General features: G+C 42.0%; 1 protein-coding gene across 1 annotated transcript; it reads right to left on the reverse strand.

Annotated features, from left to right (window-relative positions):
• Positions 1-14812: 14812 nt before the first annotated feature.
• Positions 14813-52932, reverse strand: CPZ (carboxypeptidase Z). Its single transcript, XM_074821352.1, has 11 exons — positions 52779-52932; positions 40648-40671; positions 37958-38332; positions 36955-37167; positions 33871-34067; positions 32738-32899; positions 25319-25477; positions 21112-21247; positions 19902-20041; positions 17144-17243; positions 14813-15372 (listed from the first exon to the last, which is right to left on the reverse strand). The coding sequence occupies exons 1-11, from the start codon at positions 52864-52866 to the stop codon at positions 15017-15019; spliced, it is 1950 nt and encodes a 649-aa protein (XP_074677453.1). The 5' UTR covers positions 52867-52932; the 3' UTR covers positions 14813-15016.
• Positions 52933-72089: the final 19157 nt, after the last annotated feature.

Genomic DNA, 72089 nt, shown 5'->3' on the forward strand with positions numbered 1-72089 from the left:
ACTGGGAGGACAAAAGGAACTAAGATAATATTGATTCATTTAACCAGCATAGAATGAAGTAAAGGTCAAATTGGGGCAAAGCTGGTACAAGCAAATACTTCCTAGTTAACTGTTGTGATTCAGCTACCAACAACTGCAGGAAAGGCATGGGAACAGACTCTCCAGTGCTCACTAAAGTGTGCCATTAGTCTGTTCTTTGGAGTCATCAGACTGTCTCGAGTTGGGTTTTGCCCCCTAGGCAATCATCACAATTAATTGGGCATGCAATTTATCATAGACTAATTAAGTGGCTTCTACTGCATTTATCACTGCTTGTGAAGTGAAGGAGCTCATTCTGGCTTTTTATTTGTATCACTGGCAAGGTAGTTTAAAGCACATGGATTCATCACTTCTAGAGGGGTATTAGATTTGCAGCAACTGAACACCCTTGCACCCAGGAGGGAATAGCAGTACACCCTAGTGGTCTAAGGCAGATGTGTTTGCATTTGCAAGAGTATTGGGCTGGTTTCTGTGGGAAAAGACCTTGATACACTTATGGGCGTGGGGGGGGTGTGCATGTGCATGCATACTCATGCAGTTATCTCTAATCTTCACTAACTTTTGGTCAATTGCAAGCAAAATTTGAGAGAGGGAGAAAGGTCTCAAAAGAAAGAAATGCTGTTAAGGCTCCCATTGAGAAGGCGACTTTACAGTGAGCCTAGCCCTGCTTGGACATGGGGAATCTTCTTGGGAACTCTACCTTGAGACACAAATCAATAGGACACCAGACACGCTTGGTTCCTGTGCTCAGAGTTATGAGTACTCACCACTGCTCATCTGCGCTTTTATAACCTTCTGCTTCCACCAGAATATTTGTTTTGCTCATGCTGATCTGGGAATCATTTTGCAGTCATTAAAGAAGGCAATTTCAACGGAAATCTCCTTTGCACCAGACTCCATATTTACGGTTATGTCACTTTTAAAGACAAAGCAGATCAGTGGTACCTGTATAATTACAGTGGGGTACAGTTGCTTCTGAAAGCTGTTTTTTCACCAGAAAGCTTTTGGGCAGAAACTCTGCTGGCGCATTCCTACTGACATTGTTAGTTAAGCCAAGAGCATTCACATTTGGCTGCCTTTGATGGTCCAACGTATCCTACAATGTCGAGCCAGTGTAGACATCCCAATGTCCCCACCATTTTCTAAGGAAATAAGACCTGAGCCAACTCCTTGTCCCACCACTCCAAGCTCAATGTTGATGTACCCAGCCAGACACTTGAAAAACTCCAGGGAAGTGTGTACAATATTTTTTCTTTTTTCAGAGATTAGCTGTATGGAATGAATTACATAAGGTGATGAAGGATGGAAGAGTTTGAATCTAAATGATAAGAGGGAAAAAAAATGTTCAGCGTTGTTGCTGTAATTGGCATAAGAAAGTAATCTATTCTTCAGCAAGATAAGGCAGCTTAGTTATTTTATTCAATTATTAAGGCATCTTAGCAAACGCTTCTGAGTCCTCATAATGACTACTCCCATATGCCCCAAAGGGTTGTGTGGTCTCTTCTCTTAGTCTGCGCACTGCAGGGTTGACTTTACACACAGAAAATCAAGATTGCAAAAGCATTCCTCAACAAGGAAACATTTCCCATTTGGTTCTCAGCTCTTCATTGTATTTCCCACCCACTTAACCACAACATTTATTTTTATAAACCAAACTGCCAGGAGCATGCCTGCACCACCCTTTTGCATTTTTAACATGGACTAAATAGAAGGAAACTGTCTTGTGTTATGCCAGCTTCAAATCTCTGCATTTACCCCCCAATTCAAATAGATTTTCAATCATCATTAAGGGTGGAGGATGTATTTAATGGTATAGCTATACTGCACACTACTATGTCGAATGGTGATAAGTTACCAAGTCGGGTACATGTGGGCACTGGTAATTGTCTCACCATAGCCTCAGTGAGCTCTTCGAAGCCTTTTTTTCCTCTCACTTTTTGACACGCCACAAGTTTCTCCTTTTTGTAGCAGAACAGGAACTGAATAGATACTAGCAGCAGCAGGAGGAAAACAGAAGAGTCCTTGACCTTTACTCCACCCCAGGATATGTCCCTAAAGAAATATAAGACTTAAAGTTATCACACAGGCTATTGTAGCCTGAAAAACCTTCTCACAGCCTAGGGGCCAATATGCAGTATCTGCTCCATGTCCACTCTTTGCCAAAATCAAATAGCCCATTCCTATTCAAGAAAGCATTCAAACTTACATTCAATGAGAGGCAAGTGGCCAGTTTCCACCAGAGGGATTTCTGCATCACAGTTTCCAAAAGTAGTTCCTAGTCTCAGCAGTGGGGCTTAGCTTTATTTAGGTAGTAAACTACAAGATCATCTTAATAAAGCTAAGAGCATTAAAGTGTCTGCAAACTGTGGAAGTCAATGCCTCAGAATAATATTGAAGCAAAATACTTGACAAGAGTTTAACATAATGGTTGATATTAAATAGTTCATGAAGACACCCACGACTATATAATATGTTAAGGCATTGTTTAAAGGAGTTACTGGGGTTTATACATCAGATTGTATGCCTTTATATAAGCTCACAAGTTAAGATTTCCACCACTAGCCATTACTGCATTTCTTCCTGTACTGAAGAATTTCTGAGAAATCCCTGAGCAGACAGGTCTTTCAGAGGAATGAATGTAGTGTATCATGTCGCTGTTGTCTCCCATCAGTGACGTAGGCAGAGACTGGATGAAAGGAGGGTGGAGGGAGAAGCAGCAGGAAAAGCACTGCAGAGCAGTGTGGACCTGCTTGGGTGGTGTCACTGGACAGCAACATTTAAGGAAGCTTCCCCTCCTACCTTAAGATATTCAAGCAGTAACAAGATATACTTGAAACTGGAATTATGTAGAAAGTTACATAGGTGTTCGTGATTGTACCCACCAACTTAAAGGCTAAGATCTCCCAAAGAGCAGACATTTTAAGCCAGATGATTGTCCCCAACATATTTATTTATCTATCTGATTTTTCAATCTATTACTTTTGTGTAAAGAAAAGTTAAGCACAAGAGCTGATGCACCTTTAGGGTTCTGTCAAAGGGTATCTGCAAAAAGAGCAACCACTGTACCTCTGCTAAAAGAAAACTTAGTTGTACAGACACTAGTCATGCAATGAAAAGATTGGGTTTTACAGATCTTTCCCTGTGTCTCCTGAATATTTCTACCTGTCAAGTCTTAACCAAAATGCTTTTCCAATCAATCACTTAGGGTCTTCATAAGAAATCTGGAAACACACACCCTGGCTTGGATATATTCTGGACTCAGACAAAGTGCCAGTCAAAAAACATCACAGTAAGCCACAGAGACTGAGGTCCATTCTGTTTCTTCTTTTCTTGATTGAACATAAACCAGATGGAGCTGTGTTCTCTTACCAGTGCATACGTGTTTCATACTGGCAATTGGGTACACATATGTTTCTACATGATAAAGTGACATAAAAAGGTCTTGAAATGGTCCTTGGTAGAATATGCCAGTATCCTTTAAAGGATGAGATTCTCAAACATCACCTAACCCGAGGGTATTCGAAGACTACAGATTTATTAGTTTTGTCAGTAAAGTTCTCCAGTAACCTACACACGTTTCTGTGTGTGCCAGGAATCGGGCCAGAAATTGCCCCTGTGTTGGAAACTTGGGACGCAGCTATAGTCGGTATGAAAATGGCATCTCAGGTAGTCACCTCATAGCCAATGGAGAGAAATACATGCAATTTTGGGACAATCCATCCTATTTCAAAGCAGACATGAAGTAGACCTCTAGGTCAGCTAGATAATGACTTGAAAGTGTGCAATTCCCTCCATTAACTATAAACTAAGCTTAGAGCTGTTATCTTGGTTGCATACATTTACATCAAAATCTAGTGAGATGAAGCCCTCCACAGGTACTCCACCTCTCCATGTGTCCAGTCTGTAAGTGTATTCAACACACTTTAATAAGAGTGAACATTTTCTGAAAACAGGGAGCGTAACCATGAGATAACGTTCTGTATTTTTGCCATTTTTATTGAAAACATATTTATAAAAAAGTGTAAGAAATATCAAGTAGCTTACCCAGAATGTCTTAGTGATCAGAAATTGGTCCAGTTAGAAGAAAAATATGGGACCAAAGCACTTTTTCTAGAGGGAAGAGCTGAAGATGTAGCAGCTATACTGTAAACACGGTGATATTGAACGCTCTGCCTTCTCTAGTTGGGTTTTAAATGCAAGTTGACACAGCCACTGGAGTTTTTCGGATGAGCAACATGAGTGCTGACTGGACCAAGCCTTTCAGGGGAGGTAGTCAGAGAAAAATCCAATTTGTGATTCCAGCAGAGACTGAAATAGGAGCTGTACCCCTGAGCATGTCAAGACTGATGCTTTTGAGAAAGCTGACAAGTAGACATTTAAGTGGGCATTGTTAACATCAGAAGCAAAGTAACCTGCATGCTTTTGGTACACAAATTGGAGTAGCTGAGCAAGCGTTCTGAGATTTTAAAATTTGGACTTGTCCAATTCCTATGCCTAAAATGAAATGGCCTCCTGGTCAGAAATGGGTTTTCACATGTCCTCTACACATATAGGACAAATGTTTTCTTAGTGATTTCAACTGACTGCAGTGATTTATTTGCTAGAGACAGATTGGTCTGCATTCAGTTTTCTCCTTTCTCCATTCCTGTCTTAACACTAGTGAAAAAATAGAAATTTTGTCAAAACAAACTTCTGATTTCCTGGTTACCTACTGGAGAGGAGGAGAATCACCTTGAGCATTGCATTAGCCACAAAACAGCGTCATTTTAGCTGTCATCTCTCTCTGTTTTGTTTGCTTCCTGGTAGCCCTAACCACTAGTCCTACTGCTGCTTTAACCTGCTCAGATCTTACTTTTGATTTCGTTAGTAATTCTTTTACTGAAGGATTGCATCTTGTGAACTGCCTAAGTTTGTTATTATACATTAATAAAAGCAGCAGAATTAACTAAATCACTTGTACAGTGTTAATTTTTGGCAGAAAACTCACATATTCATATTTCGGGCACATCAATGTTTCATTCAATTTAGCTGATAAAAAATTAATGAAGAAAAATACCTTAGGTTTTGTGATCCACCTGTTTTTGAAGCCTTTATTATTCAACTTGAAAGAAGGCATATTATCAAGTCTTCAAAAATCAGAACCAATTTAAATAAAGACAATATTACTTTTTTATTCTTAACGGCTCAAATATCTTTTTGATAGAAATACAAAAGAATACATTATGTAACTTATAAGCCATTATTGTTTATACATGCATTATATAAAAATATATCTCCATGTATGTGTGTGTGCACATGTGTGTGTATAAATTAAGAGATGTTCCAAATGAGCATTCTAAATTTTGGAGTTCTGGTTTGTGACATTTTAAATTTAATAAATATAAAATCCCTTTTCATGTCTAGCTTTTCATTTAGAGGATTGTTCGTGTGGGTGAAAAAAAGAATAAAACCCTGTGGGTTAATAAAGGCTCATGGCATTTCTTAAAGTCTAAGGAGGATTTGCATCATGGGCACAGGGCTGCAGAGATACCTGGGGACCTGCCTCACTGCTGTCCCAGTTCTGGCAGCAGGGCATGATGCCATCCCAGAGCTGAGTCCTGTCAAGAGGCTGTTTTATTTGTTCAGTTGAGCACAGACACAACTATCTTGCTTTACTCTGCTCTCCTTAAAGTGCTGGTAACATACCAGCTCAATTTAAGCATCTATGCTTGGGGAATGTGGCTGAGGTTGCATTCAGAAGCACTTTGCAGCACTAGAATTCTGAACCAAATGCAGCCACATCACACAACCTTTGTCTGCCTAACTCAGGCCCTGCCTAAAGTTGTTAATGTTCAGAAAAAAACTCCTTTAAAGGTGAAGGCTCTCTGGACACGGCTTGTCCCACCTGTCTGAGGAGGGAGCACTGCACGGAGGTGACCACTGTTCTGATCCAGACCAGTGTTTCCTGTGTTTCTCTCTACTGATTTGACTGTCTCAGTGGTGGGTATGACTTCCAGTTAGTCCAGCAAGAGTTCTCCTGTGGATGCAATCATATCATTGCAGAAGTGTATTTTTTCTTCTTCCCCCAGGGGAATAGCTCTGCTAGTCTTTGGGATAGTTCTTCCATTCCCCTTGTGTGGCAGCTGTGCCAGCTGAAGTCCTCAGCACCCTCCTTGCCTGTTCACACCACCCAAAAGGTCACCGTGCCCTTGATCTACTGATCACTTGCCCTGGCTTCTTATGGTCAAAACAAGCCAGCCTGGATAACAAGTCTGTGCCAACTTGGTTCTTGTAAGAAAGGCTGATCAGCAGGTATAATAAAACAAGCCTTATCCATGTCTGATAATCCTTAACATTAGATGGATTTACTTCACACTAACTCCTGTGCAGTCCAGTTTCTTAATTTCTCCTTGACATTTGTAAATATTTATGATTAGACTGGGTATCACTTTCTCTGGACTGCACAGGAGATAAAGTATTCTCCAAGGCTGAGTAACAGTCATACCATCCGGTTCTCCAACACACACAAGCTATTGTTTTTAGAAGTCACCTTCTCCCTGGATTATATTAATGTATAAAAATGTGTTGTCTGTATTCCTTTCTTTGTACATGTATGTGATCTATCTCCCAGATATTTACTCCTTCTATAGGGTGAAGGCAGTTTGATTTTTTAGTAGATGTATGGACTATTTTATAACTACATTTGTGACTGACATTAAGGTCAACTGAGACATCCAAGGTATGACATAATAATGTTAATTTGAATACTGGGTTATGTGTTTCAAAATATATTTAGCTGAAATATTATTACAGACATAAAATGCTACTTAATGTCAGTGTAAGAGCTATGCTGTCTTAATTTTGTTTGTTAGCAGTACATTGCTTTCTACAATATATTGCTGCATACTTGTCTGTGATTTTTATCTATGAAGCTTTATTTTCTGATGACAAATGTTATCTTTATTCCTGTTAAAGATGAATAAAGCAGTGAATTCTGAAGTAATTTTTTATTAATCTAGCTTACATGGGTTTCACCAGTCTAGTCCTTAATCATGTCTTATTGCTGTCATCTGCATTAGCTGTTACATGTGTAGCTTTAATAGAAATTCTCATTTTTATATGGTTCACTGCTATTGCACCTAAACAAGTACCAGTGGGCAGCTAAGAGCAGGCTATAGTAAGCTGTGGATGTCCCTGAATGAAGAATAAGACAGGGCAGTTTCAGCTAACCTACTAGCCACCGATAGCCAAGTAAAAGTTAATGGAAATACATGCTAGAAGAACTGCCATTGGTTTCCATGTGATTGAAGAAACCAAGAAGCCATAAGACCTAATCCTCACTCTATCATCACCTCCACACATAGTCTCAAACAATCCCTTAGTTTTTTCTGCAGCCAGTTTGCTGAAAGGACCGCCAGGAACTCGTTAGGAGACATCTCAGGCCTGCTTATGTAGATTCACAAGCAAACTTTGCCCTCATCATTACAACATCTTTTTATTTAAGGCCCTGATGTTTAGCGGAATTCAAAACCCATGTTAAATACCTGCTCACAATATGTCACTCAGTGCAAAATTCATTGGGACATGCAGACACTATGTGGTGGATTAATGCTGGCTGGCTGCCAAATGCCCACCATGTCGCTCTCTCGCTCCTCCACCTCAGCAAGTCAGGGGAAGAAAAATAAGATTCAAAAGTTTGTGAGTTGAGATAAGGACACCAATTACTGTCATAGGCAAAACAGACTTGACTGGGGGAAGATTAATTTAATTTACTGTCAATTAAAAATAGAGTAGGATAGTGAGAAATAAAAATGAAACTAAAACCACCTTCCCCCCACCTTCCTTCTTCCCAGGTTCAGCTTCACTCCTGACTCTTCTACCTCCTCCTCCCTGAGCAGTTCAGGGGGATGGGGAATGGGGGTGGTGGTCCATCCATAACACTTCATCTCTGGTGCTCCTTCTCCTCACATTGTTCCCTTGCTCCAGTGTGTGGTCTCTCCCACAGGATACAGTCCTTCAGGAACTGCTCCAGCATGGGTCCTTCCCATCATGAGCAGACTGCTCCAGCATGGGTCCCCCATGGGGCCACAGGTCCTGTCAGAAAACCTGATCCTGCGTGGGTTCCTCTCCATGGGGTCACAGATCCTGCCAGGAACTGCTCCTGCTTGGGTTCTCCACGGGATCACAGCTTCCCTCAGGGCATATCCACCTGCTGTGGTGTGGTGTCCTCCCCGGACTGCAGGTGGAGATCTGCTCCACCGTGATCCTCCATGGGTGCAGGGCACAGCTGCCTCACCATGGGCTGCACCACGGGCTGCAGGGGAATCTCTGCTCTGACACCTGGAGCACCTCCTCCCCCCTCCTTCTTCCCTGACCTAGGTGTCTGCAGGGCTGTTTCTCCAACATATTCTCACCCCTCTCTCACAGCTGCTGCACATTTTTTACCTTTTCTTAAATATGTCATCACAGAGGCACCACCAGCATTGTTTTATTGAAAGCAATCAGGAATAACATTAAAATCAAGGAAGAGAGTTGCAGATAAGAATCAGGAGCAGGAGCACTCCTCTGTGGAGCTGAACTACCCGTATTCAAAGTCAGTGACATAAAGGAGGCCCCTGAGTGTGGGGCAGTCACTGCCCGTTATGGGTAATATGATGCAGAGCCTGGCTTATCTGCTTGGGCTCAGCAGCAGAAGGAAGCAACAGGCAAAACTAATTTGAGATGTTCACATGATGTGGTGTGAAAGGGTCGTGAATGGTTGCTCTGCTACAGAGAGGGCAGTGCTGTGCGTGCCAAGCAGCAAAGCTCAAATAGCTACAGCACATCACTGGCTGTAAGCTAGGAAGCACAAAACCTTTAAAGTTAGGCAGAGATTTTGAGCTTTTATTTATTGAACTTCTGGGCCAAAAATTACAATTAGGTTCTTAAAGTTTCTTGTAAATTTACCCCTTAAACTGTCAAGGTTTAATTTCTAATTATTGCAACACTGTTGGTATATTTATAGATGTAGCTGTAGGATGAATGGTGGTACCCAGCATGTATTACATAGCATGTATTACATTGAATAGTCTGAGGCTGCTCAGTGAATTTGTAATGAGAAATTAACAGCTTTTACATTATGGCAGGAAAAAAAACTTTCCCTAAAACAGTAAAACAAATCAAATACTGTAATTTAAGACTTTTATCCAATTATTCAATTGGATAAAATTACTAACAAGGTAGAACAATTACTAACAAGGTAGAAAAGAACAAACCTGTTCTTCACATACTAAATCACAGTTCCTAAAAGGGAAGGAATAGAAATTAGAAAGGTCTCCCTCAAAATGCAAGTGGGTGCAAGCTGTAAAATGAAGTTTTCATCCTGCAGGAAACTGATATTTCAGAACTGTGCTTCAGTGTGAATCATGAAAAGCTAAATATCCTGACTTCATCAGAAAGGAATTTTCCACTGCCTCTTTCTTGTCAGTTTCATTGAATTACTATTTTTTAAACAAAAAAAAATCCTAAAAATGCTTAATCAGATCCAGCATAGAGCAATGCCAGTACTAATTGCATGAAAATAAAGATTGTGTATCTTGTGGCAGAAAGAGAAAGCTGAAAGAGATGCATGTGCATTACATTACTGAGTGCATAAAAATATTTAAATTCCATTTTGAAAGAAGGAAATTAAAACCAATATCAGCATCCACTATCATTATTCTTTTAAGTTTATTGTTAGAAGGTGCTATAAACCCTTAGAGAAATATTTAACTTCTACGTCTCTTCTCCTGTATTTTAAAATAATCCCTGATAACAAAGGTTAGTTACAGATGTATACTGATTGGTTTTTGTTGTTGTTCTTGCCTCCTTTTGAAGTTAGGACCTATATACTGAAATTATAGATGTATTTCAAAGACATATATGTAAATTTATAAAAATATTTATAAAATGCTACATTCCTTTCCATAATCCAGTTCCACACAGACACTGCAGTAGCAAGCACCTGGCAAAAATTCTTACATTTATAAAATTATTTGCCTGTTCAGTGATATGACTACACCTTTCCAGCTGGCCTTATGTGCTATTAACATCTTCGAACGGGATGGGAAAGTGGTGTTATGCTTCCAAGCTCTTCCTATAAAGGCAATCTGGGTCAGTCCTGGTATTACTATGAGATGCTTACTGACAGTGTGCTGCAGAGGTGCTCAGCCTCTTCCCTTATACCACCATGGCCACACCGACACTAGTGCTACTGTACCATGTGACACTAGTGGCCCCTGGGAGCCAGGAGGAGCTGCCAAACTTGGGGAAAATCCCCCATTCATCACACCTCATCGAAGCGGACCTGGAGCCAGAAGCAACATGGCCACGAAAAAGCCCCTACAGAGGAACCATTCTTCTGGCATCCCCTGCACACGATGGGTGGCTGGAAGCAGCACACTTCACAGAGGTCTGGCTGCCCCATCAAGGAAGCCAATGTGAAGCCCTCTGGCAGCACAACTTGAGACTACGCAACGTCAGAAAAGACAAATGTCAAACGGGATCCCTCCTCTGACATGCTGTGAAGACAAAGACAGCAGGGGAAGTATACTACAACCTCCCCATCACTCCTTTTACATTGTGGTAGCTTCAAAAGACAGATCCTACACAGTGAAGGAAGACAGCGTGAGAGTACCTCTGACAGGAGCTTTGTAAAAACATGTATGATCTTCGGCTCACATTTCCATCCAAGCCACCTGAACAGCTCCGTTACCTGTTGTTCCTCATCTCCTGAAGGCTGAATCTTCAGTACTTCACTGCTGGGGGGAGGATGCCCTCCCATCACAGAGATCTCCCAGTCTGTCTACAGGCATCACCACAGAGACATACAGTCTTGTCTCACTTTGATGGCGGCTTTCGTAACTGCTAAAGACATCTCTGGCTTGCTTTTGAATTGCAGTGCAATACTAGAGTGATGGACACAAAGAAATGTCATTGGCTTGGCAAACTCTGCTCGACAGCTGGTTTGCAGGACTTCAAAACAGACTGCAATATTGTTTTGGAGTGCTTCCCTTTCACTGCTAAACTGAGGCATGAAAAGGAGAAGAACTATATAAACACTATGAAAAATGATAGCAGGAAGAGCTTCTATTAGTCAGTGATTTTGACACTTAAAGTTTTGTTTTCAGGCACTTAGCTTAAGAAATCTTCCTCTTCTTTTCTATCTTTAGGAAAATAAAGAAGCTTCTTCCTGTATGTGGGTGGCCCAAGACTGGAACATCATTTTGTTACAGGAGACAAAAATGTCAACAGCTGCAAACTTTTCTGCCTTTGTTTATTATTCTTATTTTTGATCTAAAAAGTTTTTATGAATGGAACAAACAGACCCAAATCTTCTTTGGTATAATTCATGCACACAGCTTGTGATTTATGTCCTGATACTTTTTATATGTGTTTTTGACTTTTTTCTGCCATAGGAATGAAAGAGAAATTGCACATATGACATAAGCAGACCTTTCTCTTTGCTCTTTATGTTTGTAATGTTGTTAGTCATATCTGCATGCTTTGACTTGTTGGGAAGATTAATTGCTGGCAGAGCGATGAGGTCTGGACAGTTGGCAGGTCAGACCGTTTATTAATGTGATTGCTTTGTGCAGAAAAATTTTGGCTCCATAGTAGAGAAGATCCCTTCTGAAACGAATGTGGAGACTAGGAAATTAATTATTAAGGAGGATGTTACAAAAACATACATCAATACTGTTCAATATGTGGTTGGAAGGTAATTGAAAAAAATTATGTAGACTCTGACTTAAAAGGAGAGGGAGTCTCATAAACACACACTATAATTCCTGACAGCACTGTCTGGCTGCTGAACCTGTCACGCTCCAAAGTAGCACTGGAAAAAGGCCAAGCCCATTTGATAAGGCATGCTTTAAGCATGATGGAGACTGCCAGGGAACTTTGGTTGGTTTTCACTTTTTTCCTATGTTACTTCAGCTTCAGCTGTAGGAAGGCATGTTTCCTTGAAGCATTTCAATCCCCCTTCCTATTCAGAAAATATTTAATATGCTCCTAAATTTATGTTCCATTAAACTCTGCACATGAGCATATTCCAGAGAGGTGAATGAGAGAGCTGATCACTGTGTTCATTTTCATGTATTAACTGCAGAGCTGTCTACAGCTGCTTAAATTTCACCACCATTTACAATCCTTTTAACCATATTATAGTTGGGGGGTTTGGAGTGTTGTTTTGGGGTGTTTTGTTGATTGAAATAAATATTGAAGAAGATTTACATAATACAGTCAAGGATACAAATTCAAGCCAATACTTTCCCAGATAAACGTAGAACTGAATCTATATTATTCTCAAATAAAAATGGAAAGGTGATATTAATTTTGGTTGCACTGTTATTTGGCTGGTTTTCTTTCTTCCCCTTCCTTCCTTCCTTCCTTCCTTCCTTCCTTCCTTCCTTCCTTCCTTCCTTCCTTCCTTCCTTCCTTCCTTCCTTCCTTCCTTCCTTCCTTCCTTCCTTCCTTCCTTCCTTCCTTCCTTCCTTCCTTCCTTCCTTCCTTCCTTCCTTCCTTCCTTCCCTTCCTTCCCTTCCTTCCCTTCCTTCCCTTTCTTTCCCTTGATGCACCAATAAAGATGTCCCACATCTAATCTAAACTCAGATGGATTTTTGAGAGCCACCCAGGGAATTAGTGTGGTCTTTTCCACTTCCAAGGAACTGAAAACTGAAGATTTTACCTTATGAAGAAACAAAGTAGTTCCAGAGGACCGAGGCATACCTTTTCCCCAAGAGCTTCATAGTTGCTTCAATGCACTTTAATACACTCCATCTATACAGGCTGTTGCCTGTGAACCAGCAGAAGTCTGATCTTAACTTCCTCTCTGCTGGAGACCTCTTTTTATGGATGATGTAGAGAAACATAGGGAGGCTACTCTTGCTCTATCATATTGATTTCACATTAGTGGTATAGTAGTATAGGATACTAGTTTTTCCAACTCTCTCAAACATAACACATCTTTACATTCTTCCCAGAAAATCATCTTTCCCAAGTCTTGACTGCCATCTGCTATTTCAGCTTGGGACTCCAGAAAAGAAGTGGATTTTCTGCACAGTCATTCTGTTTTGCATTTCAGTGGGCTTGGGTTTACTGTGATTACTTGAAAAAATTCTAAACAGTCCTGTGAGAATCTAGGAAATACTTATAGAAAACATCTTTCTAAGTGTGCAAGACATTATGTGCATAAAAAGAGCAGCTAATAGCCAGAAGTTTGGCATATTGTTCTGATTTTTTTAGCTTTACCACTGTTTTCACAGGATGGTGGCTTTGAAAAAAAATGACCACAGAAAACAGTAGTAATACCTATTACTGGAAATAAAGTCTGGAGGTGTATCTCTTCCTTGCTTATCTTTGGCATATTTAGGATTCAGAGTTTCTTTAACTTGGCAAGCCTGGTCATGCAGTACATTCGCTCCCATATAATTACTTTTTGTTACTGCTATGAAATTGTTTTACATAGTCTCCAGACCTGCAGACATTCAAGCATATGAATAACAGACTTCTAACTTCAATCAGATTACAACTGGGAATAAGGTACTTAGACATGTGCAGCATCTGGTTGCAGAATTAAGATCATTCATCTCTTGGGTCTTCTTAGGCAATTATAGCATGAGATCTGTGCACATGGACTATAGGATTCATGCAATGTGGGCTTCTTTACCTGAGATGAGCAAAAATGTTTTTAGAAATCAAAGGACAATCCAGACAGCTAATACAGCAACTCCTGCAGTAAGTACATCACCTCCAAACAATCACCCTATTTACACACTCCGGCATTTTGATGAGGAAACACTGTGAGTATATGGAGTTCTTTAACCAGTTCAAGCCAAAAAGAAGTGTGGGCCTATGTGTTTCATCAAAATTAAGGATATTTTTTTGAATCACCCTAAAAACCCATTATATCTGATGTTTGAGAGAGGACAGCATCTTGCAAGACCTTTATTCACCTAGTTTTACCCAATTTGAAAAGAAATTAATGATTTCTTTGGTGTCTACAAGTTTAATTAACAAGTGTGTTGACTCAAAACAGTGCATGGTGTTAATGACCTTAGTGTAATACATCACATTTTAACCTAAATACCTCAAAAATTCTCTCATGTATTTTTCTATGTCATAGGATGTGTGTATTTCCAGCAGTAAAATTATATTTGAGTATTTTGCTGAAATAGATTAAAAATCTATTTGCTTAACAGATTAAAAACTGTTCAAATTATATTAACATTTAAACATCATAAAGATTGGATACTCAGACTCCTTGGAACAGAGTTTAATTTCCAAGCATTTTTCTTGATTTGATGGGCCTATTCATGAATAACTTAAAAAAATTTACTTCAGAAAATGTTATTATTGATACTAAACTGCCTATGAGCAGTCCATCCTACTGAGCATGTTACTTATTCAGATGCAGATTTATTTCCCAGTTCCTAATTCCTAATGATTTTCTTTTTCTGTCCGAAATCAATGCTAATATCACCTAATGAATTTTACAAAAATCATTGAGCTGTATTAGAATAGTTACTGAACTGAACTTAATATGCTAAAATAATGTAAAAAGAGGAAAGAGAAGACTTTTCTGAATGTTTCTGTAAGTTGTTTTTAGTATATAGTCATTAATGCATTGAGACATGTACAAAAATGCATTAAAGGATCAGGAATATTTTCCTGCAGGTACTTAGAACCTAATAAATAATGAATGTGATGATTAACTACATGGGCAGAAGTACAGAGCATTACCAAGAAAAAAACTGCGTAAAATCTGGCATTTGAATGGGTGTGCACCACTGTTTTTAATATATAAAAACACTTGAATATACTCAGTTGTGTGTGAAGAGAAAACAAAAGAAGTAAGCGTGCTTGAATTAACATCATTTTTTCAAATGAAACAGATTTAAATATTGCCAAGAGCAGTGAGAGCATCTGGAGTTGGGTGGAAGGGCAGCAGAACGAGCTGATCAGAGCACCATGACACCCTTCAGTGCTGCTTGAGCAGCCACAGAGGTTTGTGCAGGTCTAGAGAGCTGAAGTAAGACCACCACCAGGGCTTCTCCCTGCCCGGCGACGACCCACCTCGAGCCTCGGGCTGCCCATGTTGGGCGTGAGGGTCAAAAAGTTCCAGTGGGTCATATGGGTCGTACACGTCTTCCATTGAGCGGCGGAGGAGCTTGTTGGGCCAAGCCTCAACAGGTCGCAATACAAAGTCGACTCGCCCAGCCCGTTTCATCTTGGCAGGAAGGGTGACCCTCTTCATCACCCGGCTGTATCCTGCCGCTTGGGCGCTGATTATGTACGTTCCTGGAGGCAGGAGTCGCCAGTAGTCTCCATCAGCAGCTTAGGAAAGGTAAAGGCACAACAAAACAGCTTAGTTTTTAGCCTTTCATCCTTTATAGTTACATACTCACATATACGTGCATGCACAGACAGCACAAGTATTTAGGGGGCAGGTTTTGAAAGGATCTCAGATTTTGATTCAGATTTTGAAAAAAGTTCAGATGTAAACTCCAGAATGACAAAAAGAGACTCCACCTGTGAAAATCTGGCCTTTGGGAGCTAATGGAGTAAAATTCACATACAAAATGTCAGTAACTGCTGTGCCCGTGTCACAGGCAAGGGAATCTTTCCTTCATGCTGCTTTCCCAGGGGTACAAGAAATAACTCCAAAGACGTCAAATGAATTTAAAACTATGTGAAACTTAAGAAAGTGAAAGCAGAATCCAGGCTGCAATATATATATATATAGCATGTCTAAGGAGCTAAGAAATCCCTGCTTTTATTATATTACATTCAATTACTTTGCAGACATTATAGCACATAAGACTATGGAGTCAGAGCTGCAGCTGGTATAAATTGCCATTAGTGTAAAATGGGTGTAAATTTCCTCCAGCTGAAGGTTAGAGCCTGCAGGCAAAAGCAGGGAGTTTTAAAACAGAATATTTATTCTTCATTTTATATTTCCTTTATTTTTAATGGCAAGTTTCTTAGCTCAGTTAATGTTGCATTAATGTTATTTTCTCATGGAATTTCTCAGTCATTTTTAACACTGAAATTAAAAGACTTTCTAATCATATGACATTCTTATCCCCACCTAACTCAAGAACAAATGCTCCTTTTTCCTTCAATGTAAACACATTTTTTATTTAATTCTTAATTCTTTAAAGGTCCACTGCCAATGGAAAGCCATTGTCTGGGAAGAAGTTTGAAAAAGACCCTAATTCATGCCAGAGTCTCCCACCAGCCTCAAGAATCTGCATCATCCCCACTATTGTATCCCCTCTAATGTTAGTTTTTTTGAAAGCTGGAAAGCATCCATTACATTATAAACCATTCTGGCTTTACGAATTGATTCAACAACTATCATTAGAGCAAAATGTTACCATTCATGTCTTCTATTTTGCACTTCTATGGCCTATCCTGTTCTCAGTGAAATCAATAATAAAATGAGAGCATTGATTTCAGTGAGAGCCTAAAAGCTCAGAACTTTATGACTGTGAAAATTAACAGTTGCTTATGCCTCAATACTTGTTTACCAGCTGGTGACAGGTATAAAGTGAACATAATTCAACGTTCTAGTTTTTTGCATTCAGTATAACTATTGGCCAAAAATTGCATAAATTTATGCCTTTCCACATGAACAAAAAACATTGCAGGCCCTTCAGTCACTGAAGTTATTCCAGTTGTTAAAGTCAGTGTGGATCCTACTCTAAGGTCTATACCTTATGATCACAGTATTTCAACTATCTTATTCTATCAGGGCTCCGTACCTCCCCATGCTGTTACAGCCTCTGAGCAGGGCTACTGCCATATTCCTGCAAACATGAAACATAAAGGTGTATTTCTGAATCTCACTGAAGACACATTGGCTTTGACGGACAGCAGACAGTTCTAGGTGGAAGTTGTAACAACAAAGACTATGTCAGTCCAGAGACATGACAGACTCAACAGCCAGTCTGACATGTATTCTCTTGTTATTCTAGAAACCCACAGATGAGCCTTCAATTCTCTATTAAAGCACCATTTCTATCAAATACAACAAGCCTTCTGCAGGTTAAGCTCTCAGTGCTTTCACATTGCCCCAGGAAAAAGCTCAAACTAAAAATATTACCTGTGGTGACATCATGCTGGATGCCCCTGACAGAAATACGAGCATTTTTTATTGGGTTGCCAAACTTATCAGACACAATTCCTTTTATGCCCCGATGAACCTGGCAAAGCAAAGCAAAGTTAGATGGGAGTAATTTATTACAGTACCACGTCCTCATCTTCTACAAGGAAGAGAGGAAACAACTTTCAAGAGGTTCAACCCATTATAGAGGCTCTCAGGCTCAGGCTAACGCCCCTTCAGATCACATCCTCTATTTTGGGAGCTCCAAGGTGGCTGAGGAAAAGGGATAACTGAACAAGAGCTTTTTTTGGGCTAGGTATGTGGCTCTGCATTGAGAGACCCTTCTCTGCACAGATCACTGGCACCTCATGATCTGACCACAGTATTTAAAGACTGTTTCTGAATGTCTGCCCTAGACCCAGAACCACAAAGAAATTAGAAGGTAAGGCTTTAAAAAACAATCTGATGCTCTATACACAATGAGAAGGTGTCACTTATCTACTTGGGACTCATCATCGCTCTGCTGCCTGCACTTCACTACATGTCAGAATGTCATGATAGCAGTGTGTATAATATCCTTTTTCCCTTCTCTACAAGTACAGAACTGAGCTGCTTGAGCTGATGAGAAACATGCTTGGTGACAAACTAAAGAGTGATGTGAATGCTGTCATACGAGGAGGTGCACAAACAGCTCACTATATTTGAAGTTCAATAAAACAATACAACACTGGAAAAAAAATCTAAGTATTTAAACATTAATCCTCTTGAGGTTCTTTTTTTGCAACATTCTGAAATGAAAACATTTTCCGTTGGAAAATCTATATGACCTTTTTAAATGAAAAGTAATTCCATTTCTATTTTCCCCTGAACCGCTATAATCAGCTTGAGGTGTTCTTTACTCCACTTCCACCCCTCCTTCTTTCTCTTGGTCTCATTTTTCCCCTCCCCATTATCCTTTGTCACAAAAGAAGAATAGAAAATAATAACAAAGCATCAAAAACAGGGAAAAAATTTGTTCTTCTCTTGGAATATAGAGATGTTTACAAATAAACATTAAAATATCCACTTTACATTAATTCTTAATACGAAACTGGAAAAAAAGTCTAGTCTAGAGACAGCAGTTTTTTATTTAAGGTGAGGCTGTCTTGTCATGGCTCTTGTTAAACAGCCATTCTGTACTGAGTGGAAATATTCACTGGAGGGTTTAGGAACAACTCAGTATAAGGATTTGAAAACTGTCCCTTAAGAACTATGATGATGAATCATTGCAATTTTCTTTTCAGCATGGACTTGAGGATTTATCATATGGATAGTGGATAAATCTGGTCAGAAGAGTCATCTCAGATCCAAATTTAATTTACAGTGTAGACATACTCAAAGTAGTATGACCTCATCCAACTTCAGTAATAATTTTGCAATTACAACATGACAGGATAAAAATGACAAAATTGAAATTTCTTTAATGATGTTGATTTGTTTTCCTTCAGTAAATATACTATTTTTTGCTTTGCCTCAAGTCTGTGCCACATAAGTTTGGGAGAGTGTTTTGATATCACGTCTGATGGGGAGAAGAGATCAGTGTTCACGAAAATGAATTCTACTTCTGCGTGTTAAGCCAAGTAGATTTGTACACACACCAAACAGCCTGGTATATATCAGAATAAGAAAAGTTTGAATTGGTTATGGCAGACTTAATCCTTATCAGGAGTAATTCAGTCATCCTTATCTACAAAGTTATTTTGCTTACTGTTCTGCATTTACTCAAAAAGCTTTTCCGTCATAGACTGCTACAGTATCTCACACCATAAAAATCTTTACATCTTGAAGACTTCAATAGCAATATATATGGATTTAACCCAGCTCCATTTGGATTCACTAAAACTCATTTTCATCAGACAGCTGTAAAATGAAATGAGTTTGGTGGTCTGTACTGTAGACTTTATTGAATGATAATACTTACCACAAGTAGCAAGAGGTTGCTTAGAAAGGCCATAAAAACACTCCTAACAATTTTAAATTACTGCATACTCTATCAAAATAAGGCATGACAGAAAGATAATCTACTAATGGCTGAGACAAAGATGAGCAACTTCTGTTTCTGCGTTCACTTACTTATCGTCAGTGAGGTATTTGTTTTTGCTGAGCTTAACCTTATTATTAAAAATGACTTTTAAATGGCATGTTTTAATACTCACAGACATACAGTTGTTCCTTTAGAAGATCAGGCTTCAGATTTTTTTAACTACTTTCATAAAGAAATCAAGCTGAAAAGTGTGGAAACTGCATTTCTAGCAAGATACTTAGAACCTCCCCATTTTAGCTGAAATCGAAATCTCCTGCTGCCATGCAGTAGGGTTTGGGCCACAAGCATGGAATACGGAAAGAAAAAAGTTCCAGGAAGCTCTTTGGAAAGCAGATCTTGTTGGTTTATTCTTCAAAAGAATGGTTTATTCATATTTTTCTGAATATGCAGGTTATCTCTAGCATTAAATTTTGGACAGTTGATTTATAATGTTGCACAAAGTATTTACAGACAATTCCCTTTTTCACTGTTTTCAAGGCATTTACAGTCCTCAATCTCCATCCCTCCTGCAATATAGGCAAAATATTATCCATGTGTCCTGCCAGACAAACTGAGGCACTGGGGCCCCTGTTGGGGTGTGATGATTGATTTGGTGCTATCTTGATCACTAACAGGGAAAACAGTAAAGAAATGAATATTGACAAAGAATGAAGGTCCATAAAAGCAGAGCCGTACCATTTCCATGTAATTCAGAAGGGCATCTCTGTTTTCATGCCAGATTGTAAAGAGCTCTTCCTCCAAAGGAAACTTTTCGCATCCTACCTCCACGGTAACTTCAAAGCAATTTGTGTGAAGGTAATTAAAATCTGCCATACCTATAGGTTTAAAAAGAACAAGGAGAGATCATGAACAAGCCACTTAACCCTTAACTGGAGCTTTGTTGTTGCAGTCAGCTGAATGCAGTCCCTGTGGCTGTGGATTAATATATTGTAAAGAGTGTGCATGGCTAATATATAAAAAGTATTCAACAAATTCTGAATTCTACAACTCGTTTCAACTATGAATTAACTAATGACAATGACACTTCTTTCAGGTGAAAAAGCAGCATTTTAAATTATTATTCACCCGACCAAGAAGCAATGATAGAGAGATAAGGATTGGTTAATCATGGTAATTGGATAATCGGCTGTATCAGAAGTGATTGTCAAGGGTCACCAGCAAAGAGATGACCTTTTGCCATTAGTATGTTCAAAACTGTTTCTGTACAAAAGACATTGGATATAATTTTCAGAAGAATGTAAGCCAAAGATATTTAAACCTAATTCTCACTCATGCCCCAAAGCTTTCTAAATGCCTAGTTTCAACATAATTATTTGGGGATTCAGCTGAGTCCTATCTGAAAACACAACTGAAGCACTGCTGAAAATTTATGAACACTGATATTTTATCCATGCCAGTATTTCAGAAATCCTGAAGAAAACTAATTACTATTATTGGAGAAATCAAAATTAGCAACAAATGAATGGGATGTTTGTCTCTGTTGTAGTTTTCCCTGAAAAACAGTTTATTTAAACAGATTGAAAAAACAGCACTTGCATACTCTGCAAGATGGATTCAAACTCATGCTGCTAAGGAATGAGAGCATAGCATTAAGCATTTATTTCTAGAATTGAAAACTAGAATACTATATGCAATAACATATTTGACCCTTGTCAGCTTGTTAACTTTCCTTGGGTCATATCAGGGCTGAATACATCCCATGGTTTCTGAATATAAATGTTACCAATGTACATTTTTCTACTTAAATCCCTTACAAATTATGTTTTGTAGGGGTTTGGCCTAAAGCAAACTGAAATGAATAAAATTTTCTCTTTCAAACCCTTGTGTCTCATAAAGGTCATATAGAGGTTTTACCTCACTTGATATGATGGTAAAGTGGTTTTACCTCCAGTGAAGCTGTACCACTCAGCACCATTTATAATACCTCCACGTTTTACAAAATTTCCACCGCAACGAAGTTCAGATCGGTCCGAGATGACTGGATGTGCATCTGCGTAGGCTTTAGCCAGCATTTTAAACATCTGTAACAAAAGGGTTTGAAATACATTTGTTTTTACAAACTGTAAACGCTGTCATTGCTGCTGGTAACTATTGCTGTTGCAAGCCCAGACCATACAATGAGCCAGCCTACATCCTTGAGGCTCATTGAGGGGGTGAAACTCCATGCAAGGATATTCTGCCAGGAAATTTTCACTTGTCTTCTTCTCCAAGGTCCTTCTTTGCAATCCAATAGATTTAGCTAGAGACAACATTAAATACCAGTGGATTTTGTGATACTTGGCTTCAACCTATCATCTGGGGCAGTAGTAGAGGGCTTGTTTGGTTGTACTCATGTCCTAGGTTTTAAAGCTGAAATTAGCTCTCCCTGTTATGTTTTAGCTCTTACTATTTTTACCCTTTCAAAAATACCTACAACAGCCTCAGCCCGACCAGATCTTCACATTGGCAGCTGATGTTTAAAATAGACAGAATCAATTTGCTTTGCACTTATCACGCACACAGGACAACCTGCCAGTTTGATCTCAATGACAGTTGCTTCTTTGTGGGGCAGAAACCATTCTTAAAAAGTGAAGGAAAAGATGTGGTGATGGAGGATGTCACCACTGATTTCCTAAGAGTTTTGATACTGATGAAGAGCAGATGAGTCACCAGCCAGAAAGGAAAAGTCACAGGTACATGTAGTGAAGACAGAAGAAACAACAGTGATCTGCAGAAAACCTTTATTTCAGTCAGGTTCCTGCGGTTTTTCTCCAATGTTTATTCCAACTTTGTACAGAAATACCCCCTCTCTTTTTTGTCTATTTGAACCTCATCTACAGAAGGTATAATTTCAGATTTCAACATTGAAATTACAGAAATTATCAGATGCTGCTAGGTCCTACTACTCAGTATCATGAGTTTCATTGCTTAAGAAAACATCTGCAAGAAGCTGGGTGGCTAAAATCTTATTTTTAGAAGTGATCCTGAAACTTTAAGGTTAAAGACAAAAATGACCAAGCACACAACTTTGATCTAATATTTACAAATGTTTCTAGTAATCACAAGCTGAGTCAGCTATGGGATCAGGTAGGTGACCAAGGAAAGGTGGAAAGCGAGTGTTATGTAAGTGTAAAGATGTGCTTTTACATCTCCCTTGAGTTTTTATCTGTGTCTAAGTATTGCTCATCCCAGACAATTAAGCCTTCTTCAAAGTTCTGCTGGAAAGAAATGGATGTTAATTGTATATGTTAAGCAGAACTTTTACTGCCAATAGTTTGGGGCCAGACCCACTATCTAATTACTACAGGAAATTGGGTCCCGGTTCTGAACCTTCTGTGGAAGATATTTGCTAAAAGTTTAGAAGGTGCCTATGTGACTTAGGAATATGTTCTTCACCTTTCCCCAAAATATCTGTAGATGTTTTATTTCCAGTGACCAAGTCTTTCTTCTCTTGTTTCACACCAAGAGGCACCAGACTTTTGCCTGGCCACTAGTGCAAATGAAAGAAAATGGGTGGTAGTGAGAACAGAAAGTAAGAAATCCAAAACCAAGTGAACTGGATTATAAAAAAAGTTAAACTTCTTTAAAAAAAAAAAAAAATGGAATGTGCTCAGATAGGAATACATTTGTTATCACTTAGCAGCAAATGCATGACTAGTCATGGACCTCAAAGAAACTTAGACATTTAGGTGTAATATGGTGGAACAAAGGGCAAAAAACACAGAGGAATCCACATGACTTTGGAAGCATGAGGCTTCACTTCATAAAAAGAGGTCAGTGCTGTTATCTTGGTCAGCACTTTTACCCCACAGATTGTCACAGGTTGGCTTTTTCAGGGGGAGGGAACAGTGTGTTTCCATTCACCAAAGGAAGTGAATTTGACTTGGTGTACACCATTCTGCTCCCGTGAGCACAGGCATCAATGCAGCTTCTTATGTAACCAAGAGCCTGCTAAAAACATCCATCTCCACAAAAGCCAAGAAATGGGAAAGTTCTGGATTAGGTGGGCTGAATCAGATGCAAGAATGTGAGTGTAAGGACATGGTCCAGCTCTAAGACTCCTTGGTCTTAGCAGGTACCAGCCCAGGCTGTGATGCAGGCCAAAGAGGCTTGAAATCCGCAGTGTTTTGGAGCAGATACCGAGAGGATCTTCATGCTACCGCATATACACCATGAGGGACACAGGGAGGTGGCAGCACCCAGATGCATTTTCAAACAGGGAAACCTGGTCGGCATATACTTCAGAGATTTGATTTAATTTCTGGCCATTATCTGCACTGCAGCATTTCACCCTGGCCTGAAGCCAAAGGTGCAAACTTGCCTCGTTTCCCCTTGCACAGCAATTCGACAGGTCAGTGGTCAGAACAAGGGTTATGGCTAATGTACAGCAGCTAAAACAAGCTGCTATATTTCAGGATGCAGGTTCCCTGGCAGAAACAGCTGCAGATGACATTACTTAAATGCAGGTCACTTCACAGGTACAGGTTTTGTAACTTTCTGGGCAAAATTCAAAGTCATACTGATAGTGTTAAGGTTCCTGTGCTGACTCATTCAAAAAATTGGTTTTAATTCAGGACAACCTCAGCCCTCCTCTGTATGTTTTAAACTTCCAAGGTTGTAGCTAACCTCCCAGGCTTTGCAGCCACTAACTATGCAGCAGTCACTAGCTTGAGGTTTTCTGTCTTACACTGTTGCAAACCAGGGATACCATTAGGGCTTGCCCAGCTGTGCACTGCATTGGGATGGAGCAGGTTGTCCATGTGACTGCATCATTTCATTCAAAACACACATGCTGTCCCTGACTGGAGATGATGAAGGGACTGCTGTCCTTCCATCCCACACGTGCAGATCAGGATATCCCTAGCCCAGGTGATGGGATATAAGTGCACATGTTTATGATTTCCCCTAGTCCTCACCAAGAGCTACTGTAGCTTTCATTACCACCCTTCAGATATTTCTTACATGGGCTTTTTACTGATAGTGCCCGGTTTATTTTACTGCTAAATCATTGTCATACACACATAGTAGGTATCGTACAGCTCAGAAGAAATGTATTGATACAGAAAATATTGAATCATCATAAATATTTAAATATTTAATACGTGCTGGTGAGAACTGTCACTTTAGAAGAAGTCAGTCCAGAGATATGCTCAAAGATAACGGATGCTTCAAGTCAGAGATCAAATTCTGACTATTTTTAACTGCTATTCATTATATAAAGAACCACTTTTTCTTAAGAGGCCAGGGACATTTTTTACTTATGCTAGAAGGCTGAAAAACTAGCTGTTCATCTAGTGAGCATGTTGGCAATGAATACTAGATTGAGGAAACCAAAGGAAAATAGGAAAGATGGCAAAAAATTTCACAGAAGATTTACAGTGAGTCTCAAATGGGTAACTTTCCAGGGATGAGGGGAAAATCATTCCTGTTCATCTGACCTGGAATAAATGTTACAAGGCTGCCACCATATGGCAGTCAGGCTGCTTTTTTTTTTTTTTTTTTCTCTTACAGATTTCGATGGAAAATAACACTGCTAGTCAGGCTTGTTCCTTTTCTTCTAAAAATGAGTGGTAAAATTATCACAGCCTACACCCTTTAAATAGTAAAAGCCTGGCATTTCCTTACCTGTGCCTTGTGAAATCAATGTTTGGCCTCACAAAACAAGGGTAAATCTTTACAGGTCCAGCTAATAGTGTGCAAATGATCCTATATTTTAAAGCACATTAAATAAGTGTAAAAATCATATTATATATATGTATATATACCTGAATTATATATAAATATGTGATTTCCCAGGGAAGTGGTGCAGTCCCCATCCCTGGAGGGGTTTAAGAGTCGGGTTGACATAGTGCTGAGGGATATGGTGTAGTTGAGAACGTCAGTGTTAGGCTAATGGCTGGACTGGATGATCTTCAAGGTCCTTTCCAACCTAGATGATTCTGTGATTCTGTGATTCTGTGATTTATTACATTTTTAATACATACAAGCATCCATACACAGACATGTATACAATCTAAATAAATCAAAGTTTGTTACTTGTTTAAAAAAAAGCTTCCATAGTTCCACACATGGAAACCACACCAATATGCTCACCCTGGAAAAAAAAAAATTACCTTCTCATCAGGTGTAGGGGAGAACATTTTTTCTTCCATAGGATGCCTTGAATAGTCATAAGGATAGGTCACAACCAACTCACCCCCATGGAGGCTGGCAGAGAGCACAAATGGGATAGACCTCAACCACTTCATGACTGCTTTTGTCTCAGGGGCCACCTAAAATCCAAGAGAAAAAAAAAAATAGCTGTGAGTAGTCATGCAGCTCCGAAGGGATCTGATCCTGAGCAGGGTGAAGCCCAGCGGAAAAGGGAGTGTGTCAGAAAGGAGAATGCTGAAGCTTTTTGGCTCTTCCATCCCAAAGGTTAATGTGGGGAGAGCAGCAGTTTGCTCCAGAGAATAAAGGAACCACACTGTTCACCATAGAAAAAATGAAAAAAAAAAAAGAAGCTTTGACAGAAGAATAACTTTTTTATTACAGTGACATTTCCAGCAGTTCAAAGTGATGATGGCAGCATTTTAGGCTTGAAAAATTGTGGGGTTGTACCACTACTCGCAAAAAAACCTCCTTGTCTGATTTAATTTCTGAATCAGCAGGGTTGACTTTGGATGGATAAACTGGAATACAGGGATCAATTCGTAATTCTCAGTGCTTGTTGGAAATTCACTGCCTCATTTGCTATCCTTTGGTCAGGTTCATCTGCAAATAAATGAAAACTAATGAACATAAAGCACTGCAATGGCTGCAGTTTACCTGCAGTGAACTACTGCAGATAAGTCACAAAATTCGTCTTTCTGGCAGTCCATGCTCAGTAACAGTGGCCAAGGGAGTCGGCACCGCACTCCCAAAGATGCTCAGGCACCCATCTCCCTCCAGCATGCAGGAGGCTCCTTCATCCCTTTTTCTGAGCAATAATTTCACGGACCTGCTCCGGTGTTAATTCTTAGGGGTAACAGTGTCATCTGGTGGCCGGTCCCTGCAAGCCCAGACACAGGCCAGTGCCCTTGGAGGAGGTGAGGTTCTGTTTTCAGCTTGTGAAGTTATCAGGGGAAATGTGGGTGAGGGCAGAGGCTGCTAATCCGGACTCTGCTTTGCACAAGTGCAGATATGCAGGTTTTTAAAAAAAAGGGCAAGATCTGTTATGATGGACTTAGCCCAGCATCTATATGGGGCTGCTAACATTGTATAACACCCTTTAAGTTTGATTCCAGTAGCTGTTAGAAAATCAGACAGCCAGGATCCGAGTGGCTAGTGACTAGTAACAAGAATCAAGTCAGATATGTGCAGGAAAAAAATACAAAACAAACAAACAAAACAAACAAACACCCTAACGACCTATACATTAGGTTTGCAATAACAGTAATTCCTGTTTTGTTTGGATCAGTCCCTATTCTGCTATTGGTAGATCACAGCTTTGCAAGGAGTAGCACAAACTTAGGTGTGGAGCAGAGAAAAACACTGTGAAGAAAAGTCACACCATAGATGTATTACAGCTCCCAGTAATGAGGTAGAAAGCAAACAGTCTCAGGAAAAGGCCATGTCTAAACACAGTTTTACCTGGAACAATACAAGAAGATATCACCCTGCACATTCCTGACCTACTCAGGAGGCTACCTCCCTTCACTTATTAACTGAGTCCTCCTAGTTTGCAGGTTTCCTTAAAATGCCATGCTGTAGTTGTTGAGCTGAACTAGTGCTTCCAGCCACTGCAGCTGTGCTATTTGGAAAGGCTGTACCTTGTACTTGGGAAGAAAAAGGAACCTGAGGATTTCCACCGCTGCGAGGTGAATCATTAAATTAGTAGCTTGTGGTTAGCGTATGGACACAAGTCAAATTGTGCCACTTGTCCTCAGGAGAAACAGGCCAGGTCCATTTTATATGTCAACCTAGTGGCAGCTGCTGAATCTCTGTGCCACAACCCTTTCAACCTCTGTATTATAAAGAGGCAACGTAAACGTAAGACGTGATATAACGAGCAAAGTCTGACGAACTCGGGAACGCACAGAATGCACTTTGCACACCTGAAACCTAACCAAGGTTTTTTGAATAACTGGGAAGATTAGACACAGATTTTCCAGGAAGGGCATGACCTGAAAAACATTTTTAAAAAGGCAGATAAGGGCACTCTGAAAGGAAAGGACAAATGCTGTGCACTCTTTTCAGTCTCACACACTCACTCACACAGCACAGAGGTGGGAGAAGCAAACAGCCCACCAAGCTTCGTGACAAGGAACCTGACAGTGTCCAAAGAACACTACCCACAGCAGTCAAAGTATTTGCTTTTCTGGTCTTTGTACAGTGCCCTGGGATGGTCTGATAATGACCTTTATCCCAAGGGAATTTGGAACTGAATGAGCCACTCTGATCTGAACCCTGGAAGTGCTTTGTTCATCCTTTAAGCCCATTTCTTCTGAGGAGTGGAAGACACCAGGTGGCTTGTAAGGGGCTGTGAGTGGCACTGCCTGCCCCATGGATTCCTGCTTGGGGGTTCACGGGTTGGCTGAGGACCTGGCACCAAGCCTGCACCCTCCAAGCCCTGTAGCACCAGCACTCCCCAGGAAGATGCTGCCCCAAAATCTCAGCAGCTCCCTTCCCTGCCTGCAGCTGCCCCAGCTCCCACTGCCCAGCCAGAGAGGGCATGCCTGACACCAGAATCAGCTCTGCTTTCAAACAGCAGTCTTGGGCCTCAGTAAGATTTTGAAGTTGTTTCTGCAATTCAGTGGGCAAGGGTGAAGAAGAGAGCTCATAAATTCAGTCCCTCCACCTGATTAGCCAACTCGCTCACTTGATACCTGCATAAGCCATGAGACACTGCTGTGTCACAGAGCCAAGGTCTTATTGAAGCTAATGTTGTGGAAAATCAGGAATTTCAATGTCGCTATTTCTATCCTAATAGCATTTCAGTGACATCATTTACAGTGATTAAGGCTTTGAAATGTGCACATCCTGGTTCAGCTCCACCGGATGATATCAGATGCTATCTGTGTCACTCTGGTCTTTGACTATTCATAGGCTTTTCCTTTAATGTGGGTTTTGTGGGTTTTGATTTTTTTTTTCACCAGGGCTCTTACTTTTTAGTCAGAGGAGATCAGTTTTAAAGTATCCGTCTCACAAAAACAATTCTGCATAAGTACAGGGAATAGTCACTACCTTTCTCAAACCTGAGTCTCATTTCTGTCAATTATACTGCAATTAGTCACTGTCTCCATGGCTTTCAAAGATTTCTTTTTTCCCTTTTAGAAGCAACCAGACTCATTTTCCTAAAGACTATGCCAGCCTCCACTGGCACAGACTTGCAAATTCTGTTTGAATCAAGCCAATTTAACTGATTTTTCTTCAGATGAAGCCTGAAGTCTCTCAGTCTGAGCCCTCAGACCACTTATTACAACAATTCATAATAGTGGGGAACAAAATGCGCTGTGCAGCAAGGGTTAGGGGGAGGCAGGAGCTCTCCTGAGTTTATGGGATTGGCTGAGAGCTCGCTTTCCATTTTCTGATCTTTATACAATGCCCTGCAATACTCAGATAATTACTTTAATAAGGCCAGTAATAAACACTATTAAGGAAATGAAAGCTGAGAGGCTGGTGTTGAAACATCCAATCTAATGCTCTTGCATGCACAAAGTTGACTACTGTAATAGCCATGGGTTCGTCTGTCTGACAAAATTAAACCTCATTATGGGGGAGCTGATTTGGCTGTCCTGCAATACCACCAGCAGAGGAGAGAGACGCGAGGCATTGAGACCACTTATTGCCAGATTTCTGAATCATGTGAAACTGCAGTCGGCAAGGAGATTTTGTGGTGCCAACCAGGTCACAAGCAAATTGGTTCCCTCATTTGTTCTGCAAATCACATGGATTTGGAGATGCTTTGAGTGTTGTTTAGGTCAGTACCCACTTTGGGGTCAGGAGAGCATCTAGAGCTTCCCTGAGGTTTGGTTCTTTGAGGAATGAATCATTGGACCACCACTTTATTTCAATTTCTTCTTCAAAAACAGAGTCTGGAGCACATGTCGTACAAGGAGCGGCTGAGGGAACCGGGGTTGTTTAGTCTGGAGAAGAGGAGGCTGAGGGGAGACCTCATTGCCCTCTACAACTACCTGAAAGGAGGTTGCAGAAAGCTGCGGATGAGTCTCTTTAATCAATAAGTGATAGGACAAGAGGTAATGGCCTCAAGTTGCGCCAGGGAAGGTTTAGACTGGATATTAGGAAGTATTTCGTTACAGAACGGGTAGTTAGGCATTGGAATGGGCTGCCCAGGGAGGTGGTGGAGTCCCCATCCCTGGAGGTGTTCAAAAGGCGGGTTGACATAGCACTGAGGGATGTGGTGTAGTTGGGATCTGTCAGTGCTAGGTTAACAGTTAGACTGGATGATCTTCAAGATCCTTTCCAACCTTGACGATCCTGTGATTCTGTGATTCTGTATTTATAACCCCAGGACTGCATCCACTGAGGCAGAGCTCAGACAGAGGGTGGTTGTGTGCCATGACTTCCTGGTCCCTTGTCTGTGGTGACAGACGCCCCAGGGTAACCAGCATGCTGCAGCTGGGGCAGATCTGGCCACAGCAAGGGGGGTATGGAAGAAATGTTAGGCTGTCTCCATCCAGACCTCTATAAACTGCTGTGATGTTACACAGCATCTAAGAAAGCTAAATACATGGTCAGAAAAATTATGTCTGCAAGTGTCTGTCTACTACTGATCATCCCAAAGACCATCAGAAGGACCAAGGCAGACACAGGACTTGAGAAGGGAGAGGGGGTGTTAGAGACAGAAGTCCAGAGAGTTATGGGGACTCTGAGCTGCACAGTGTAAGACAAGCTCACAGCTTGCACCGGGCCCTGTCACAAAGAGGGGTCAAAGACAAGTTTCTTCTTCCTCAGTGGTGCTTGAGCCTTCAATCCTGCACCTCTGGATGCAGAGAGAGAGTGAGCACATGGCTGGAAGGAGATCTCCGTCCTTTCCTTCATGTCTCAAAGTCTGCTGCACAGCCACTAGGTCCAGTCTGAAAGGGCAAAAGCAGCTTTCCTGGATACCTCCATGGAAAACCAAAGGCACTTTCAATGACTTTTTTAGGCATGCCAGGAGGCCCTGTAGCCTCTCTGCATGTAGCTCAGGAGACAATACAGCCCATGAAAGAGCTCCCAGGAGACTGGTACCTTCACTACTGATTCTGCAAAGGGCCATGCAAAGAAAGGACTCTGCCTGGTAAGTGAGATGTTGCAGACACTATTTGACTCATCAGCCGTATCTCTGTGGACAAGCTGGTGGCAGTGCTTGGTGGCTGCACTATATAACCTTGCCAAGAACTGAAGTAAGTGGCTGCAAGTTCATGTTCCTAAGACAGGGAACATCTTCCTGCAAGCATCTCCCCCAGGAAAGCACATACACTGATATGGGTCAAAAAACCCAGCAGGTAACAGACCTGCAGTTGCGCTGAATGGCCAGCTTTGACAAGGTTGAGAGCAAGACAACACTTGCTCTCAAATCAGGAACCCAGTGAGAAGCTGTGACCAAGACAGATGGGCTCTGCAAGAGGGTCTGAAATAGCACAGTGACTCCCAGTAAGCTAGAAGCATATATACATGCTTGTAATGACTGTCGGTTTGTTACATATTTTTGATTTTGCATGTTCTTCTGAGTAAGCATTACTTTATGTTACAAAAGATGGCAAGTTCCTGACTAAACTGATTTTGTCTTGCCCTATGGGAACAGGATGACAAATACTGAACTAAAGAGAGCCATCTTCAGAGAGCTGCTGTGAAACACAGGCATATCCAGCTGAAGTCATGACTTTAGAGGATGAGGAAGAGGGTTTCCTAAAAAGCGAACAGGGACGTCTCCAAGCCTCAGTCCTATGGGGAAAAGCAAACCCCCTGGGAGACCAGGTAATACTCTGTAGTGGATCCAGCTCAGAGCTCACACTTGCAGTGTTCAGGTCCCCTCTGCAAACAACGTGCTTCCACGTCTGGTATCTGCAAGGCTGGGCCTAATCCTACTTCTGAGATTCTTCATATTCAGTCATATACCATTCATTTGTTGAAGAAAAATTTCAGTTTGATATCTACACACTGTTGGTAGATGTACAGCTGTGAAAACTACTATACACAAGTGGGGTGAATCAAAACTATTATCTTTCTAGACTTTTCTACTAAAATCCCTTTTTTTTCAGCTGTTTTCATTTGACCTCATGTTCTGCTCCACATGCTCTCAACCCTTCTTTCCCATCTGAGGCTCTGTACTCTACTTGCATTTACCAGCTCACTGGTATCTGTCATTATTCAGTCAAAAGTTGGAAACATTTAAGCATGTGACCTTATCCTCATGTAGAAATCTAGTGACATGATCTGGGATCTGTATGATTACACACATAAAATAGAACAAACTTCTTGAGATTAGTTGTGTCAAAAATCAATGGTCTAATACAGTGTGTATTACTGAACTTCTCACAAATTTGCATCTTCATATGTACATTATCTCGAGGAAACGAGGTGTTTTTATTCAGATTTCACTACTGCGAAATGGGGTACCAAAACACTGGGGCAGCATCAGAAATGCTAGGATTTAGACCTGGCCTCATATGAGATCACCTGCAGCAGAGTAGAAAAATGAAGCATGGTCTCTCAAATCTTCTGTTAATACACCAGCTGCTGAAACAGCCCTGTTCCTCACCTGTTTAAGGCTTTGTGTTAGCAATAAAACTTGAATTAGAATAAAACAAGTTTAAAAGCAGAAGAAAAGCAAAGTTTCTAATGGCAGAACTACTGATTTGGCTTCCTGTATTTCTTCTTTCAGGGGGAACTAAGTTCCATTGCGAGTTGCTAGTGTCGGGGGCTGCTGGGCTTCCAGCAACACCGGTAGGACTGAGCTTTGCATCCCTGGACATCACATAACATGAAGCTTCATGATGATGAATGCGAGACCCTGCAGTGTTGCCTCCATCCTGCTCCCTGGGACTGGAGAGAGAAGCAACTCTCTCTTCCAGCACCACTGCAGCTTGACAGGCTGTTTCCATTGCTCCAGCTGGTTACATTTGTTTATAAACATCCTTTTTGTGGAAGTTGATGCCACGCAACTTCACATGAAGCCTTTATATGTTTTCCAAAGCAGAAACTACTATTGCATCAAACCTGTGCAGAGTTTAGTGCAATGAGACCCAAATCCATAAAGTCTTTAACATCCTACCAGTTTAAGTCATTAATGATGAATCATTACACACTGTGATCCCCTCCTAACAGTCATTATGCTTAATATAAAATAGCAAAACCCAAATTATCCACAAATTTTCCCAATTATTTGTGATACCTGCCTCTTTGGCCAGACCTACACCATGATTTTTCATGCCAATTTTGAGCCTGATCAGTTTATACTACTTATAAAATCTGATTACCAGAGAGTAACTTCAAACCAAGCAATCTCAGTTTCTTAAATCCTGAGTTGCTCAGTAGTATATGTGATTTATAAAATCTGTAATTCATACCTTACCCCACCAGTAGGATTGTGGAATGGGGATGTGGTCAAGGCGGGCCCCACGAATCCCAGCTCTTCTGTAAGCCTCAGATGTCAAATCAGGGAAATTTCTGTTCAGGTCCAAGTTCTGAGCTGTCTGTCGACCAATGACCCATCCATTGTAACCAGCTCCCTAATTTGTAACATAGAAGCCAACATCAGAACAGTTTCATGTTGCAAAATACCGCTTTGTGGAAATTGTTTAAAATGACATTTTAGTCAAGGTGAAGTTTTAAAAGAAGTAAAGTCTAAAGTATTTAAAAGAAGTAATGTCTATACTGCAAAAAACCACACTTCTAATAATTTGTTATCCCATGATCACTAACACACTAACTAGCATGCGGGAAGCGTTTCACTCACCAGTGATGTGACTCATAAGAGGAACACAGCAGTTTCTTACTCAGCACAGAGCAGCATGCAGAGTGGGTTAGAGGAGGAGAAAAAGAAAATACAGCTGATGCTCCAAGACAGGATCAGGCAGAAGGCAGTAATCCCAGACTCATACAACACACAAAGCTCACCGCATGAGCAACAAAAAAAGAAAGGTCCTATTTTCATGCTAATGGTGCTAGTGATAAAAGTGAGGTGAAAAGAAGAATATCAGGTAACATATAATAAAAGGTTTGTTTTCACAGGTCTCCTTCAGACAACAGCTGATCTCAAAAGCTGCCATACATTATGAAAGCGTGACAGTATAGAAAATAGTCACATTTTATTATACCTGCTCTTCTAAAAGAGGAAGAACATCTATTCCACAGTATTAAACTACACTTCTTTATAAAATAATTTAACAGTCATTACAGTGAGTCAGTGGTCATTTTGTTCTAGAACTAATAGCAGACAGTGGTAAATGTGTGAAAAAGTAACACAGTCATTCCCACGTCATTGCACGCAGGCAGCAAAATTTACAAACACGCTCTGATTTCCTTTTAGATCTGTTCACATCATGTTTGGAAAACAACTTACCACCAAACCAGGCTGGGATTCTGGCTGCTGATTATTAACACTCCCTCCCATATGTGACACTCCCTTCTCAGTATGTCCTTTCTCATGGGGAATTTTAGAAACATGAAGCCCTGAAGATTTCCTTATAAAAAGTCTTACCTCTTCTGCAGCCAGTTCATAACCATCAGGGTTGAGAGAAGGTAGGAGATGAATTCTGGTATTATTAATCAAGGTCTGGATGCGAGGGTTCCCGAGAAGATACTCTGAACACAGATACTGTGCGAGGTATATCAGCAGTTCCTTCCCCACAACTTCATTTCCATGCATATTGCCAATGTACTTAAATTCTGGCTTGACTGTAGAATATGAAGTAATGAGATGCTTTGATTTGATTATACCTGGATGGCTTCCAAAAGCAGAGTAACCCAAATAGTTTACTGATGAGTCAGAAAGCTTTATTTACACTAATTTAATGCATACATTCCTGTAAATAGCACACCAATTACAGGTGAATTTCCCTCCATTACAAGTCAGTTCAGTGACAATTTAAATAGTGTGAAATAAAGTGTGTCCATACTTTCAGGATTCCAAACCATAAGAGGCAATCATTGCTCTGAGTGTTTGCTGGACTCATCATTAACTGTGAATAGAGAATGCTGCAAACAAAAATGTCAAGCCATGGCTGGGAAGGAACAAAATACACCCCTGGCACTCTCACTTACCTTGGGCAGCTTCAGTGCCTTATATTGTCACAGATCCTAAAAACAACCTGCAGATGTGTAATATATTACCCCTCTTTTTGGAACAGAAATTAGGTCGTGCATAAAAAGTGGCTTTTAGGCTAAATAGCCTTGGAATAAGACTATTAGAAACATATAACTTCACAATTCCCTGCAGTTATTCTCTCACTTTCCATCCTTAGAGACTAATGGAAGGTAGAAAATAGATGCACTTTGGAGACACCCTTTCCTGTTTATCCCTTCATCTTCATCTTTGATCCCGGCCAGCCTTGAGCACTAAGCACTGGAGGGCTCACACAGAGCTATTAGGCCAGCTTGTTCAGGCTGGCAATATCACCAGCTCTAGAGCTATTTCTACCCTCTTTTATGCTGTCCTGAGCAGCATGAGGCAACAGATTTAGAAGGAAATGCTAGGTAATGTGTTAAACTACCATCTTCCATCATGCCATATCACAGTTTTAATTTAAAAGCCTGATTCATAGGCTTTGTGTTTTCCTGGCAAATCAGGTTAAAAAGACACCTGCCACTTCTTTTCTTTACAGAAGAGAGGAAGGATGATAGGCCAGGAAATAGAACTGTAGATCTTTGCTCTGTTAAAAATGCCTACTGGGACCTTGATCAAGTTTAAAGGCACCTCAAAATACCTCTACACCATGCAAGACAGCGTGGCTGAGAGTAAACCAAGCTAACACCAGACTTCGCTGTCTTCTCTGCCTCCCCTGCAGCATAGCACACAGAGAACACAGTAGCTTGACCTGAGATGATAATCTCAATATAAGTATTAAGTCAGATGTAGTTCTACAGCTACACAGCTGAGTTTGCTTTCATGCTGGAGCTAGTCTGATGAGAAGCAACCTGAGGCTCTTGGCATGTAGTCTGCTAGATTTTGTCAGGTACTATATTTGAGTTGGGAGCTGGTATCTGGAAAGTAATATCTAATACTCCCCAAGAAAATGATATGCATTTTGAAGACTTTAGAACATTGAAAAATCTGACCTTTGTTGTCGCAGTGATGAATCTACAAAATAGAGATCAGCACTGTTTCCCTTTGCAGAAAAGTTGTGAAGACTCATATCCTAAAGGTATTCAGGTGCCTTGATAACATAAATTTCTGGAAGCATTGACCTGTTACACTGACAGGTATTGCACTGACCTGAATCTCTGTTCAGGATTGTCTTCTGTACTGCATTGCCCTTTTTAGATGTCAATGTTCTTCTGTATCTGATGCCTTCTCGCAAATTGTGTGTATTTTAGGATGTGAAGGACTATGTTTAGACTAGGGACAGGCATTACTTGTAGAAAGTGTATAAGGTCTGATGGTACAGTGATAAATAAAAGGAGACTGAGGAAGTGATAGATGATGGACAGGGCAGGTCAGTAACAGAAAACTATCAAAAGTTCTTTGTACGCTGGGCACAAATAAACAGTAGCCATATCACTGCAACCAAGTACACGATCATACATCTAGGAACAAGGAACTTCAACCAGGGCCGTAAATGGAGTTCATAAAGTTAGGAAATTGCAACCAGGCTGTAATTGCTACAGTGAATCACCAGCTATCGCTGTAATTCAGGAACACAAAGGAGGAGAAATGTTTTTGAATCAATGCTTTTTACAGTTTAAGAGATATCCCATTAAAAGGACCTGTTTTCACTTGGATAATCTGGACTCCCCTGTAAGGAACTGAAGGAAGCAATGCCTCAAACATTCATTGGTACAGAAAACCTCAAGGACAAGCTGTGGCCTTTGTGATTAGTCTAAGGAATGTCACCCAAGGAAGCGCAGAGTGTATCAAAGGATGCATATCCCCACACCCTTGCGGCTGTATTGTCAGACTCCTTAGATAAGCCTCAAAGGGGGGAAACTCAGTGAAACCAAATGTTTGTCATCAAGCACAAGGACCATTAATCACTGGCTCCCTTGTTTAAGCCCAAAAAGGTGACAAGGACTGATAACTGACACTGAAAATAAAGGAGGGGGGGGGAGCACAACAACCGACTCAATTGAAAAAGGGGGTTGGTGCATCCCATTCCCTCTCAATGCATGTGCAGAACCCATGCTCCACCTTTTCCCTCATCTCTCATGGAAATGAGTTTGTGGAATACCTGTCTCTCTTTGTCTAGCATGCTAATCAGCTGATAAAATGAACCTAAAAGGCGACAGAAAACTTTGCTGTGTGTGCACCCACCACCCAAGAGTACTGGGCCAGAGACAACACTGGAACCTGGGGTGGTGACTGGACTTCTTTGACTCTCTTTCTCTCCTTTCTTTTTCTTTTCTTCCTTTCTTTTCTTTCTTATAGATTTATAAGAGACCACATTGCTTATTATCCTTCTCCAAGTTTAAGCTATTTCTACCGCAAACAAAACGTTTTAACTGGTTGTCTGGTGTCATTTCACCTTAATTTAACGTGAGGGGATCACAGAACCTTTACGACTCTCTGGGCTCCCAGTCCAGGTCAACACTTCCCTCAAGCAACCTGATCAACAATGATATAACTCACGTAGTTCATGGTGTCCAGGCTTGGTTGAAAACTCAATCACAAAAAGATCCTTCCCTTCAAAACTGCGACCTATGCTGTAAGTTGTTGCAATATGGGAGCACTTAGAAGCAGTCTTCTTCAACATGCTCACCATTTGGGAATATGAATGGTGTTTGAACTGAATGAAAGTTCCTGGCAAGTCTGAAGGCAAATCTTCCTCAACATCTACTTCTCCTGCAAAGAAAAATTGTAACATAGTGTTTAAAACCATGGTGCTCAGAGGATTGTATGAATGCATGAACTTTTCTACAAAATACCTTTTTCAGTGGTAGAATTGCAGAAAATACAGCCGCAAACAAAACCTTAAATCTATGTAGCACATCCTACACTGTTTACTGTGGCATATTTTGTTTGCAAAATCATACTAATGTATATGCACACTGACAAATATTTTGTGCAACCTCCAGTTATAATTTGGCTTTTGGCATGCTTAGCGCATTTTAGTCACAAAATGTACAGATTTTTCCCTTTGAATCTGGTGAATCAAATTCATTTTTTATGACATTCATCTGTCTTCAGCTATCTGGATCTTCTTCATCCAAACAAAAATCTGTGACAATCATTAATGAGATTATTTTAACGAGCTGTTAAGTTTGTCAAGTAGTCATGAATTTATGAGTGCATTAAAGTTTCAGGTTTTAAATAAAATATTTCAAATATACAGACAGCTATCACGCAGAGCAGGGCTTATCTAAATGCACACTGGTAGTCCAAACATCTAGCTCTGAGCTGCCTGTCTTGATGCTCTTTGTATATGAGGGAGAGAAACAGATGCTTGAGCACAGTTTAATTAAGTGTTTAAAATAGGTGGAACAAAATGAATCACACCTTACAGGTGTTTATAAAGACGACAAGCTGAGATGACAAGTTGAGAGGTTTTGTGCATTAGACATGTCAAGCTGAGTGAGATGAGACCCTTCCCATCTAGATGAGTGAGATGTGTCAGCAGAGCTTCCTTCCTTACCTCGCAGCTTTGCCAGCGGGTCAAAACATCCTTCTTCTTCCCCAGCAAAAAAGCGGTCGCAGTCTAAGAAATAGGGCCAAGCCATGTCTATTGCATCAAAGGCAGGGAGGCAATTTTTTTTCAGGTTTTCACAAACATGCCTGCAGGGCTTTATAACTTTGTCCTTTTCGCACTGCGGGGCCAGTACTGAGCAGCCCAGGAGCCTCAGGTCCGGATTGCATTCTCCCTGGAGCAAGTTGTGCAGCACGCTGATGAGGATGTACTCGGAGCTGTACTCAATCACTTCTCGAGACTTCTGATCCAGAAAATTAGGATACATCATTTGAGTATAGGCAACATCAGTACAAGAACTTAAGGCAATGTCCACGCATTTTGCTATGAAAAGGAGATGAACATATGAAAAATAACTTGCTTTACTGACACTCTGAATAGTTCAAAGACAATATAACAAATAACACTTTCAATTAACTTATTTTTTTTGTTCACAGATAGACTAGAGGCAGTTTGCAATATTCTCAAATGAATCTGATGTCTAAAATCACTTAAAGATGATGGAAGGTATGCTTGGTCTGGAGATTGATTGAAAAGAGTTTGATGCAAGTAGATGTCATTCAGAATTTAAATGGTATCTGACAAATTGATGGGGTTATCTGATTGATAAGCACTGTCCTTAAATAAGATTTATTTTGTTAATTCAATACAGGAACAGCAATGAAAAGGCAAATCCCTGGCCAGAAAACACTGGAGTACTAAGCCTACATGGGAGTTCATTTAACAAATAGCTTGGAAACCACCAAAATTAATAAAGCCTGGTTTCCAAAGGAAAGGTTGTTTCATAGAATCATAGAATGGTTTGGGTTGAAAGGGACCTTAAAGATCATCTAGTGCCAACCCCCCTTCCATGAGCAGAGACACCTCCCACTAGACCAGGTTGCTCAAAGCCCCGTCCAACCTGGCCTTGAACACTTCCAGGGACGGGACATCCACAACCTCTCTAGGCAACCTGTTCCAGTGCCTCACCACCCTCACAGGGAAGAATTTCTTCCTTATATTTAATATAAATCTACCCTCTTGCAGTTTAAAACCATTACTCCTTGCCCTATCACTACATGCCCTTGTAAAAAGTCCCTTTCTTGTAGGCCCCCTTTAGGTATTGGAATTCTGCTTAAGGTCTTGCTGGAGTCTTCTCTTCTCCAGAGTAAACGACCCCAACTCTCTCAGCCTGTCCTCATAAGGGAGGTGCCCCAGCCCTCTGATCATCTTTGTGGCCTCTTCTGGACCTGCTCGGCAGGTCCATGTCCTTCTTATGTTGGGGGTCCCAGAGCTGGATGTGGTACTCCAGGTGGGGTCTCAGGAGAGTGGAGTACAGGGGGAGAATCCCCTCCCTCAACCTGCTGACCATGCTTCTCTTGATGCAGCCCAGGATACAGGTGGCTTTCTGGGCTGTGAGTGCACATGTCAGGTCATGTTGAACTTCTCATCAACCAACAGCCCCAAGTCCTTCTCTGCAGGGCTGCTCTCAATCCATTCTCCACCCAGCCTGTTTGTTCTTGCGATTGCCCTGACCTGTGTGCAGGACCTTGCACTTGGCCTTGTTGAATTTCATGAGGTTTGCACAGGCCCGCCTCTCCAGCCTGTCCAGGTCCCTCTGGATGGCACATCCCTTCCCTCCAGCCTGTCGACTGCACCACACAGCTTGGTGTCATCAGCAAACTCACTGAGGGTGCACTCATTCCCACTGTCCATGTCACCGACAAAGATGTTAAACAGCACCAGCCCCAGTACCAACCCCTGAGGAACGCCACTTGTCACTGCTCTCCACTTGGACATTGAGCCGTTGACTGCAACTCTTTGAGTGCGACCATCCAGCCAATTCCTTAGCCACCGAGTGTTCCATCCATCAAATTCATGCCTCTTCAATTTAATCTCCAATTAAATCTTATCTGATTTAAATTAAGAATACAGTTTGAGCTTATTAAATGCCAGAGGATCCATAAGAGAGAAAAATCCCCCGTCAAGGTGTGAATTTGCTGGTGTCTAACACAGGAAAAACTCAGATTCCTGAATAAAGTGTATTTGTAATATCACTCTCTCACTTGTCCTTGCCTTTTCATATGGATTCACTGATGAGGTGTGAGATCATATAGATTTTTTCCTTTAGCGGGGAACATATCAGTAAGATATCTCTCCTTGCTTGGCCCCACAAAATTTGTAAGACTTTAATATCTCTGAAACTGCAGCCCTTTTATGAAGTTTGACTGAAATTGCCCACAGAAATCAAAAGTTATCCTGGGACTTGAAGCAGGCCCATAAATGTGCTTACACATATATTCTCATAAACCTAATGCGTTTTAAGAAATCAGGTTAAGAGGGTTTAGGAAGGATAAATATTGGTAATACCTTCAACCCACTCAAAGGTGAAAAGGGAGTAATAGAGAGATGTCTCTTCATAAAATTACTGGCTATTACAGTAATGGGCCTACATTTGAGCCTCCTTCTCTTGCTAATGCCTCTGTCTGGTAACAAATACCATTGTCACAGCAGCAAAATCCTACCTTGTGTGAAAGAGAACATCTCTCTAGGAACAATACGTACTATAGCACCAACATTAGAAAACTTGTTAGGAAATAATGAAGAAATACTTAAGGTTTTGAGATTCTCCAAGGACAGTGAGCAAAGTGGCATCATACCTTTCTGTACAGTTTGGCATTGACCTGCAAACAAACAAAAAAAAATCATTATGGGGCAGGTATCCGTGGTACCTCCCTCATGTTAGAGACTGTCTAATCTGGTAGCCCCAAAGAGGCTGCTGCAGCCCTGTGACCTGAGGTCCAGCCATACTAGGGACAAACACATATTCCCAACAGGCACATGTTACATATACACACAAAGAGAAACACAGTACAGGCAAACACAACAGCACCAAAAGCATCATCTTGTTCCCCTTTCTGGCTAACCAGGATGAAAGACCATTGATGGAAAAGAGGTACAGGTAGATCCCTCCAGTAGCTTAGCTTAGACACACTGGAATCCCAGTAGCTAGGCTCAGTTTACCCAGCAGCTGGCCCCTCGATCCACTGATCTCCCAGTTGCCTCATGTGCTGACACACATGCTGGTCTCTCTGGTAGCTGGCCCAGACCTAGGGTGTCGCTGGTAACCCAAGCCTCAGACACCGTGGTCTCCCCAATAGCTAACTTGGACCTCCTGGTTCCCCCAGTAGCCAATTCTGAGACCCTTCAGTCTCTTCAGTATCCAGCCCAGGATCACAGCTGCTCAAATACCCAGATCCCAAATCTTTTGTCCTGTCCACTGCTAGTCCAGCTTGGTGTTTGTTAGCAATTGCACACACTGACATACAGACACAAGGCACATGCACTCTGGTCCCTCCAGGTGCTTCACCCCAGTCACACAAGGCCCTCTGACCCGTGGTCTCACACCAGTCACTGGAATTTGGAGCCCCATACACCACCATCCACACACAAAAAAAGAGAGACCCTCACCCAGGCAAAGAGTTGGAAATGGAGTTTAATAAGAAGACAGGACAGACTGCAGGGATCAGGTGCAGGGCACCGCCAGACAAGCACACTGACCAGCCAGTCTTTAATCCACTTTAAAAAGGGAGGACTTGGCAATAAATCTGAAGTGTGGTTGTGTAAGAAATCAGGCCTATGTTTGAAAAAGACATTGAGCTACCCAGCCCTGACAACTTGACAATATTTCTAGGCATGCTTAAAAACTGTAAGTTAGCTGCCTAGGAAATTTCACTAATGAAAATGTAGTTCTTTAGTAACCTGGTTCAATCTAAAAGTCCATGTGAGTCCTTCTGTACATACCTAGATGCTTTATGGATCTCCCCCTAACAAATCTATTGGTCCCACATAATACTGTGCATACTTTTCTTGTAAAGCAATTAAGCCTTTGGTGGATATGAGGGAACGTATTTCTTCCCCATCCTACTTCATTCTATCTCTAGCAACTGCATTTTATAATCCTTTTAATAACATCTTTAAACTAATTATTTCCCTTCCCAGCTACTCCCATGGGAAAGCTTTCCAAAAGCTCACTTCTCTAATGGCTAGAAATTGCCTTTTAATTTCCTGCCTAAAAGTATTCGTGGCCAGTTCATAACCATGTGTTGTTGTGCCAACATTGTCCTTTAGCTTAAATAGCTCCCTGTGCTCCCTGATGCATGCCTTCATCGTGTGTTTTCAGAGAGCAATCAGATCCCCTTAGCTTTCTATTTACTAGGTCAAATAAACAAAGCTCTCTTGATCTTGAAGGAAGGTGGTTTGATGACCCAGGAGAGGCCTCTTTTCCTTCTGTAGCCAATGATTCTATATTGCTCTTCTCCAATACTGGCAGCTAAAGAAAAATATTGCTACCAAGATATTGGAGCTGTTTTCAGCAGAGCCTCATAGGAGCTAAGCCACTATGTGCAAACTTTTTAAACACCAACAGGTCTGCTTTCCTTGTGATGTATTTGGGATCTAGCTATGTTACTATTTCTTCTAACTCTCACTGGGGGGGCAGGCATCTAGCTTCTTGCTCAGTGAACTGAGTATTTGTCCTCAAAAGGCCAAATTCATTATTTTGTCTTTTTTTTCCTACTAAGGAAAGTTTAAACTTCTACTCCTGGCGTATTTGTTTAAATGTAATCATCTGCATATGTGTTGCTAATGAGTTGATCACACTCTTTAGCCAAAATAAAATAATTATAATGAGAAAAAAATTAACCCTGGAATTTTATCTTGGAGGGAGACATTTAATTGGAAATGAGTCTGGTTTTATATTATGAATTGTCATCGATCCACATTACCTCATAAAGCAAATGAGGGATCAGAACTAGCAGAAACAGCCCATCTCCAACATCAGCAGAAAGCTGGAAAAAATTACATCCATAGAAACTTCTTTCCTGGCTTGTACATTATGCTAATAGCAATATACAATACCTGGTTCATCAACAGTACCTTCCGTTATAGGATTTCAGTGTTTCCCTCAGTTAGGCACAATCCCCTCAGTGAGTTATTTATTTAAGGTTGAGGCATTTCTAAAAAAGCTGCATCTCAGCCAGATAATACATGTAGTTTTACACCTGGGAATAATCAAGGAATAGCATTTTGTACAATGCTAGCTGGGAAAGAGAAAGGAGTGATCTAGTTAGTAAGAGCTCCAACAATTAACCCTGCTGATAAAACTGGATGTCACTAGCTCCCTGAATCTGGATAGTTTTATATCCTAATGCCATCACACCCACAACTTGTGAGGCCTTGGACACAAGTCTGGAGCCAGCCACATGTTCCATACAGAGGGGAAAACTTGGTGTGGATGGGACTGGCTTGAGTTCAGCCATGCCCCAATGAGCAGAGTGACACTATCTCTGGTTATCACCAGGGTTATTAGCAATGTTTGCTACCTTGAAGGCTGGATAAGAAATATTTGACACTTTTTTTTTTTTTTTCCTCAGAAGAAGAAAATGACTGTATTGTAGCTGTTATTTTAGACTAGAGGGTTGTGTGTGCTGAGTGCAGTTCTTCATGGGTTCATTTGGGGAGTATGAATGGTCTTTCTGCAGCTGCTCATGTTTCCTCAAAAGTAAGAGGCATTTCCCTTTTGCTGGCTCCATGACCAAGCTACAAATGTCCTTTTTGTTTGTCTCCCCAACATGCACTGATCACATAATGAAACTGAGGCACACACAATCTCCCAGAGCACTATTACTGTGCAGGAGTGCTATAGCCATCAGTCAGTTTGATACGTGGCACAAACCTGTTCTCAATGGTGTCTCAATATTCTGCTTATTCAGCTGGAGCAAAAAGGTATTCTAGCAACATGCTGGAACAAGCAGAGGAAACCAAAGGGAAAATGCATCAGGCGGAGTCTGGGCATGGTGCTGCTCCTTCCCCCTGCTCTGGCTCTCCGAGCAGCAGCAGTCTTGCTGCATTTAGCAGATGCCTCTTTCTGCCCAGCTGGACAGAAGGAGAGGTTGGGAAGCAATAGATCGCTGATGGAAGAGACATGAGAAATTTCGCTAAGTCATATGCTGTAGCTGGGTTCACAAGAGGACTGGATTGTTTTGTGAGCAGGAGTAGATGTTAGCACAGGAGAGGTAAAGACAGCTCTGGTTTCAGACTGTCTGCTACCTGGTTTCTACACTTTGTTATTTTTACCACACTTACAGGGAGAGGCAATCTATTAAGCAACATGGCTATAACTCATTAACAGAGACACTGACAGAAAAGGATAGATTTCTTTTTTAGATGGGGAACCCAAACCCATATAAACCTTTCCCATGACGACTGAAGTTTCTCATCTCACCATGTGATAAGCAGGGGTGATTCTTCAACAAAGGATAAAGCTTTTCCACTACTTTTGGCCCAGGATGTACCTCACAAACTCAGATCTACCAAGACTCACTCATTCACTAGCAGCAAAACTGACTCCTTCCTCATGGGTCCTAAACCTAGATCTAAGCCTCACATTTTTGCAGCATACCATGCTGTTTTCTCCCTGTCTCTCTGCCAGACATCTATGCAGCTTATTCTGCTGCTTCAGAAGCCAACTCTGCCCAAACTCTCAACACCTGTCCCCACTACAGCCCCATGCAAGCTGCCATATAATCCATACATCAGCCACAATTCTGTCTTGTAAATACCCAGGAGTGAACCAGCTTGAGTCTTCAGGTTATCAGGAGTTAATATACATAAAAACAAGAGAGAAGAGGTCTGGTTTATACCAGACCTTGCTTTGTAGTGAGTCTTAAATGTGTGTGTGCTGATGTGGTGCTTGGACTTTTCCTGTGTTTCCTAATGCCAATGCTTGCATATGTTTTGGAGGGTGCGGCTCTGCAAGGGCCAAAGATAATTCTCCAGTATGTGTACTTATATAAATAAGTGTGGATGCACGTAGCTGAGCCAGAGCTTGCCTGCCTGGAGAGCAGGCGGCAGGAAACTCTCCAAGGCCGGCTCCCGAGATGCAGCTGCACACTCTGCTCCTGGAGCCCTGCACCCACGGGTCAGGGTCTGCACAGAGAAATAACCAGCAAATCCCTGTTCCCACCCATTTTAGCTCGTTTTGTCAAAGCTTCTGCAAAGCCAAAAGAGTTCAGCCACTCCCTTTCTCTTTTTTATAAGAGGAATGACAGGCAGTGATACATAGAGGGTTTCTCAGATCTCCAGATTAATTTGGCAGGCTTCAGTCGCTGCTTCTTGTGTGCTTGAAAGACCCTAAACCTCTTCCATTTTCTGACCAGAGACTTCCCTGGGCTCAGAGGAAGACAGTGCCGCCTCCTCTCGTAGTCCCATCCACAGACAGGTTGGTACACAGAGACCTTTTTCTTCCTGACCCAGAACAGCCTTTTCAATTTTTAATGTTTATTTTTGTACTCTAGCTATTCCACCAGAGCTACAAAAGTCCTTTCAGTAGCACAGCTTCTATTTAAGATTATGGATAAAATAACTTATTGAAGAGGAGAAAAGCCATTTCAAGCTTTCTGAGCCCTCTCTATAATATACGCTTCTGGTTTTAATTTGCAAAGGCAAGCTTGAAAATCTACAATGCAGCACATACATATTTTACTGCCAAGATTACATTTTTTCCCCTTGATGATTCAGCACTGAAAGAAGCAAGCTGCTGTGATTAACCCTAACACAGACAATAGAGCTCGACAGCTACTTTCAGTGCCATGGCTTGGCCGCTTACCTTTTCGAGAGCAAAGCCAACAGGAGACTTGTGCGCTTGAGGATATGGAATAAGCCCAGGAGCCAGTCTTAAATTCAAAATATCTAAATCATTCAGTGAGACTTACACAATTGCATTGTTATGACTGACAGATCAAACAAGATTAGATAATTTATCTTGTACAGACCAGCACACCCCCTATCAGCTCTCTGGGTTTCCTACAATACTGTTTTAAAACTGGAAGACATATGTATCCATTTTAGTCTGTTTATAGTCAAAACCTCTGCTTTTTCAAACAAAGCATTTCAATTTCTGATTGTATTAGTATAACTCTTCTTGCAGTTCTACACAGTTCATCGAGTTGGTCTTTGCAATGAAAATCTGTCTTGTAACTCTAAAGAGACAAAATTTAGTATCAGTCGTAATATGCAAACACTCCTGGGCTGTAGCATTTTGCAAAACATTGCAACAGCACCTGCAAAAGGCAAACCACAGCTGCCTCTGGAGCCAGCTCCCGGCAACAGCATGAGGGCAAGAGCAGGATAAGATCTGTTATAGAAACCTATAATGGATCAGAATTGCCAGGAGGAGCAGAGAAGTAAAAAGGAGCAGGGGAATGAGGCAGCTGAGTAGCTTGGTTAGGGGAAAAATGGTCCAGCCAGAAAGCCCAGGAGAGAAAGCAGATACATATTGAAGGCATACATGCAGGGGCAGAAGTAGAGAAGATCCCCAGCCACAGAGAAGGAATTCCAGGAAAACGGGAGGGGAGAGGAGTGATTGCAAAAAGCAGTCCACGTGGTTAAATCCTTTTTCTGGATATATCAAAGCTTTTGTGAGTAGAGGACTGAATTCCTGTTACTAATCTTCCACTCCAGCAATTGCTGTAACTGCCCCAGGGGAGTGATGTGTTTGCAAACCCTAGAAGCAGTATGCAGGAGCCTGAGCACAGGCAATGAGACAAGCCCTGTGTTAGCCCAGCTCCCTCACATAAAGAAGCCTGAAAGCACCTGAAAGAGATTAATGCCTAATCTGCCCTCACTTTGCAGAGCAAGATCACAGCAGGAAGATGCAAGCCAGTGTTCGTTATTAATCACCCTTCTTTCTAACCCACCTGCTGCCCGGCATTCAGTTAAACACCCATTTTTATTGAATTACTGAAGGTGTTCCCACAGTAATGACACTGCAGTCGGCTCTTCCAGGACTGTTTCTCTCACAGGACTGCTCTGGGGCCTGCAAGAAGATCGTGAAGCTTTCTCATGGGTGATGAGAGTTCATGCAACCTGCAGACCACAGGTCAAAATTTGTGCAGATGCACACCAAGACCTGCCGCTTGGCAGCAGCTCAAAGCCAGCCTCAGTGGTGGCCAGTAATTCTCCCTTGTTTCTAATTGTCCAGATGCAACTCAAACAGGGCTGCAGTTGTAGCAGCCTAAAAGAATTAACAAAGAGTATTTCTGTCTGCATTGTCTGTCCCCACTGCCTGACTCCGTGTGTCTAGTGATAGGATCTCCAGTATCACCCCAGCTGTGTCTCTGGCCAGTAAGTATGCTCCAGGGAGTCCTTCCAGCTGAAAATCCTCAACAGAAGCATAATTCCCAAAACAAAAAACACTAAATACCCTTTTTTGGCCTCAACTGACAACTTTTCCAAGTTGTGAGGGGAAACTTACTGATTAGGAGAATAAAATGCAACAGACAATGACATCAAAATGGCCCAGCATTTTCCAGATTGGCTGAAGACTTGCTGGGCTGCACATGTGGCTGGGCTGTTACTGAACATGCATTCGCTGTACACCAAGATGATCTGGAGGCATATAGAGACCATCTCTCAATGTCTGGACCATGAAGGAAGGGGAAATCAGCTCAGATCTGGGTGATGCTGGTGTTAAAACAACAGCTGGGGTGAGAAGGTGGAATAGGTCAGGAAATCTCTACAACTATCATCTAAAGGATCAAATTTTTGTCACGGTGACTGGAGAAGGGTGAAAACACTTATTAGTCTGGTAATCTGGAGCTGTGATGCCTCCATAGCTTTACTCTGTGACCATATTCTACTCTCTATAGCTCATTTCCCACTGTCTAACGATTCAGTACTAAGTGCTTTGGCCAACAGTTTACCACAGAGTCAGAAGCTTACCTCTGAGTAAGTTCAACCCTGTTGAATGCCACAGGACAGAGGATGACTGAGAAATTGAATGAGAATTGATGACTGAAAAATTGAGGTTTTAGCTTTGGTAGTACAACCATCCAAAACATTTGCCAAAACATTATTCCATCCTCTTTACAAACAGTCTATGCAGCCTCCTAGCATAGCTCTGTCTTTTCATTAGTTTAGATGTATGAGAACTATTTTAATTGACTTCGTATCTGGTTCTGTAGTTAATTGAGTTTTAGCCAAATGTGGTATTCTTATGCTACAAAAGATTGTCAGTTAATTCAGCAGCCTTGACTTAAGTCTGTGCCTTAATCTCATATTATCTCCTAGCTAAGGGTGTCCTATTATAACCCTGTAGAACTGAAATAGTGCCAATTAAATCAATGGAGTTACAATAACATAAACAAGGGGTTCAAATTTCAGTTTTGTTTCTGCAATGGGCAGAGCAACCCTAAGTCCTTAAATGTCATTGATTTGTGACAGCTGCATCCAACTGGGAGGGTGACTCTGTCCAGACAAGTCTCAGCAATCATAAAAGCCCTGGGTCAAAAAAGCCTGGCAAAGAGACCAGGATGTGGTCCACCAGTCTCAAACACCATGTTCACAACATGATAGATGATTTCTGCATGGTACTTTCATGCTCAGCCCCCCTGACAATGGCACCTGTGACATTTATCCAACATTTGGTCCAGGCTTGAGCAGGGGATGGCTTTCACTGGGCCTGGGCAGCCTAAAGGGGACCACAGTAGCTATCAGCCAGCCAGCACCCCCAAACAGCCACTAGTTGACTGTGTGAAGGGAAAGGCAATGTCTAGAAATGTTAAATGGGAACAACCATTAGTGTTACTAAGTCTTGCTAAAAGCATAGCTGTGCCTTAGGGCAGTGAGGTTTTTGTTCAAGTTTTGACTTCTATGTATTTACACACCCATACTTTAAAAGGGTCTGAACAAGTATTCTGAAGAACACTTTGCCTCCAGATTAATGCATAAACTATGTCAACAGTAAAAGGATATACCTGTGTATTATATTTTCAATATAAACTTACTTTTCCCACATAAGTGGCTGTTTCTGATCCCATTTCCCATGTTAAATGTAGCTGAAGATCAGTGTTGCTAAAATAATAATTGAGTAGAAATACTAGAGTCAGTGGCAGGAATCCAGAGCAGCTCACATGACTTGGAGATGACAACCTGCTTTACAAGAGCTGGAATTTCTCAACTTGTGACTGTGCATGATGTAGATGCTAGTTCTGCATTTTTTTGTTTTGGCAAGCCTTGGACACATCCATCTTGGGTGCAGCAGATGAGATTCCTATAGCTTGGGCTTTCCCACACATGACGGTGCAGTACTGTGGCCAAGCTCCATGTCTGTGCCTGCCCGTGCCAGCCACAGCAGGATGAAGGGCCCAGCTGGCACCACTGGCCCTGGGGCAGAGGAGCAGACCCCAGCCAGGTCACCCAGTGCTGTCACACGCATGAGAGCAGCAGGAGCAGGAGAGGCTCGGCCTGTGTGTGCACGCAGACATGGGTTTCACCCGGAAACAAGCATTAGAAATGTCCACAGCAGGTGAACTAATATGCTCAGGTCCCATGAAGCTGGGGCCAACATGAAGCTCATGGGAGGAAATGGCTTTTCCCTTTTTCCCTTTCACTTAGCAAAAACCATGGCACGCTATGGAGATAGGAATGTCAGAGAAGGAGAGGGAGAAGGTATAGCATCTATTTGTGAAGCCACTTTCTCTGTCAGTCTAACTTTCCAGAAGACAATCAGTATTACTCAGTGCCATAGCTTAGAGAGGAACCAGTGCCACAAAATCTGTTCTGGGCTCCAGAAGGATTACAGTACCTGTCCCTGCCTCCCACCCTGCTGTTTTTTCCCTCTCCAGCTCCCTTCCTTATACCTCCCCACTCCCTCCCATCTCCAGTGGTTAAACTCAGAGACCCTCAGGATGAGGCAACGTCTGGCTCAGGAGCAGAGCGAGTCAGGATGACGGGAAACATCAAGGTGCTTGGGAGAGGAGGCACACAGGTGACAAGCATGCCAGCCAGGGCTACGCCGGGAGCCCCGCTCCAACCGCTCTCCCACCTCCACAGCTCCCGATCAAACAGCTCCGGTCCTCAGCAGTGACACCTGCCACGCTATGCCACCTACCCGAAACACCTTTCAAATGCTGGGACAGGGAGCGGGGGCTGGCAAAAGGCTCAGGCATCCCTTTTGCCTTTAAAGCCAGTCCAGCCCCGCTGTCTCCCCGAAGCCGTCTGTACCAGCTGAGGAGCCCACACGGTGGCACCACAGGAGGCGGCGCGGCCCCGGGCCGGCCGCGGTACCCGGGCCGGGGCGAGAGCTCGGGGGTTGCCTCCCTGCTCGCCCCGTAAGCCCGGGGGCTGCGCACACACACTTGAGCACTGGCGTACCTCTGCTCCAGAAGTCCCCTGTAAGGCGCTCTTTGAATATGAGTGGTCAGGAAGGGTTTTATTGCTGTTATCTTGCAGCCTTAGCCTGACCCCTGGCAGCATCTCAGTGGTGGAGCTGGCCCCAGTTCCAAGGAAAGTCACTGCTTTTAGTATTTCAGGGCACGTGACTTCAGACTGCTTCTCCTTTGTTTTTATTCTTGCTGTCAGTGATGGAAAAGTGCCGCATTTAACTAATTACCGCTGAAATACATCAGTCAGCAGCAGAGACATGCACAACTCAGATAAAACAGGAACCTGTGCTATTAGCTCCTTCTACAAAGGCTGTCCACCTTTCAGGGGAAACATGCTAAACTGTACTTTTCTCACCCAAACTAGAGGTCAAGAGGCCAGTAAAACTCATCAGGGTCTGAAACTGCTGCCTCACAATGGAGCAATGTAGCATCTTATCACTGGGGGACACAGTGACTTACTGGCTCCCCAGGGATACAGGGCATGGCTGGGGAGAAGGGATCTGCCCTCTCAGTGCTATGGTTCCCAACTGCTCGGAAAGCTCCCCACACAGTATGTGATGCCTGTGCCGTATTGTGGGGCTGGATGACAGTAATGATTTCCTTATTTTTCTAAACGGAAGAACACAAAGCATTTTGTAAGGATCTTGGTATTGTAAACCATGTTTCATTTTGGTTTCTTATTAAAAAAAGCCAAATGAGTCACAACAAAGCAGATATCATGGAGAAGGCCAGGCAGCCTGCAGAAAGCAGCTCCAGCCTTGCTGGGAGTCAGGCAGTGGCACTGGTTCCTGCTGCCCTTCTCTCCTCCTGCAGGGCACTGCAGGTCTGGCTGCTGAGATCCACTGAGATCTGCACAAGGGATCCCAAAGCAGGGGAGAAACTCCCACTGCTACGGCTGAAGACATAACCTACTGCCCTGGATGTTGAGAGGAGACCCTTGCAAGGTCTATTTGTGAACATGTGCAGCACTGCAGTCCCCTTCCTTTTCATGTGGCCTGACATGACCTTTATCTCCCCTTTAGAAAAGGAAGACCCTTTTGAAATCTGGCAGGTCTCTCAATGTCTAAGCTGCTACTTTATTCCCTGGTCCAACATCCCTTCAGTGTGAAGCGTGCCCCTTCCTCATGTTGCACACCATGTAGTGACGTTGACAATTCACTTTTCTTACCACTAGCCATCCCTCTAGGGCCATATTCAGCAGTCCAGTTCCACCACATGCAAGGTGTATTACCATCACCTGCCTTTCCTCAAGCCCTCCCCTAAAGGCAGCACAGTTGCCAACACAAACAAAAAATTCTGCCACAGCAGAGTTACCCTTCAATGACCATACAGTTGTGGTTGCTAGGATTAATACCCCATGGCAAAATTTTTCTCAGCTGGAACAGAATCATACCTCACAGAGAAAAGGCATGCTGCAAACCACACAGCCTCTTCCTGTAATTGGCTGTAAATAGTCTACAACGCTTCTCTTTGTGCAGCTTTATCCAAAAATAAAATCCCTTTAGGCTGCGGTAGACCTCACTTTGATGTTCGTGGGAACAGGACTCTCAAATTATATGCAGTACACAGCACATGGACTGCATTGTGTAGCAGCTCAATGCCAGTTACAGTCTATGGCTTATATTTAAGCACTGAAATATAGCTGAATTTCCTTGGGTAACATTAAGGTCAGTTTCAGGTTAACTTATTCCTTCCCGTATTCCCATAAAATAAATATTTTTCTGAATCATTTTGAGTTTGAACCCTCTGGAAGTAGTTTTCCTGGAATAGACCTTGTCACTACACTGGAATTCACCTCTCCATTGTCCCCACATAAATGAAATTTGAATTAAGCCCCCTTGATAAAAACACCATGTATTTTTGAAAGATACTGTTAATATTTTTATCAGTCAGCTGGTTACCGGACCAAAATCTTTCAATTCATTTAGAAGCATTTTCCTACCTAACCATTATTCTAATGGGTAAATCTGCTTTTCCAGCCAATCAACTCATACAAATTCCATATTGCTTATAGCAAGCTAAAACACACCCTACAGCTGTCAGATCCTAATAAATCTTGTAATACTTTGGACTTGAAATAAGTGACCCAAAGCTAAATGTAAGAAGGTGGTTTTTTCTTAAGCAGAAAAGCACACAGAAGGTCAAAAGTTCATCTTCTTGCAACCTAACACATTCCTAGAAGGCAAGGCCAGAGATGGAGCAAATCCTCTGCATTCCCCAGCGAGGGGGATCCTACTGACTGGAAACTCTAAATTGACAGAAAGACACGTCTACACATGGCCTTAAAAGACAGTGATGGTGAAACATTATGTTCCCTTACATCACAGACTTGTTTTTTCTGTTGCAGAGCCACACCACCTCCTGCCTTCCTATCCACGCTTCCCAAGCACAACCCCAGTTTCATCGCTGGCAGTCTGCTGACTTCCAGAGAGCTGATCCCCTCGTCTCTAGGGGAGACTGACAGCTCCTGCCACTCTCGCCTCAAAGCTGGAGCCCTTTACTCTGCTCATCTCCAGGAGAAGGAAGGAGAGAAGAAGGGGGACTTTTGGGGTGGTTAGCCTTACCTAGGGTTTCCTGGCCGGTTTCGCAGCGGGGCGCTGGCTCGGTGGCCCTAAGCAGCCCGCCAAGGAGGAACAGGAGCCTCAGGACCATGCTGGAGCCCCTTGCACAAGCAGCACAGTGATGTGGCACTCGCTGCCTGATGAAGCAGCTCCTCGCTCAGAGCCTCAGCGCGGCTCTGGCTCTCCAAGCTGCCGAGGAAATCAGTGCACTGCAAGGGCATGCCCACATCTCACAGTATATGCAGTCCAGGCGTCAGATTTCAGCTAGCATTTGAGCTTGGAAAGCAAAAGGCTTTGAAACAGAGAGGGAGGAGGAATGAGCTCCCCCTCCCCTCTGCCTCCCGACCGTCTCATTCTTGCAGCCTGGTTTACAATTTCATAAACAGTTTGAGCAAAGGGGGGTTCCTGCAGGGATGCGCCTGCCTGCTCCTCAGCCACGGGTCCGACGCCTTTAGCCTTCACGCAGCAGTTTTCCTAAGGGACATGGGAGCTTTGTTAAAGCGTGTCTCGCTGAAGCTGAGAGCGGCTGCCTGGAGAGAGCAGGGGCAAAAGAGAGAAAAGCAAACAATCGAAAGCAACTTTCCTCCCAAAGAATGGTATTTCATAACCCACTTAACTGCCAGTTTAAAACACAACATGACAGTGACGAGACTCCAAGCTGCATCCCCTCCAGCACAGTGAGAATGGGAACCCACAAAATAGCAAGCAGGATCCCCCCTCCACATGCTCCTCCTGCGGATTTTACTTAAGATCCAGTTTACAAAAGCAAATTTGGAGGGATACGTGTCTTTTCTGTCTATTCTTAAAAAAAACCCCAAAACTTCACAAAAATGTATATAAGATCCCAGAACAGCAAATATAGGCTTTAACTGGATGGTAAATCTATTTAAGTTTATCTTAAATTGATTTTTTTTTTTAGTTTTGTTGGTTTGGTTTTGGTTTTTTTCAGCAAAATATGCATTGTGTGTTTTTATCCCTGTGCAACAGGTATGGTGGAGAAGCTTGCCTTAGGTAGGATGTGAACTCCTCATTTCTTATCTACATGTCAAAAAATACCCTGTATCACAGAAAAAGGAATTTTTCTTCAAAAATATAGACCAAAACAGAGCAAAGCATCCTATCTTTCCAGGCAGTGCATGTTCCTTTGACGACAGATACCTGCTTACACATGAGAGCAGAGAATCTGTCCTTGCAGTCAGAGCACACTGGCTCCTGCTGATCACCATCAGAGAGATCAGTAGGGAGTTATGCCACTATATGATAATGTAATCAAATAAAACACCCCTATAGGGAAACACGCTGAAGAGTCTGACAGGGCAGAAGAAAGCTGTATGCATCTCAAAAAGTAATTGATGTCTCATCATATTTGGAAGAGGTTACATTGCTAGATGGATTGGGAAGCTCAGCAGTAAAGTACATCCTCTGCTACCATGCTCTTAAAGAGAGGGTGACTTTTCTTGCTTCCAGGATTTCCTACTAGATCCAGAGACTACGAAGTCTGCCCTGGGAATAAACAGCTCCGAAGCCCATTGGGGTTTAAAGAACAAACTTCTAAGGACAAGAATATTATTTAGCTGCCTTTTTTCTGCCCTGATCACACAGCAGCATTTCTGGACTCTCAAAACAAAAAAGTTAGTACCAACACAGCTCTGAAAGCGTGGTCTCCAAAGACAGGAGTACTTCACCTTCTGCCCAGCTCCTTGGCAGCCTGTGGTCGGCTGCTCTGAACACCAGCCTGCCACATTCATGACCGATGTGCTCAGGTACAGCTCAGGGTGTGTCCAAGCCCAAGGCTTGCTCTGTGCCTGGGCACTGCATTATGTGTTAAAGGTAAAGAATGAGGCTGCCCAGATCTAATCTAAGTGATGTGGCTAAAGTCCTTACAGCAAAAAAGGCTGCAGAGATTATACCCCCGTCCTTGGAAGCTGACCCCCAGTCCTTGGAAAAGCTGATGTCTTTATTGTAACTTTCTGCAGCCCTTAAGAGTACGGAGTGACATCTCTCTCGTACATCACAATGCTTTTTGAGGTGAGCTCTGCTGCAGAACTAATCCTTCGGTAGCTGTAATCCCTTCAGCTTTCCCCATTTCTGTTCTTTTCTTGTTGGCATTTTTTTTTGTTTCTGACTGTGATTTCTCACTCAATTTCCCATCCTTCAGCCTAGGCACTAAATCCTCATGAGTGTTTGCTCTCCTCCACTGTGCTTCAGGCCACCAGCCCCAGTTTAGATGCTGAATACTTTAGGGCCACATATTTTAAATTACCAGCAAATGTAAATCCACTTTACAATGATTCCCAAAAATGTTTTGCAAACCACTGACACCTGCTTTCACCATCACTGTCAGCCCTACTGTGATACTCCACATTCCTACTGTGCTCCATGCTTTATCTCAAATACTAATGAGACTAAGTCCCATCACACTGTGAATACTGATTTGGTGTCATTTGGGAATGTCCATTTGTTATTTCCCTGAATTAAAAGATTGTAGTACACATTATATAATTTCTTGTTCTCAAGATTATTGTATCCATCTATCATTATTTGTAGCTTGTATATGCATTGTTTTCCACACACACACCCCAGTTCAACCAGCCTTTGGGCCATTATATCATATTAATCAGACCCAAATTAGGCTTGAGAAGTGGGCCTGTGCAAACCTCATGAAGTTCAACAAGGCCAAGTGCAAGGTCCTGTACCTGGGTCGGGGCAATTCCAAGCACAGATACAGGCTGGGCCATGAGTGCATTGACAACAGCCCTGCAGAGGAGGACTTGGGGGTCTTGGTGGATGAAAAACTGACTATGAGCTGGCAATATCTGCTCACAGCCTACGAAGCCAACTGTATCCTGGGCTGCATCAAGAGAAGTGTGGCCAGCAGGTTGAAGGAGGGGATTCTTCCCCTCTACTCCACTCTCCTGAGACACCATCTGCAGTGCTGTGTCCAGCTCTGGGGGCACCAGCATAAGAAAGACACAGACCTGTTGGAGCGGGTCCAGAGGAGGTCACGAAGATGATCAGAGGGGCTGGAGAACCTCCCTTAGAGGACAGTCTGAGAGAGAGTTGGGGTCGTTCAGCCTGGTGAAGAGAAGGCTCCAGGGAGACCTTATAGAAGCCTTCCAGTACCTAAAGGGGGCCTACAAGAAAACCACAGAGGGAATTTTTACAAGGGCATGTAGTGATAGGACAAGGGGTAATGGCTATAAACTGAAAGAGGGTAGATTTAGGTTAGATGTAGGGAAGAAATTCTTCACTGTGAGAGTGGTGAGACACTGGAACAGGTTGCCCAGAGAGGTTGTGGATGTCCCGTCCCTGACAGTGTTCAAGGCCAGGTTGGACGGGGCTTTGAGCAACCTGGTCTAGTGGAAGGTGTCCCTGCCCATGGCAGGGGGGTTGGAACTAGATGATCTTTAAGGTCCCTTCCAACACAACCCATCCTATGATTCTATGTTTCTAAATGGAGACAGTATTTTCTCTGCCTTCAATAAGGCAGTACATCTTAGTGATTAACTTGGATGAGCTCTGGAACAAAAAGAACATTGTGTCTCATCATCATAGCAATATGCTCAGCCTAATTAGCCTTGCCAAGGGTCAGGACTCCTTGGCCTCAGTGCAGGCTTTCCAGGACCAGAGATACCATCTTTACACATGACTGTAGTGTGGTACCCTCACTCCTGCAGTTCACCTTGGGTTTCTTTATGACATTGTCTAGAGCTACAGAGTGGCTTTAAGGGGTCACCATCTCAGAATATGGGAGCAGAACTCTACCCACTCTTTGTGCTTCCAGGGCTATATCCTGCCCCACACCATAATTGTGCATGCCAGGTGACCTAGGAGCCCTTTAAAGCTCTTGTCTTTCCATTTTGATTTTTCTTGACTTCCTTAAAGGATCAAGGGGAAGTATTAGGCAGGAGGAGAGATAGAGGCTTTTGGCATTGCTGTCAGAGATTACCCACACCCAAGGTGTGCACATCCAGGTTTTTTCCAAACATGAGAATGGGAGAACTGGCCTGGCTCAGGGTTAGCTCAACCCCTGCAACACCTGTGGTATGGTGTGCTGTATGGCTCCTATACACACCAACATACTGCCGAGTAAGCTCTGCACAATGAAGTAGCACTTGGTTCAGTAAATTATCTGGTTAAGGACTATTCAGTATAACAGAATAAACAAGTAACAAGGAAGGTGACAAATTAAACCCACAAACACTCAGGAATTAATGAGCAAGTGATGAAGGAGACATTAACAGGGAACATGTTGATCAGTGACTGATGGGCTGTTAAAGCAATAATTTGGGCACAGCCTTGAATAAGGTCAGCCTGAACTTTTTCACTGATAAGAAACATGAAATGTGATTATCATTAATACTATGGGATATTAGAAGTGACTTCAGGGACCATGCAAAACTTATTATGGCCTGCTTACGGGAAGGACCAGAGTGGATCAGGGAGACACAAGAGTAGGAAAATCAGAGAGGAGGGGGATAAAGGGAACATCTGCATGCAGGCAGGCTGCCAGGCAATATGCTCATCTGAGTCCTGTGCTTGGTCCCTGCAATCTAGTCTATTTTCATATTAAATCCTTTCTTAACACTTTTTTTTCCCCCTATGTAATCTCCCTCTCTGCCCTAGGTGTGAGTGCTGAAAGGTCAAAATGCCAACAACTGGAGAGACCAAGGTGTAAGCTGTGATGTCTAAGTGTCAGCAACTGAAGAGACCTAGATGTGTTTAGATTTCCTGAGTGAATATAATCCTATGTCTGTGTGTGTGTGCATATACAGTTTGTTAGCAGACTTCAATCTGGATTAGCAGGCAAGTAGGAGGAAATTTGCATCTGGAAAGACTCAAGATCTCAGTCAGCGGCTGTGTAAGGGGTCTGGCATGTAGACATGACCTGAGTGTTTGTGCTGAGATTTGAGGGGGTCTATGAATGTGAGCATACGTGTGAACCCAGAGAGAGTGGGAGCATGTGTGTTTTCACTAGTGAACCTCAATCCTGAACAGCCGGAGAGGGACAACAGGACTGGGCTCTCTGTACTTATATTTATGTGACTGTTGTTGGTAAAGGCAGGGCTTGTCTGGCATCGTGCATGAGTATACATGTGTGTGTGTGTGTGCCACTGTGGGACTCATCCTCACTGCTGGCTGAACCTGCAATTGGGAACAGCAGTAGCTGCACCCGCATGTCTGGGACAGACACCCCTGGGCATCAGAGCGCACCCAGGAAGGACGAATCCCCAGGTCGCGATCGCCTGGATCTGGCACCCACAAACATCACATCCTTAACAAGATTCACTGCAGCAACTAAAAACCTTCAACAGCTGTCATCCAAAAGCTCCAAACTTCTTTGTTTCTCAGCTTCCACAGACCTTTTACATTGATCAATAAGTCTATATGGTACCAAGGTGAAAAATTTACATCATAAGTAGGGTAGATGGGAGCATAAGAATGACATTAAGGTAATTAGCAACAAAGGTAAATTTATCAGTTTGTCACCACCATCTATAAATGTTTCCATGGTTGCATGCCATAAGGCATGGAGAACAGCAGGTCTGGAAGCGTTATTTCATATACTCTTACTTTAGATTGCCTATTCTTTTCCTCCTTTCCAAGGAATTTGATCCCAGGCTTTACAGTGTGTCTTTCTGTGAAGCTTTGTCCGTTCCCCTGTGCATGGTTGCTGCCCGTGGGGTCCCCCGTAGACCTGCAGCTTTCTGAGGGGGACGGTAGCTTACGTACTGCTCCTCCCACTCATACAATATTTCCAGGCATCAGCATTTCTACCTTGTTTGGCTATTTTTCAGCCCATTATTAGTACTGTGTATAAATTACTTGCCTTTCTCATGTTTGTTGTGTGTTAACACTGACTATATCAAATGGGACTACTAACAGGTATTCGACAGGTGCATGACCAAAACCTAAAAACATTAAAGGCAGCTAGGGAGGGGATGATTGGGAATAGAGGGACTTCCCCACCTCTATCTTTTAATTTCTGGGTTTTAGTAAATCTTTTAGGCTTTCTAGGGAGTTAACATCAAGTTCTGGCTTAGGCTTAAATATGATCTATTTGCCCCAGTTCTAAAAGAATCTTAAAAATGAACAAACAAATCCAAGCGATGAGCAGATGTAGCAGCATCAGCTGGGTTTAATCATTTGCACTTGAATCACTACCATCAAGTTAAATAATTTTACTAGCTCTTATATTGTTGACTACCTCTTTCCTGATCAGACCTTTCTGTTAGCTGACAGTCCACAGTACAGCAACAATCCAGAAATCCTCAGACAGGACTGAATATCAAAACTGGTTTATGTCTCTGGCAGGTGCTCAAAGTAGGATTAAATACAGTACATTTAACTTGCTTGCATTCTCATGATTCTTACTATTATCAGAGAAATTTAGAGGGATACATCAGACTCAGACTGGTTTTCATTACCTGGTTCTTTTTGTTTTGACGCTACTGATAGGAGGTTGAACAATGAACAGCAGCAGTGATGTCTAGATAACTGTTTTCTGAAGGACAGACAGAGAGCAGATCAAAATGCTACTTCATGGCTTGTTATTCTCTCCCCGACTAGCTGCTAGTGAAGCTGGCAGAATGGTGTATGGTAGCACATCACATCTGCTCCAGGATGAAGTCAGCAGGTGTAGTTTTTGAACTTTACAGTAGTTTAAACTAATCCAGGAGATATTTTCATTTGCACAGTAGAAATCAATCCCCATCTTGCTTTTTTTTTCCTCTTTCAGTTTCTGCAGAACAGGACAGAGGAGAGGAGCTGCTCTCAGGACAGACAGGGAGTGAATTAACAACTTCCTGCAAAGCAATAGCAACTCTTTAAAAAAAAAAAAAAAATCCAACTATTCTACCTATCTTTGCAAGACTTTATCTCTCTATGCCCTGACTGTGCTTCATACAAGAGCAGATATCTGAGAAAGGCCCACAAGGGCTTCTCTTTCAGCTTCTCAGTGCTAAGTTAAAAGAGGAAAACACATTTGTTCGCTAAACAAATATTTCTAATTCAAATTGACTTGCACGTGGATAAGAGAAATGGTTGTTTTACTGTAAAGATACAAAGATTGTTCTGAGCTCTACACTTGTTAAGAGGAGCAGATATTTTCAGATGTTTCTCTGTGCCCTCTGGGACCATCTACATGATGCTTGGGGAGCTTTTAACTTTCTCACAGAGAATTTTTTCAGCAGTGCCTTTTATCTCAACTTTCAATTTGTTCCCCTTATGACCCACAAGATTAAACCAGCTTTAGAAACTACCACACACAAACACTGAGTGCCAGAAATTTGATGGAGAGACTAAGACTAGAGAAAAAATACCACAAACAAGACTTTTCCTGTTTTCCCACACTGTACCCTAAGAGTTTAACCTAGAATGGGTCATGGACTGCAACTTTCTACATGTCTCAAATACTTCACAAATTCCCTGTAACCTCTAGCAGTTATTTTTTATCATTATTGACCAAGTCCATATTTGTACCAGCTCATGAAGGGAGGAGGAATAATGTTCTGGCAGACCTACCCAGAGCAACTCAGTCCAGACATACTCCAAAAATTAAATTTCCTGCAATGGCTCCAAAATTGGACTATAATTATTTTCTTTTTATTTTTGTAATTTTGGCATGTTTTGCCAACTTTTTTCCCCCAGTTTTTCCTCATATGCTGGAAACAAAAGCAAGCAATAAGTGAGCGGGGTTATTTTTCCCCCTATTAATATTAGAGTCACAGATATTTCTTTCCTCCCTGGTTGTATATAATACATGTAAAAAAAAAAAAAGTAATAATTGCAGCTCTTGAAAAATATTTAAATCATTTAAATTCAATGCAGGCACTACCAGTGATATTTAAACTCTGTTTTCATCTTCTGTTTTGTCACAGATTAACTAAGTCAATGACCCACAAAATTAGTTCCTTATACCACTTCCAGGTGATCCACTGAACTGATCCTGTCATAGAATCATAGAATGGTTTGGGCTGGAAGGGACCTTTAAAGGCCAGCTAGACCAACCCCCCAGCAATGAGCAGTGACATCCTCAACTAGCTCAGGTTGCTCAGAGCCCCGTCCAACCTGACCTTGCAGAGGAATGCAATTAAAGCAGAAGGCCTTACCATCCCAGAAAGATTCAACTGAATACATGCCTTTCTTTTTGCACTCTCTTCATGTGTTCTCTCTGCTTCTTGGGCTAATCAGTAAGAAATTAAGCCACTCAGGAAGTTTCTTTTGAAGACAGGAGAAAATGATATCTAGTTAAAATTCAGCCATGATCAAAGGCACAAGTGATACAAAAAACTGGAAGGCAACCTGGCACCAGATGGTAGAACGAGACCACAAAGGGACAACAGTAATAAATATGATTCTGTATCCAGGAGAACATGTGCAAATTAACATGCACTGATCACCAAACCCTGCTATAAGCACGCAATATTATTTCAGCTTATTCATGAAAAAGATAGAACTGACATGAGGACCTTGTTATCCTCTCAAAGGCTGCCTCTTATTACTCCCACCTGTAAAGTAGCAAAGCAGGATTACTGCTAAGGGGTTACTGGTAATGCATTTTGTGGTTTTTGTTCAAGATGAGCCCAAAGGTGACTCTGCCTGATTCCCATAAAGCAAGAAAAATAATACAAATAAGTCGGTGAATCATAGAACTGAATATATAACTGCTACAAGGAAAAATAAGTGTGCTCAAAAAAGATCTGTGCTGAGAACTAAAGGTCTTTCTTTTCTTCTGATCACAGATGGAGTATTAAAAATTAATGTAAGCTCTACCAGAAAAGAACTTGACAGACCTATTTTGAGACTCATTTTACTTCATCTCTTCTCCCTGTCTCACAGAACATTAATGCCAAAACATTCAAAAGAAGTCCTTTAGGGCTTTCTTTGCACATTCACAGAGGTGCTGGGAAACATTTTGAAAAAGTGATTTTGAGTGCTTTAGTTTGTAGACACCCAATGGGGGAAATACTTAAGGGACCCCAATTCCTTGAAGGCAGATCCTCGACACTTTCAAGAAAAATCGGGCCCTCCAAGGCTGACACTTTCCAGAAACCTGAGTGTTAAACTCAGATAACAAGGACCAGTAGCCATTTCAGATGATATTGGCATGAGAGATCTGAAGATTTCAACTTCACTTTCAGAAATAAACTTCTGAGCCAAATCAAGACCCAAGCCTCACTGAAAGCCAGGAAAAATAGGCTGTTAAACTAGTTAAAACTGGATGTTTTTAAAGATATTTAAAATTACATATCAGTATACTGACAATCTACATCTGACTAAATATCTGGGCCGTGATCATTTTTAAGTGTCTTAAGATTTGTTTTCTATATCAAGCTTCCAAGTCTTTAGAGTGGCACAGCTAAATTCCCTCTAAATAGAGTGTCTTTTAACAGATAAGGAATTTTAGGTCAGTATTTATTTTCTTCTTTCAGAGAATTTACAAACCATCAGTGGAAACTACAGAGTCCAAATATTATAAATCCCATTTTTTCAGATAATCTTTGGAAGACATTATCTCTAGCCTGTGGCATTCAGGCAAGCTCCACTTGCCACGCTCAGATTGAAGATGTGCTGAATTGCCCACAAAGGACAAAGACCAAAGGTGCTGGATAGGGATAGCAAAGGTGGAGAGACCAGGATGGGGGCCATCCCTGGGATCATGCAAAATGCCATGCAGCCAGCATATTCAGCAGCATGATACTCAGTCCCACAGAGGCATCGCAAACAGCCTGCCTGCTCTACAGAGAACAAGCTGACCTCGAGGCTGTTCTCCCAGCTTTATCCAAGTCGATATGGGCATAACCTGTGCCAGACCCACATGCAGCATCTTAGCTCCCTAAATTATTTGTAAGAAAGTCATTAGTTCCTAGACATGGATAACTATTTCAAATGCAGTTTGTAACAATTCCTGTGGTGGGGTCACTGGTTCAGAGATGCCTCATATGACTTGTTCCAGGGTTCAACTAGAGAGCTAGAGTCCCGCACAGCACTGCTATGTGCCACCCTTCTGTCATGTTATTGTGCATCCAATGACATTAAAAGCATGAGTGTTTTCATCTCAGGAAAAGCATTAAAAAATTGGACAGGATTTGGAGAGAGGTAACAAATAAGATGGGGGCTTAAGCATTGACTCATCGTGAGAAATAATTTGAGCTGCTAAATATGTTTTTTTCTCATAGCCAAATAATGACTAATTGGATATTCAGGAGTCTGGAAAAAAAGGTTGTATAGGACAGGCCAAGCCACAGTTATGAACAGTCAAGAGAATAAGAACAGGGCAGTCACAGAGAATAACCGAAAGTCTGTAAGATCTTAACTGCTAGCCACAGGCTAAACTGGGAACAATACCAGCCATGGGCTAAACTCTGGGAACAGCTCCACCAATTAGTCAAATCCTTCTCCCTGCTTTTCAAAACAGCCAGCATTTTGGATTAAAACCTCTTCCAGCGTAAAGTCATCTAGTGCTACTGATAATATGATATTGCTCTGGTTAAAGAACTGATCCAGAACTACTAAGTTTTGTACAGATATGAGAAATGCCTTATCATCCACATATCAAACTAATCTCTATGGGATAGGTTTCTTCAGCCTACAAGGCTCAGGACAAGACCCTTAGCAGCTGAAAAGCTGTCATTGGTCATCCTAGCCATGTTATTAGCTCCCTGAGCTACTGCAACAGTGAGCTCCCCATGACAACTGGGGATTTGTATTTTTCTAATTTCCTTCAACTGTTCATTTCACTGAGTTACCCTCTACTCTTATACTATGATTAAGGAACAAAAAAGAACTGGTAGCTCATCAAAAAGATTAACTTTGCTTGTCAAAATTTTGATTAGTCAGGGCCTTCCTTTGAACCACAGCTGAGCAGGACACCTTTGGAACACAGATATCCAGAGAAATCCCTGAAGGAGCTGAATTTTTCCATTTTCCTACAGATTATTGTGTTAGAAACAGGTCTCAATAGCTCCTCCTTTCTCCTTGAAGTAAACTACATTGCACCAGGAGGTGACTCCAACCTCCAGCTTTCCTCTGTGAGGAAGTCAGGATGTCAAGAAACCTCGCTAGCTCAGAGCAAGCCATTTACATACTCCACCTGATGTTGGACCTGTTTAGCTTCAAGTTGCCAAGCAACAGCTACCCTCAAGACTCATCAAATCAATGCAGCAGCAGTATGGGAAATTGCAAGGCAAAAGGTCCTCGGATCCATTTATCATCTTTTTTGCAGGTTCATATAATGTACAATTGAAAGTCAAAAGGTGTCTGCCACTCTAAGGGCTGAATCTGAGACCATTGGCATGGGAAGTAGAGGCTATGAGCTGCCAGGGCAAGAACAGACATTCAGCCAGTGCAGAACAAGCCCAGAGAAACCCACTATGCATCCGCATTGGGTAAGTTGCATTTCCATCCAATCTTCCCTTCATGAGGCTTATTGCAACAGTAGATGGGAAGTTTTCTTGAAACTCCGAAAATAAGAATTTTATTTTGATGAGGAATTAATGCTGAACACCTTGATTCAGCCATAAATGGATATCTGGTAATTTTATCTGAAAGTGAAAATGTGACAGTATTCATATTACTACTCTGTGTGCCACCAACTGAAGAAATTGGTAAACTATAATCCCAAGGGACAAAATAGATTCAGTAAGATTCTTAGTTTCATTTCTTTGCCTGCTTTTTCAGGCACCAAAAGATGAGGGGCACAGCTCTCTTTCTAGTTTATTTAAATTGCATGTTACAATCCTGCTCAGCTGCACAAAGTTAAAAACTGAAAAGGCTGTCAGTGGAAAAACAACAAAAAAACCCCCACAGAAAACCAAAACCATGGAAAAAAGAGTGAGAATGCCACCACAAAAGCCTGAGGGAATGCATCAAGGAAAGAAGGGGTCTGAATAGCCTGGTTTTCAGGTGACATGAGAAACCAGAGGGCAGGTAGAGACTTTAAAAGGTGATGAAGGTGGAGGAAGCAGGGGGATTGACTGAGCTTTCAGCAGTTGCAAAAGGAGCATAGGCTAGCAGAGATGCAAAGAGTAAATGTGTCTGTTCAGCTCTAAATCCAGAGATTAGAATAACTGAGTAGATGGGAATTTATTAATAAGAAGAATAAACAGGATTTTTAAGAAGGAAAGAACAAACCCTGGGTCTGAATCACTTTTCAGAACCACTGTCACAGTGCTTCTCTGGGTCTAGAAGAAAGGAGCTTATAAGTGCCAAATTCAGTTGGCTGGAGTGATTGTAGATGCTCAGCACACCACAGGTATCCATCAGAGGACAGCAGGGGTATACACAGAGAGACATGAGAGAGCTTAGGAAAAGACAGGACTTAGAGGCGTAAGTGACTGTCAGAGGACTAGAGTGCAGCTTCCTCTATCGCCATACCACCTGCATTTTCAGCCTGCTTACCCTCATCAGGAGAGTCCAAGTCTGAATGTTATCATTTGAAGAAAAACTTACACTTCTTAGATTACATTTCCATTCAGTGCCATTAATGTGTTTTGCTAGGATATACAAGAATCCAAGGATTTTTTTTTTTTTTAACGTGATTAATTCAGTGAGTAGACTTCTTAACTGAGCTAGTCTTAAATGGTCTTTTCCGACTTGGACTCTATTGATGAAAACCTTCATGTAAAATCTTGGCTTACCTCCACCTGAAGTTAGTGAAGCCAGGATCTTACCCTTAAAATATTTTTCCCTTCAGTTATGACTCTGCCCACTAACAAAATATGGTTTGAGCCCAGAGAAAAACAGCACTATGCAGCTGCTCACTCCCTCCCCCTCCCCATCCTCCCCCCCAGGAATGGGAAGGAGAAAATAAAGGAAAAGACTTGAGAATCAAGATAAGGATGAGGAGGGATGATTCATCCATTATGGTCACAGCAAAAGACAGACTCATTAAGGGAAGAAAAAGAACATCAATTGAATTCAAACACTAACAACAATAACATTTAACAGAGTAGGAGGACAGTGAGAAGCATTACCACATCTTAAAAACACTTCCCCCCTCCCCCCCCCTTCTTTCTTCCTGGCTCAGCTTTGCTCCCGATATCTCTACCTCCTGCCCCTAGTGGCACAGGGGGCAGGGAATGGGGGAGTGCGGTCAGTTCCACTGCTCCTTCCTCCTCAGGGTGACTCCTTGCACTCTTCTCCTTCTCCAGTGTGGTGTCCCTCTCATGGGATATAGTCCTCCATAAACTTTCTCTGACATGAGCCCTTCCCATGGGCCGCAGCACTTCCCATGTTGCTCCAGCATGGATCCCTTCCACATGTTGCAGGCCTCCCAGCATCAAACTACAACAGCAAGGCCTTCCCACAGAGTCCCGGCCTTCTTTGGGCACAGCCGCCTGCTCCAGCGTGGGGTCTTCCATGGGCTGCAGGTGGGCATCTGCTCCACCGTGGACATCCATGGGCAGCAGGGAAGTGCCCTGCCTTCTCACTACAGGCTGCAGGGGAGTCTCTTCCCCCCCTCCTCCCTCCTCCTTTCTTCTGTTGACCTCAGTGTTCACACAGATGTTCTACTCACAACTCCAGATCCTCCTCCCAGATTCCCCTTCTTAAATACATTATCACAGAGGTGCAGTCACCATCGCTAATTAGCTCAGCCTTGGCCAGAGGTGGGTCCAACTTGGAGCCAGGGGATCTTCAAGAAGCTTCTCACAAGGGGCCATTGCTGTAGTCCCCTCCCTGCTACCAAAAAGCCCCCCCCCCCCCCCCCCCCCGAATCCCAGCACACAAAATGAGTGGGATGTAATACACAGATTGGATATAAGCAGCCCTCAGAAGAGGAACAGGAGCATCATCTCCCCCTCTGTAGTAAGTGCCCTACCCACTAAATGTCATCGTCATGTGCACCAAGTCCATGCTCTCTCATACACAGCATCTCAAGTTCTTGTTTGTACAGGACAGCAGGAACCCTTTCTACTAGCTCCAGCCTGGCCGAGGTGACATTCTGCAAGGAAAAGAGAGATCCCAGCCTGACTTCTCACACCCAGAGAAGACTACTGAAGCTCCATCTAGAAAAACACAGAAAGGAGATGTGGCTTCAACACATGCAGCTACGTTTTATGAGTAAGGGGTGTCTGTCACCCCTTCTTTACACGATGCTGGTGTGGCAAGTTCCTCAGGATGGGAGGAGGAACACCTTGTATGTGCATCCTAGATAGCTTGCTCCCAGAAATTCAGCTCCACTCAACTCTGAGGTGTTCCCAGTCCATCATGAGAAGCATATTTTTAAATGTCTGAGAAACTTTAAGCAAAAGATAATGGACAGATTCAGGATGAAAGTGTGCATCGTCCATTCCTAGGTATCTTCTAAACCATGTTTCATGCAATTTGATCCTTTCTTGGCTGTGTGGTCTTTCATCTGTCTGTGCCTCAAGTCTCCTGGGAAAAGCAGTTCTAGTACTTCACTGGCTTCCAGCAAGGTAGTAAGAAAAAAAAGATAATGAAGTATTCAGACTACTGTGTGGGGAGCCCAAAAGATATTTTAAATGCCTAAAGCAGGCTTCATCATCAACGACAACAATGAGAGTCTGATTAGCTGAAAAGCCAGGTTTCAAACTGAAAGCCAGTCTGAGCTATGCACCTGTAAGAAGTGATCGGAAGTCATTTGTAAAACAAAGGTCATGTATCACCAATCGACATTTTGGTTTACCATGACTAAGGACAAATATGAAACAGAAGATCTAAAGCATAATTAAATATTCTCGTGCACAAACCAAATCTCCAGTCCTATGCAAGGCCACTGAGCAATTTAATGGGTTTCAATAAAACTTTCTGAAAATGTGTGTCAGGGCTGTCGGCAAAGCGAAGAGAGTGGTTGGATATGTAAAGACAGGAATTATAAAACTGAAAATAAGGTGGTAATGAGTCTGCCACTTAAGGTCAGGCTTCACTGAAATACAATTAGAGTGCTAAGACTTCAGTTGAAAAAAAAAATCAAACTGAGAAAGTAAGTTAAGTAAAGCTACTCTAGGGTTAGGAATGAGGAACAGGGGTCTTCTTGGAAAGTGTTTCAAGATTTCAATCCGTTTGGTTTAGGAAAGGAAACTTGGAAACCTGAACATATGCTGGATAGTTTGCTCCAAATCTGCTGAATACAAACCTGTGTATGGTATGTGCAAACAGCAGGATGCAGTGAAATGGATGAAACATGCACAACAAATAACTTTGGTTATGTCCCAAAGGGAGTGTTTTTGTTTTTTGTTTGGAGAGTCTTTACTGTCCACAGTGGGCTGCTCAGCAACTTGCACAATTGTGGTAGTGGATTGGACTCAGAAATTAAGATGTTTCAGTTATAGTTTATAACATTTCTGAAGGCATCTGGTTAAAAAAAGTGGTGTGAGTGGACTGGAATGATCTGTAGTTCTCAACACTCAAAAATACCTTTAACCATATGGACCCTATGACATCTAACATAAGTACTTTGCAATATGTTTCATTTGCATAGAGAATGTATGAGAAGCCTGGCTGGGAGCAACTCATGGTTCATGCATTGCTCACTTACAGAAAAGAACAGAAGCACCTAGTTTGCATCATGCACCCTCATGTCCTGGCAAGGAAAACCTGCTGTTAAAGGGAGAGGAACCAGGGATATGCAGAAGTGGGACCAATCATTTGGCCTGTGTCACATTTATAAGCCACAGGGAAAAGCAGCTCCAGCTCAGAGAAGGAGCTGGTTGTGTATACTGTGCCAGGTGACATTTTGCTCTCCCAAGCTTCTGGCACAGAAAGATATTAATATATTAACAACCTTTCTTAAGGTCATCTCTGCTGTGTCTCCAGCTGAGCCATTAAATATTAATTGGACCTGCTTTCCAAAAATAAAAAGCAGAACCTCTAATTTACTTGTGTAATTAACACCTCCCACAAACCAGGTGTCCTCCTGAACCAGACCGAACAAGCCATTTGCACTTCACAATCCTGAAATACGCTATGTGCTTTTAAGACAGACACACAGTTGCTTGTTCATTCTGCATGCACAAGTACACATAAATGTTTTGGGGAAAAAAGCCTTAAATACAACAGAAAATATGCCCTCCAGGTGATATAGTCACTATCCCACTCACTACAGGGTAGTTCTCTTCAGTTTGCATTTTGTATTTTTTTTTAAAGCATTTTACCTAGACGAGTTTGAACATTTCATCATAGGTCATTTTATTCAACAAGGTTCAATGCTGCTAAATTTCTCAAAGAGCTCAAATTTTAGCCCATAGTTGTAAAGAGCATGATCACTCTCTGGTCATGTAAGAACACTTGCATTAAAGAACTTTGGTTCCCACATGCTTAACCATGTAATAAGCCTAACATTGTAATTAGCTCTGAAATTTAAGTTCAGTACCAGTGTGATTCATGTTAAGACAAAGTAAATATGTATTCAGTAATTGATGCATGGAAACAGATTCTACAGCTCAGAGAGAGTTATAAAGCAGGTACGTTTATTCCAGCATCGGCGTTCAAGGGGATTTCTCCACAAAGCTTGCACACCAACAGCACATTTTACCAGAAACTTATAGAGTGTGGCTATACATATTCATTGGATTACACAATACAAATATACATATGCATAAGTAAGGCCGGGTTAGTTCAAAAGGCTGGTGGCAGCAGTTTATATTATCTTTGCGCCTGTGCATTGTCTCCTGGTGGTCGTCTTCGGGGGTCTTTTGGAGGAAGGCTCACACTCTTCTTCACCTTGTACTTTTCCTCGGAGCATGCGCAGATTCTCTTAGCCAATTTATTGAACAACAAGAGTGGTTCCAGCGGGTTTACTCCCTCTATCTTATCTAAAAGCACTAGCACACTAGTTTCTACTGTCCATATATGGCTACCTATACTCTACAAAGACTCAACTTGTTAGAACCCATCTGCTTTCCAAGGACATGTCTGATTTTTGCCGAACATAGTAGTTCTTGGTAAGTTTCCACAGAAAACTGCTTTGTTTTGATGAACACAGTAGTCCTTGGTAAGTTTCCACAGAACACTCAGGGCAAGCAGGATTATTAAGCAATATTCAGAAATCATTATAAGTTGCTATAAGTAAATAAGTTGCAAAGCAGGTGATCATTTCCCTGTATCATAATCACTGAGCCACACAGATTATTTGCAAAACTTTATTAGGTGCTGATTTACCCACATGAATAACATGCCTGCTCTTCAATGAGGCTAAGGAATTTGTGGAGCGAAAATTCATGGAACCCAAGGGCCGCATTGCTCAGTTGCCATCTAAGCTCAGAGACATGTAAGTTTTCAGTATCACACAACCCAAGAAATCTAGTTTTGTTTTTGCACTTGGACTGAAGCACATCCATCTTGTCAGGGTTTAGCAGGCTGGGATCCAGCTCCTACCTAAACATTTTGGGAATCTGTAGTCTAAGCATTACTTCACCTTTATTGCCTCAGAAACTCAGTCTGACTGTCAGTCTCAGAGCTTACCTGCGACATAGGCAAAAAAAAAGTTTCTATTTCCTTTGGAAGAGGCGACTCTGTGATAAAGATCAGAGCACTCACCTAGGAAATTGAGTACACAGACTCACTTCCTTCCTCTGAAGAGGCAGATTCAAAACTCCATCCTGGACCTCACCAGAAAATATCCACATCATCAAGCTTGGAAATACTTTGGTGGAAGTGTGGTAAGAAAAAAATTGAGGTTGAATGTCTTCTCAGTTGCATGGACTAATTAAAGGTTTGTTGTGCTACAGAGTTTATACTCTGATGGCCATTAGGAAGAGAATATCACCCAGGGAGGGTGCAGTTCTCAACTCTAATCTCTTCAGCTAAAATGTAATTTTGGAAAAGGGGAGAGAACTTTTTTTTTTCCACCCAGGAGCTGAAAAAATCACAGGCCAGGAGCTTTTCTGAGACCTGCTGCTACCGCTCTAAGGAAAAGATGAATCTCTCACACACTCTTATCAACTCACCATCGTTTTCCCTAAACAGCCACAGGTGGGTGAGAGCTCCTTCTGCTAGGGAAGTTGTAGCATCAGGCAGTTCCTGCTGACCCTCACGGTGTTTCAAACTCTACAACACACCTGCCAGCTATTTGCCTGTCTCCTGTCTCCTAGCAAAAGCTGCTCCAGGCCATTGGGCAGGAGATCCAGATAAAGATTCCTGGAGCATTACCTTTGAGTTGACAAGTTACCATTTTGGATATCACACCTCAGCTTTGTTGGAAATCTTCTGACCTAAACTAAACCCTACTGTCAGGACTGTGTATCCAATGTTTGTTTGATCTAAAATGTCAGTAAGAGGGTATACACAACCTTGCTATCTCTGATGAATGCTCCCATCATGTAAGATAGATGTTCTCACCTCCAGTATAGCACTAAATCCTTTGATCCTTTTTGCAACATCCCAAAAAATGAGGGCAAAGTGTGGTTTCCACTACCTCTTCTTGTCTGTGAATAACCCAGAACATGGTGAGCGAAGCACCAAGCTAACAAATGTTTTGTCTACATCAGGAATCTGGGGGAATAAAACCGAGATCGCTCACTGAAGGTTAGAAGAGTCAAGTGAGTCCTTTTCTGGTGGGGAGAGGAGTGGGGGTGGTGAGAAAGGAGAAAGAAAAATTTACCTGCAGAACTAGCTGTGCATACTGAGCAGAGGAAGATGCCTTTGGGTAATGCTAAACAAGGCAGTTAAACTTCATTGCAAATCAAGAGTGAGAGGACTACAACTCTCCTCACCTTTCCTTAGTTTCTGGTTTACAGCGTACTGTAGACACTAGCTTCCTAATTCTCTATGGAAATAAAATCTAAAAAATGTTCTGCAACACCCAGCACAGGCTCAAAATCTCTTTTTTTTTTTCCATCTGAACCTGAGCACCTCCAGAAATGTTCAATGCTTTGTGAGATTGAGTGGTATTGTAAAGTGTGTGCATGAAACACCCTCAACTGGCATGAATAAGCTTCTTTAATTAACTCAATAGCAGATGTAGCAGTTTAATTATGTCCTGCTTTATACCTTTAAAATGTGGCTTATATTTTAATAGCTTTAAAGTTTATTATTTTTTTCTCCTCTACTATTTTCTTGATACTAAGACAGAAAAAAATCAAAGTAAAGCTTTATTTCATTTGTATGTCTTGGAGGTGACAATTTAATACACTTAACTATATGTCACATGTTCCTTTCTTAAAGTGAGCACCATTTTGTTTAGGAAACCAAAGGTAAGCTAACAATTATAGGTATCATTAAACTTATGTTTATTCACAGATAAATGCTGTAGTCTATCAAAACTTTTTGGCACAAAACTGACTAAAAAATAACTGAAAATTTAGCACACCCCCCCCCGAGATGTCTGGTCCTTAAATTGCAGCTGAAATG

The sequence above is a fragment of the Strix aluco genome, chromosome 4 (genome assembly GCF_031877795.1).
Source record: "Strix aluco isolate bStrAlu1 chromosome 4, bStrAlu1.hap1, whole genome shotgun sequence".
Classification (NCBI taxonomy): Eukaryota; Metazoa; Chordata; class Aves; order Strigiformes; family Strigidae; genus Strix; species Strix aluco.

Bases quoted from the DNA above. Each gene is read 5' to 3' on its own strand.
- CPZ (XM_074821352.1), bottom strand. From the start codon at position 52,866: ATGGTCCTGAGGCTCCTGTTCCTCCTTGGCGGGCTGCTTAGGGCCACC. The intron at 37,168-37,957 runs GTAAGGAAGGAA...TTTTCTTTGCAG, and splicing joins CCCGCTGGCAAAGCTGCGAG to GAGAAGTAGATGTTGAGGAA. The intron at 32,900-33,870 runs GTAAGACTTTTT...GTTACAAATTAG, and splicing joins ATGAACTGGCTGCAGAAGAG to GGAGCTGGTTACAATGGATG.